We start from the raw sequence: 72,089 nt of genomic DNA, 5'->3' as shown, positions 1-72,089 counted from the left end.
AAGCTAAGAAGAAGGGGATTGATGATGACAGTGATGAAGAAGAAGAAGAGACTATTGCTGAGGCCCTAAAAAGAAAGAAGAGGGATAGAGAATTGGATGAAACCCTAAGGGTTGCGAGGGAGGCTGAGGAAAGGGAAAGGAGGAACAAGGAAGAACAAGATGCCTTAAACTGCAAAAAGGCCTTGTTTCCTCTCTGGACAAGAGAAACACTCATCAAGGAGGCAATAGAGTTTCCAAGCGTCTACTGGCTGGAACCTGTCGCTTCTTTTGATTGTGATAATTCAAAGGATTCACAGTTCGATATGCCGATAACATGAAAGGCATTCACGTTTCATTGTTTTGATTCGACTGTTGAAGTTCCTTTCCCTCATCCAAAAGTTGATCGTGAGCTTGTCGACTTTTATCTAAAGTTTGGTCAACCACTGTACTTGACGTGGAGTGCACAGAAGATTGTTACGGTCAAGGTACTAAAACCTTCGCCTGCTGGGAAGTTCATAAATGTTAGTTTCAAAATCACCTGAGGATCAGCAAACTCGGTTTCGATTATTTCCCTGGCAGATCTTCCAAATTTAAACCCTCATGACTGGATCCTGTTGTTTAACATTCTGCTCACCAATCTCAAAGAATATGAGCCGATACTGGATCATTTGAAGAGGATGTTGGCCTCTTACATCCATGAGGTTGCTGCTATGGATCAAGAGATAGCAAAAGTGATGAATAAGAAACCGACTGTCAAGCCAACAGCGAAACCAGGAGATATGAATAAAATGAGGATGGGCCAAATTGACTCTACACATCTAACTGTAATGTTCACAAGAGGCGAAGCCAATCGTTTTCTATTCGCTCGTGTTGACAAACATTTGTTCTCAACAGACTGCTTAGAGCACATTATCAGTATCATTCATCGGTGCAAGCAGAATTCTGATGCAGACAAGAAGAACTTCACAGACATGCTTCGGTGGTACATCACGTTTCGTCATACTCTTTTGGCCATCATACCGAAGGTGTTCAAAACAGTCAAGAAGTCTTCTGCAGCTCAACCGAAGTGAGATTTCGGCTCCATTGATGCAAAGGGGGAGATTGTTGGTATTATTGTGTTGCGTCATGGGCTTGTTTTGTATATCCGGATTGGGCTTGTCCATCCGTGATTATCTAGTAGGGTTAAACAATAAATAGTGCATGCATGTATGCATTAGATACGTTCTTGATTATCATTGATTATTGTTTTCTAACCCTAAACACCTCTACAGTCGAAGTTCTTAATCGAGCTCTTCTGAGGTGTTAAAGTTTTAATCATACGGCATCTTTAAAGCCATTCTTGTGTTTATAATTACGTCCTTAATTGTTTGCCTGCATAGAATCTATCGATCCTAATAGAACTTTGTTCTAACACAAATAGATAAGATCATTAAGGGTCATGACATAGTCTTTTACATAGTAGTCCCAAAGGACACTCACTATGTGACTTAGAAAGTGATTGAACAACCAACTTTCTCAAGACTTTGACACCCAACTCTCCCGGCTTGTCAATATGTGACTTCATCTCCAAGAGGTGATCACACATAGACCTTGCTTGCCAATAGGGCTTGAGTGACCTTGAACTTGTGGGATAGGGAGAATAAATGGAGGATGTGGAGGTAGATAAGTATGATTTCCATGAGATTTGGGAAGATCACAGTTGTCTAAACCAGACATCCTTTGGGAGATATTCAAGATAGTTGATTTCAAGTCCTTAATATAACACCCAATATGAAATATTAAGGCTAGGACCCAACACAATATTTTATAACTTGGAATAGGGATGTCGTAATCCAAGCTATAAAATATTTGAAGGTAGGTGAATGACGATTCACCAATTTTCACCATGAAAAACAAAATAAAATTAGGTTTTAATTGGATTTGAAACTCCTAGATCTTTTGAGATTCATTGAACTTTTCAATGACATGTTTCAATCTCGATTGTGCCTTTCAGGTTTTGTGACTGGGATGCCGAGGATCACAAAACAAGGTGTGAATAACCATGCAAATTCACTTGGTACCCTTAATATTATCACCTAATCAATGTGTCGGTTAACCACAGGCGCTCCAGCGATCTATGATAAACATTAAGTCACCCTTTGCCATCCTTACTAGTTCAAGTTAGTGTGCTGGTTAACCACACACGCTCCACCAACGACTTGGTAAGGTGCAAAGTGTAAATTTCATGGGTTAGCACCAAATTCACATTTTCCTAAAGTAACTAAGATTGAGATTTTATAAAAGGTTTAGTTACTTTATTTCATCATTATACTTTTAATGAGAATTATAGTCATTGTCCTACCCGTTCGACTAACGACCCTCCACCAGTCAAGGAAGCGGTGGGTGAGAGTGGACACCCATTAAGCTGCCATTTTATAGGCAACAACCTTATACCCCCATTATAGACCGGCTTCGTGAATGACGCCTACTAACGGTAAGACTGACTTGCTATTATACATATATATATTATTAACTTATAATACTATAAAGTATAAGGGTTGAATTTTAACTTTTAAAACTCTAAGGGTTGGAACTAAAGTGTGTGTGGGACTTTACAAATTCCAAAACTTGAGGGCAAGTTTTGAACAATTCAAAAACTTTTGGATTTTCATAACTTATGAGTTTAATGGAGGTTTAAAAAAAACTTTTAATGAAGAGATTCTTGGACATCCATAACTTGAGGACATGTTATGGAGTCCATAAAACTATTTATGAGGAAAAGACTCTTCAACTTGTGTAACCTATGGTTTTAATGGACTTTAAAAGAAAAGACTTTTGGTAATCCATAACTTGAGGACAAATTATGGATTCCATTAAAACACATCAAGATCAAGAATTAACTAACAAACAATTTGCAAAAAATTCCTATGATCTAACAAAACTCATAAGTTCATGAACATCCATATCAACATTTTTAAGAATCATATGAACACATACAAAACTTAAAATTTTGATAATATCCTTTGAAATTGGATTAGCATAATCATTACAATATCAAAAAAACATGTTTTATAACTCCAAAACAGTTTAGTGAATGATTCTATTCCAATTCCAGCTTAAAAACTCGAAAAACTGCACTCTGGGCCTCCTACTCGTCGAGTGCAAGAACCTACTCGCGAGTAGGATGAAGATATGCTTGGACTCGTCGAGTCCCCCCATGGACTCGGCGAGTCCACTGTCCAGACAGCAAGATTTTTCGATTTTTCAAGTGATTGCATCAAGTATTCAAGAAAACAAGCATAGTCTATGATACCACTGTTGGGTTATGAGCATTCTAACACTCCTATGGTGTACATGCAACCCTATAAACCTTGGATCTATGTTTTCTCTAAAATACATGCAAATAAGAATTTCCAAGGTTTTACATCCTAACTAGCATGGCATGGGGAACTTGTATCATAAAATTACTAGTAGAATGACATACCTTTTAGTAGTGGTTGATTGCTTGGAGTTTGAGAGCCTAGCACCAATAGTGTGGATGCCTCAAATGAAAATCACAAATCACCACAAACTTTGGAAAACTATTTAGAGAATAATGCACACTCTTGAATTGGCCACCACTCTTGTACACACACAACTAGTCACCATTTCAAGCATCATAGGCTCCGTTATATAGTGTGGAGGATTAGGGTTACATGCATGTAAACCCTAATATCCATGACTCTTCCTTTCCAAGGATCCATGGGTTAAAAGCTCCATGGACTATCCATGGACTCCCATGCATGCCAAGCCCATTCCAAATGAGCATTAGTCCACACTTATATAAATACAAGAGCCCATATTTAATTAGTCACCTTTTTGATCAACAAATTAATTCTAAATTAATTTATGATCAATACTAATTAAATAATATGATTTCATATTAATATATTATAACTTATAATATATTAACAAATCATAAACATATTATTCTCAAAAGGTTATCCAAATCATTCGGGTGAAGTGCAACCCAAATGGACCATGCCGGGTCGGGTCAAGTGCATCTCAAATATTGTTATGGACTTAGACACCTTATCCAACACATACTACCTTCCACATCTATCCGTACTTTCCTCAAGGATTGCCTTGAATCCTCCAAGTCACTTTATATCCATACAATTAACCCTCATCAAGATAAGGCTCCCAACACTAAATCTCTTCCTAGGTTTTCCTAGGGAAAACTCCACACCACTCTTTGCCATCAGTTGCAGAAAGAAGTCCCGCTAACTTCATCTATCTAGCTCACAAATACAATTACATATCACCAAAACCAGATAATTCTTCGAGTTAGAGGCCTCACACTAAAACGGTTGGACTTAAACAATAGCTACGTAATAGACTTAAAACCTAACCTTCTAAAATTATCTAGTCTTAGTAATATGTAACCTAACATATTCGCTTACTAGTTAGCTGAAACTAGTGAGACTCCTAAAAGCACAAAGCAAGCAGCATTCGAGCATCAAGTAATCAAAACCAATCATAACCTAATCAGGCCATCCTATCACTGACTGATCAGTACTAGCATGCAAGTCTACAAGCTCATACAATATGTATACAAAGGCATCTCTCCTAGCATTCTATCATGCAAATACTGAGCATATCCTTAACCCTAACTAGCATGCGATTCATAGATTCACAAATCAAATCATATCAGATAACATGTATCGGTATTTTGGGAAAACTTAGGTGCTGTTTGTTTTTTTTTAAAAACCTTTTCAAACAACTTTCTGCTGCGCGGCACAGCACACGCGCAGCACTTTCCCTCTCGCAACAGTTTGTTTTTTGGAAGACTTCAGACTCTAAAACCTATGTGCGTGTGCTGCGTGACGCAGCACTTGACTAGCCTCTTCAAACCTCTTCAACTTTCATTTTTTTGAAGTGTTTTTTTTAGAATTTTGGTATAACTTATTTTTTTTAAAAAAACTTAGATTTTTTTAAACTTTTATTTATGGATTTGATACAATTTCTTATTATAGTTTCCACAAAATTTTTTTCACTTGATTTAAAAAAAAAAACTTTAATTTTTAAATTTTTTTTTACCGTTTCTATTAATAATATTTTCAGTTTCAAAATCATCTTTTTTAACGGGTGTAATTTTTTACGAACTTTGTAGACATCGTTTGCAATTATTTCTTAATTTTTTTTATTATTTTCTTTTTTTTTGTTTTTTAAAATTAGTTTTTTTCTAGAATAAAGTTGTTAGCTTCTTTTATATTTTTGTAAGTTTTTTTTTAAAAGTTTTATATTTTTTTTACATGTTCTTTTTAGTATTCTTTCAATGTTTTAAGACTAGAATTATTTAAATTTTGGTGTTGAAAACTATTTTCAGTTTATAAAATTAGTTTATTTAAACTTCAGTTTACCGCAACAGTCTGCAGATGTTAAAAAACAAACATGCTTTTTATTATGGCTGCAGCCGTTTGTTCCACCTCTTCTGCTACAGAGGATTGCAGAGGTGGTCCGTAGACTTCACAAATTTTCGCTTCGAAAAAACAAATAGCACCTTACTTGCGCTCGGTCGATTTCATGCACCACACCCCTTTTGTCACAACTAGGAATTCTAAGGTTTTTGTAAACATTAACAATGATAACATTTGTGACTAAAACTTGAAAGTATGCATGATGTTTATTCAATGACAACAAAAATTCCATCAAACTCTCTATACAAACACTTCAAATGGTCAATAAAAGATTGGATACCCTAAATATCCCGGTTTAAGTCAATTATGGACTAGGATTTCCTTATTGGGCCTAATGGACCAATAAGCTTCCAATTTGACTATTTTGGGCTTAGGACCCTTAAATGGGCCCTAATTTGACCCACTTTCATGAAACTTAACATTTTGGGCCACAATGGGTCTAAAATGGATTAGTTTACCTTAATGGGCCTTGTTGGGCCATAACAAATCTAATAAATCCTAATGGGCCACAAATCCATTCTTTTATGCAAGATTGGGCCGTAAACCCTCCTAAGGGCCCAATAGGCCGAAAAACATCAAATTGGGTTTCATATTATCGGACTCAAGCACTAAAGGCCCAAATCCTTTCTCTCCTTTCTCCCTCTCGGCCCAACTACATATAAAAAAAGAGAATAAGAAGAGTTGACTTTTATGATTGCCACCTCCATATTATACAACAAATAACCATGCATGATCCAACATATATCCACAATAGTCACTTCAATTCTTTCTCTCCTCTCTCGAAGGAAGGAACACACACACACAAACCATTTCAAAACTCTCTCTAAGTATAACACATTCAAGAACACTCTCCCCTCTCATCAAGAATTTTCGAGAACTATAAGCTTTTCAAGGAGGTTTCAACCAAAAATCACATCAAGATGCACTCTAGTGGTAAGATCTCACAAATCTAAGTAGCATACTTTCTTTTGAACTCATTCATCCTTCTTACCACCCTAATTTCGTGGTTATGCACTCTAGTGAACCCATCCAAGTTCGAAGTCCACACAAGGTGTTGCTAGGACCAAAAATCTTCTTCACATCTTCTTCAAAACCGAAACAACTAAGCAAGGTGAGTTCATACCCACTTGTTTTCGGTTTTTACTTGTTTTTGGGGGAGAATACAAGTATTATGTGATGATCTATGTGTGTTTGCATGTTATGTGTGATTTCTTTAGTTTTTTGGTTGTGATAATATGTAATACTTGTGATATTTCGAGATCTATAGCAAAAAGGGTGAAAGAATCATAAAAAAAACATAATAAACAACATACATCATAGATCTAAGGGTCTTTAAGTTTAAAGAGTGAAAAACAAAGCCAAAGAACTATACAAGTGTCATTTTTGCAAAAATAACAAAGATTGGGTGTAAATTGATAATTATTGGTTTTATGAGGGTTACAAGGTATTTATTTGTATAAAAGCTGATTTTTATGAAAATAATACTTTTGAAAGGGTAAAAAACATAAATTTTAGCTTCTTGGGCTTTAAATTGGGCCTCACGAGTTTTGGGCCCAAGGTTGCGAAAAAATGAAGTTTTGAGGGGCTGAAATGGAAAACTTAACAAACTATGAGTCTAAAACGTAAATAAACTTTTTTAGGGGTTGAAAATGATTTTATTACCAAATTGGACTAAAAATGCAAAGTTTTTGATTTTGGGGTCAAAATTGTAAAACTTATGGAAATTGGGCCAAAAATGTAAACTTTTTACAAATAAAGGCTGGAAATGACAAATGCTATAGTTTTGGACTGAAATTACTATTCAAATAAAGTTTGGGTAGAAAATGTCAAGAAAAATGGAATAAGGACAAAAAATGTCAATTTTCATAAAAAGGGACTAAAAGTGCCATTTTTAAAGAAAAAGGGGCCAAAATGGTCAATCTAAATGTTTTTGGGCCAAATAAACAATTATGGATGTTTGGGTTAAAAATATCAAGTTTATAACGCATGATTTTATATATATATATATATATATATATATATATATATATATATATATATATATATATATATATATATATATATATATATATATATATATATAACTAAAGCTTCGTTATAAATCAAACGTTAAGATATTTCTTTTACATTGTGAATAAACATTTAGCATACAACAAATACCAACAATACGAACTTAAACTTGATAAAACATAAGCAATTCAATGGTTGGGCTCAAATACCTTCTATTCGTGCAATTGGGCTTTTGTGGCCCAATATCATGATTATTAGGCCCAATATAATTACACATGTTTATTGGGCCTCAGGTGACCCAATTACATGCCAAATGGACCCTCAAAGGCTTTTGTGGCCCATTTGCATTGCTAGTAAGGTCCAAATCAATCATATATGTGATGGGCTAACGTGTCCGTCGCATACTCGACAGCCTATAATAACATACGTGATTAGTGGGCCCCGTAGTCCTCTTCTCTTCGTTTGTTAGGCTTACCTTTTATTCAAGTAAACATAAATGAGGTCGATAAACAAGGTTATTCAATTTCATTTGGATTTAGTGAGTAATAACGGGCGACACTAATAAGTGTCGGTCGTAGTCTGTAGTTATAATCCAAGTCTCCTGGAGGGAGAGCGAGAGTTTGTGTATAGATCTATACGGGGGTGACTCCCCCACACCTAAGCTGTTTGCTACAGTTAGACTCGGCCAGTCTAGGGTGACAAAATCTTAATTCCATACCGGCGTTCGCAAGAATGCCAAGACAGACGAATTAGTCATTATTATGCATGGTTATAACGACTCACATAGAGATCAAATGCCATCTAAGTAATCATGGGAAATCATATTCATTCGTTGTGACGATACAATAAAACAAAACGATCATACTATTTATATCGGAAAACATCGGGTTTTCCGGGGGAACAACATTATTCACGTTTACTTTTGATAACTATAATACAAGAATTCATTATGAGATACATACTACTTTTACACATTTTGAAATTATTCACGTATATACTTATGGATCATCACACCTATTTCGTAAACAATTTCCGTTTCAGAAAATATCGGATTTTCTGGGTTTTACAAACTATACAAAATATTTTCATATCAAACCTACTTATGAACTCACCAACATTATATATGTTGACCGTTTTCAAAATAACTTGTATTCTCAGGTAACAGATAAGCTGAAGAAAATTACCAAGTGTGTTAGGATGTTATGTTTTGTGACTCTCAAACAATTTATGCTATGGATATGTAATATTTAGAGAATGTACTTGATGTGAACAATGTCAGTTGTAATGTATTAATGCATGGTGATGTTTATGTTATGTTTCATGTATATTCATTGTGATGATGTTTCAATTTAAGTCACGCGAGCCCTCGGACGTTTCCGCCGTCTGGTTCGGGGGTGTGACAGGTTGGTATCAGAGATCTGTTTATAGTGAACTGGCATATCTAACCACATATTGATATGCAACTATAAACCCAAAGAGGGACTAAATAATTATGAACAAAACAAATAAAATATACTAATAAACACTCTTACTTGTGCGACTTAGAAAAATGAACATAATAACAAATCAAAGAAGATGATTGGGAAAACCTGACGTCTCGGTTAAGCCTGGGCTGTTTACAGTTGTATTAGGGATGAATGTAGCCTGATCAACTACATTTCTTCACAATACAACTATCACATGCCCTGGGGCGATCGCGATGGTCAGTAAACTTAAGGCATACCCTCTTGTTAAACAAGAGGAGAACATCAACCCAATTTTTAATAACAACTAAAAATATCTTAGGAATAATAATAGTTTAATTATATACCCTCCTTACGTGTTCCTCATCACAGTTACCATGGAAGAGGAGCATCAAGGCATTCAGTTTCACCAGGTCTTGGTGGACCACGAAATTGAAGGAAATGCTAATGGCTGAGTACTGCCCGCGTGGCGAAGTTCGGAAAATGGAGCAAGAGTTATGGGACCTCATAGTCCGAAACTCTGACATCGATGCCTACATATCAAGGTTTAGTGAACTGTCTCTGTTGTGCCCTGGCATGATTTCCTTGGAAGGAAAGAAGATCGAACGATTTATCTGGATATTAAACCCCCCCCCCCATTCAAGGAAACGTGATATCCGCAAACCCTGAAACCTTTGACAGTGCCAAGTGGTTGGCCAAGAAGCCGTACGACCATAACAACAAGAAGGGTGAGAACGCAGGGGAAACTGAAAGCAAGAAGGAGAATGATAACAATAAGGGAAAGAATAACAAGCGGAAAGGACGACAAGGCACCGAGTCGTCAAATAAACAACAGACAGTGACAGTTCATGCTGCAACCACCCAAGTTCCCTCCACACCACATGCTCCAGCCTCATCCACCCCAAGTGCTCCTAAGTAGTATTCCGGAAATCTCCCAAAGTGCAATAAGTGCAATCTCCATCACAATGGTGAATGCAGGGAGATGCATTGTAACAGTTGCAACCGAAAGGGTCACACAGCAAAATACTGCAGGACCTATCCTCCCCAAAACCAGCAGCAGGGAAACAACAACAACAACAACCGCAACAACAACAACAACAACAACAACAACAACAACACTAACAACAACGGCAACAACGCTGGGGCTAGCCACACCTGTTATGGATGTGGAAGGCCTGGGCATTTCTGTCGAACCTGCCCCAATGTCACCAACCAAGGGAATGGATGAGCAGGGAGAGTGCTGACCATAGGTCAAGGAGAAGCGGTTCAGGATCCCGCTGTTGTCACTGGTACGTTTCTCCTTAACCACACATATGCATGCATCCTGTTTGATACCGGGGCAGAGCGGAGTTTTGTGAGTAATAAATTCAAACATTTGCTGAAACAACAACCCCAGAAGCTTAATGAAACCTTTACAGTGGAAATGACTAATGGGAAAACAGAATCAACTGGGGAAATCTACGTAGGATGTACCCTAACCTTAAATCACCACGCATTTCAAATAAACTTGATGCCTGTAACTATTAGGAGTTTTGATGTGATTATCGGCATGGATTGGTTGAGCCCCCATCATGCCGAAATTATGTGTCACGAGAAGGCCGTTCGCCTTCATCTCCCTAACCACGAAACCCTAATTATATACGGAGACAAACCCAGTACGAACCTTCGTCTTATCTCGTGTATTAAGGCACAGAAATGTCTACAAAAGAAGGACTTGGCGTTTCTGGCTCACATCATGGATAAATCCAAGGAAGAGATCAATATTCGAGACATCCCAGTGGCTTGCGATTTCCCTGACATCTTTCCTGAAGATCTTCCGGGGATACCCCCAGAGAGACAAGTCGAGTTCCGAATTGACCTTGTGCCAGGAGCTACACCCATCGCTAAATCGCCCTATAGGTTGGCTCCTGTGGAGATGCAAGAACTGTCAAGCCAACTCAGCGAACTCTTGAGCAAAGGATTCATCCGACCCAGCTTCTCACCTTGGGGAGCTCCGGTCCTTTTTGTTAAGAAGAAGGACGGATCCTTTAGGATGTGTATCAATTATAGAGAACTGAATAAGATCACTATCAAAATTCCCTACCCACTTCCACGAATCGATGATCTATTCGACCAGCTTCAAGGAGAAAACTACTTCTCTAAGATAGATCTGCGATCCGGCTACCACCAACTCTGTAACGACGTAAATTTTCAAAACAATTTTTCATTTTAAAATCATATTTTCAATCATCAAAACAATATCCAACAAACTGTATCCAATGTCATCATAACACACAAATCCCAGAATCTCAAAACATAATCTCTATGAGTGTGTACGAATCATGCTGGCGCCTTCCCGCGATCCTCACTAGTACCTGAAACACATAATACAGCAACTGTAAGCATAAATGCTTAGTGAGTTCCCCAATATACCACATACAACACATACGCCTTTACAGGCCATAACTCTGTAGGATCTTCCGATCCAAGTGTCTCAGGGGACTTCCGTCCTGAATCCCGGTAGGCCTTCCGGTCCTACCCGTATCGACCTTCCGGTTTGTAACCTCTCGACCTTCCGGTCCATATCATCTTGACCTTCCGGTCCTTATCATACATAACATTCATAGCACATACATATCACATAACAACATACATCACATACATCTCATAGCATATAAGACCTTCCGGTCACACATAGGTACCCTTCCAGGTACAGTATAGTGAGAAGACTCACCTCAAAGAAGTCGGATAAACTCTCGTGCTCAACGACCCGACCTAGCCTCCTCCTATCATTCAAATAACATCCCCGATCAATACTCTCTCATAGTCTCATCTCTAAAGATTGGGTAGAAGGCCATTCTACCCCTCCCTGAACTCTCTTGAATCAGTCTTGACCAGAACCCTAAGGTCAACGAAAGTCAACGGTCAAACTTTGAACCGACTCGTCGAGTGCACATGGGCGACTCGGCGAGTCCATGCGGGTCCTCTGAAACCTTCTAGCCTCTCATGGCACGTCGAGTCATCCCTCCACTCAACGGGTTCCTCCTGACACGAAACGCGGGGCAATCCCGACTCGACTCGTCGAGTCCACTTATGAACTTGACGAGTTGCTTCCATGTTCATACTCAAATGACCTTCTAAGGTCAGATCTGCTTCTCTAATCTATAGATCTGACCTTCCCAAGCATGATAATCACGTAAAGGTCGAATCTTGGTACACATGCAACACACCCAAAGCTTCTTTTGGTGAAATAACCTCTAAAATGGCCTCCTAGGCTCATAACTCAAAAGGTATGGCAGAGTGGTAAGGACTCTCTGGACCTCTTAAGGTCCAGATCTATGAACCATTTCGCCTTGGGACCTCACATACTCCAGATTCAACTAAAAGAGGCATAAAGAAAACCCTAGATTTCACTAGAATCATTATAAACACGAGAGGCACAGATTGTTACCTCCAACAGCTTCCTCTGATCAAATAGAAGTGGATCCAAGCTCCTCAACCCGCTTAGCTTGTTCTACCTCCTTCCTTCTTGCTAAAACACACAAGAAATGGTGAATTAGCCTTCCTCTTGCACCACAAACGATCTCTCTGCTCTCTAGGGTTTCTCAGGGGTGAAGTGGCCGCAAATGGAGGCCATAAAGGCCTTTAAATAGGGCACAGACCCCGAGAATTAGGGTTTCAATCCACAGCGCGGACTCGTCGAGTCCACCCTTTCCGACTCGTCGAGTCTGTTCATTAATCCAGTCAGCACACGCGATCCTACTCGACGAGTCTACGCCTAAACTCGTCGAGTCCCTCCCTTTTACTCAAAAGAATAAATGATCAAACATAATACCTGGAAATCCGGATGTTACAATTCTCCCCCACTTAAATTAGATTTCTCCCTCGAAATCGCTCCTCCACATACAGATCGAATCCCATAACGAAATGGCACCATCAATAGGATCTCATGCCACACAACTTCCATCCTCTCTGGATACCTGGATCCCAACAGGGATTCCCAATCCTAGAGGAAACCAACCCTTTCGATTCACGACCCAAGAAACGGAAGGGTTCACGTCCCAGCAGGGCTCATCCACTGAACCGCTATCAGAACCCAACCGAACAAAGAATTATCAACTCTCTGCCCTCAAACCCAAAAGAATAATCGTGCTCGCTCTGAAGTGTCCTCAGACATCTAAAAAAATCATAAGCCTCAACTCCATTCCTCGTATCCCTTTTTAACACTGAGTACCAGGTCTGATCTCGACCGAACAGTTGAACCTCCAGGGTCATCCGTTGCATTATCCCAACCGTATACATGGTTTCCTTCTTACTATAACCACATCGGCCCAATGTGACACTCGAGTAATGAAGTCCGCTTAACCCTAAGCGAATGCTACCTTCTCAACTGAAGATCGACTCAACCCCGACCTCTGTCATCTGTTACTCATAGTTCCATGCAACTTGCGGTACCTCCCGTACCCGAGTACTGACCCACACAGGTCAAAGACATCAGATGACAAACAACACTCCTCAACATGGAACCCACCTCAGAATCCAGAACCTCATCTCGCCTATCCAAAGCACCACCAGAGCCAAACTCAAACTCGGGAGTTTGGTCCGACCTAGAGTTGGAACCACTCGTCCCAACGAAGCACTCAACTCACAACTCATTTCCCGCACCCCATGCGTACCTCACTTATCCCATTCTTTCGGATTGCAATGACCACACCTTACTCAGAACATAATGATCCCCTAACATTGAGGAGACCCCGATCTCGCCCCTGGTCCGACCACCAGGTTCCCAAAAACTCACCAATCAGGGCTACCCCATGCCTAAAACTCTCTACGTCATGCTCTGATCAAAGACTACTTTATCATAACAACTTCTCGCTAACTAGTGTGTACTACGTCTTCCCGTAGCACCACATCAACCTCTCACTGACTGGTGAATACTACGGCTTCCCGCAGTATCACCACAACCTCTAACTGACTGGTGAATACTACGGCTTCCCGTAGTATCACCACAACCTCTCACTAGTGAGTACTACGGATTCCCATAGCATCACAACAACCTCTGACTAGTGAGTACTACGGCTTCCCGTAGCATCACAACAACCTCTGACTAGTAAGTACTACGGCTTCCCGTAGCATCACAACAACCTTTGACTAGTGAGTACTACGTCTTCCCATAGCATCACAACGACCTCTGACTAGTGAGTACTACGGCTTCCCGTAGCATCATAACGACCTCTGACTAGTGAGTACTACGGTTTCCCGTAGCATCACAACGACCTCTGACTAGTGAGTACTACGGCTTCCCGTAGCATCACAACAACCTATGACTAGTGAGTACTACGGCTTCCCGTAGCATCACAACAACCTCTGACTAGTGAGTACTACGACTTCCCGTAGCATCACAACAACCTCTGACTAGTGAGTACTACGGCTTCCCGTAGCATCACAACAACCTCTGACTGACTCACACACTCCGCGGACCAATCATATATAGGTGCATGCACTTACCCAAATTATGCATCACTATATCTGGCAGCAATCGCCATAATAAAACACCCTTCTCTGTTGCAATCCATATTCTTGGACAATCTCACTTTCTAACATTAACCGAAAGGACTCCCACTGGAATCATAGATGCTTGACCTACCACCTGCCATCTCCACTCAAGACTCAAAATCATCCGAAATCCAATGCATTAAATTCGGATACCTCGATACACCACCATAGAACCTCACGACATCTCGTCTCATCCACTAATCTTACTGTTCCACAACCTGGAATTGGTTGTCTAATCAACTTCTGCCCTTCCCAAGCTGACTAACAGCCCCATCATTGAACCCGAATTTCTCAACCGTCGAACTCACCCTACGAGCCAACAATCTTGAATTCACCATTTTGACCTCGAAGAATTTCCGTTCACCCCAAGGTCTCCAACCAACGGCCAATTGCCGTGGAGACACTCATCCTTTTCAAACATAACACATTCATTATCTCGCTCTGCACCTCGTCTCAATCACCAATAACCCTGGGCTCATGAGTTCGCACTGTCGATCTCTCCGTATCCAGATCTCTAACCATTCTCGATCGAATCTCTAATCCCCTCAATAAAATACCTGGTTCTCCCCCACTTAGGGTTCGAACCAACCCCAATCGGCGCACCAGCAATCGATCCCACAGGCTGTTTCCACCAGTAACATCGCACCGACTCTTGGAAGGTGCTACACAACGCTCGATGATCTCCTGACAGAGATCGAGCAACTCCAATGCCCCGAAACTCAGATGAAATCCTCAGAACTTCCTACCATGACTGCCTTTAGTCATTCAGAATCTCACACCATTCCATCACCGGACCTCCCAACTGATCAGTATTAACCCTGACTCTTAGTCTGGAAGTAATGATCTACCGTACTCCTTATCATCGACTCCTCAACCAACGTTCCATCACGTCACTTAGCATAAGAGCAGAAACCATATTTCCACTCTTAATACCCATCAAAGACAATAAGGGCCACCACCCTGATATACTCCTCTTGATCGTCCGACGTTGCAGCTAACACATGCCCTACTATACTCAATTAGGGTGTCTCCTGGTCCTTGACCATCTCACTCCCCACTGACGACCTGTTCAAGCTATATCTTTACCTCGCGGCAGACCTACTGCCACATACTCTGGTTGAAGATCACCATCCGTGCAATCCCACAGGGGTCACCCCCAACCTCAAAACCGAAATCTCAACACCTCTTATGTCTCCCACAGGAAACGGATATAGCACCACTCGGGTCACAGAAAGTGACCTCTCCACTATCGGCCGGTCGCCCAGCCCAGACCGTATTCTCCCATAACGCACCATCCCTACTCATCCCTGAGTCTTGCGACTCCAACTGGCATATCACCCACAATCCCTCGGAGCTCACTCGATTTCCCCTTTCAAGGGATGCTCCACTAAAACTTGTTCATCATGGCCTTCTAGCCCCACACTCATTCACTTCGATCTCAGTCTAGACAATCCCTACGGAATAACTGGTAAAAACCATAAAACTAACCGCCACATGTCATGATACTCAAACCACGTTCCCTCTTCTCAATCCACCTCAAATCATGGCACTCGAACCATGACATCAACTCTCGACCTGCTACAACTCATGGGACTCGACCCATGACATCACTTCTCAATCTGCTACTTATCATGGTACTCGAACCATGACATCACTTCTCAATGCTCAAATACCGTCTCATGCGTGCCTGCTCAGACGACACGTGCTCAGGGCAAAACAACGCCCTCTCGTGAAACATCCGTGTAATCACTGTCACGGACTCCGTCCCCTGCTTGAGGGACAAGAACTCCTGTGCCAACCGTTTGCGCTCCACTGGGGGAACATACTCGTCTCTGAACATGGTGGTGAACCTCTCCCATGTCACCTCCGAAATCTCTGCAAGAGTGAAGTTCACCGCCACGAACTTCCACCAGTCCTTCGCCCCCACGCGAAACTATTTCAGTGCAAACCGAACCCTCAGATGCTCCAGACACGAACAGGTGTAGAAGCATCCCTCGATATCAGAAATCCATCTCATCGCAGCAATCGGATCCTGCGTCCCATCAAACTCCGGTGGCTTCGTGTTGCTGAACTCCCGGAACAGCATCGAGTCACCCCCCCCCCCCCCGAGGTCTAGCAGCAGCCACAGCCGCAGCAGCCGCAACCTCAATAACCGCTGCGTATCTCTCGTCAAACGTCTCAATCAAAGTGGTCTTGATAGACCCAAACATCCCCGGTATCTCTGTGCGGATAGCCGCAGCCCCCCTCGCCGTGGATCATCTGACGAAGCTCCTCGTCACTCACGCCACTGGTCTCTGGTCTGTGGCATGTCTCAACCATGATGTCTCCGAAATACAACATAAAAAAATATCAGAGACTCACTCGAGTGTACTCGCACTCGATAACTCAGCCCTACTTGTTCCTTAGTACCCTAAGGATTCTTACTTGGACTGCGCACTGATCCGGTGTTTTCAGTAGTACGGGCCCAATACTACCTTCCACACCGCATCAGTATTCATTCCAAGTCCTCCTCCTAGGATCCCAGATCACAAGTACTCTACATTTCGCTAAGCATAGCCTACCCTTTGGTAGACTTCTCATAAGCTCCTCACTGCTACCTACTCACTCTCGAAGCATCTCACAGCAGCAGTAATCTCCTAGGCTAAGGCATCACAAATCAGGCCACTCTAGTCCTAAAATGAATACCTAGCCTACTCTATCATGCATAACATATCATATCATATCTGATAACACATAATGTAAGGGTATTTTGGGAAATCACCGTTTGGGCGCTGGCTGATCGTACACACTGCTCCGTTTTGCCTTTCTCAAAATCTTTTACTCTTTTAGAAAAATTGTTTCTTTTCTGAAAATTTTCCTCGAATCCTCAGTTTGAGTTCAGATATGCCCGAAGGTGCATCCGAATCCCTCAAACCAAGGCTCTGATACCAACTTGTAACGACGTAAATTTTCAAAACAATTTTTCATTTTAAAATCATATTTTCAATCATCAAAACAATATCCAACAAACTGTATCCAATGTCATCATAACACACAAATCCCAGAATCTCAAAACATAATCTCTATGAGTGTGTACGGATCATGCCGGTGCCTTCCCGCGATCCTCGCTAGTACCTGAAACACATAATACAGCAACTGTAAGCATAAATGCTTAGTGAGTTCCCCAATATACCACATACAACACATACGCCTTTACAGGCCATAACTCTGTAGGATCTTCCGATCCAAGTGTCTCAGGGGACTTCCGTCCCGAATCCCGGTAGACCTTCCGGTCCTACCCGTATCGACCTTCCGGTCCGTAACCTCCCGACCTTCCGGTCCATATCATCTTGACCTTCGGGTCCTTATCATACATAACATTCATAGCACATACATATCACATAACAACATACAGCACATACATCTCATAGCATATAAGACCTTCCGGTCACACATAGGTACCCTTCCAGGTACAGTATAGTGAGAAGACTCACCTCAAAGAAGTCGGATAAACTCTCCTGCTCAACGACCCGACCTAGCCTCCTCCTATCATTCAAATAACATCCCCGATCAATACTCTCTCATAGTCTCATCTCTAAAGATTGGGTAGAAGGCCATTCTACCCCTCCCTGAACTCTCTTGAATCAGTCTTGACCAGAACCCTAAGGTCAACGAAAGTCAACGGTCAAACTTTGAACCGACTCGTCGAGTTCACATGGGCGACTCGGCGAGTCCATGCGGGTCCTCTGAAACCTTCTAGCCTCTCATGGCACGTCGAGTCATCCCTCCACTCGACGGGTTCCTCCTGACATGAAACGCGGGGCAATCCCGACTCGACTCGTCGAGTCCACTTATGAACTCGACAAGTTGCTTCCATGTTCATACTCAAATGACCTTCTAAGGTCAGATCTGCTTCTCTAATCTATAGATCTGACCTTCCCAAGCATGATAATCACGTAAAGGTCGAATCTTGGTACACATGCAACACACCCAAAGCTTCTTTTGGTGAAATAACCTCTAAAATGGCCTCCTAGGCTCATAACTCAAAAGGTATGGCATAAAGCAGAGTGGTAAGGACTCTCTGGACCTCTTAAGGTCCAGATCTATGAACCATTTCGCCTTGGGACCTCACATACTCCAGATTCAACTAAAAGAGGCATAAAGAAAACCCTAGATTTCACTAGAATCATTATAAACACGAGAATGGCACAGATTGTTACCTCCAACAGCTTCCTCTGATCAAATAGAAGTGGATCCAAGCTCCTCAACCCGCTTAGCTTGTTCTACCTCCTTCCTTCTTGCTAAAACACACAAGAAATGGTGAATTAGCCTTCCTCTTGCACCACAAACGATCTCTCTGCTCTCTAGGGTTTCTCAGGGGTGAAGTGGCCGCAAATGGAGGCCATAAAGGCCTTTAAATAGGGCACAGACCCCGAGAATTAGGGTTTCAATCCACAGCGCGGACTCGTCGAGTCCACCCTTTCCGACTCGTCGAGTCTGTTCATTAATCCAGTCAGCACACGCGATCCTACTCGACGAGTCTACGCCTAAACTCGTCGAGTCCCTCCCTTTTACTCAAAAGAATAAATGATCAAACATAATACCTGGAAATCCGGATGTTACAATTCTCCCCCACTTAAATTAGATTTCTCCCTCGAAATCGCTCCTCCACATACAGATCGAATCCCATAACGAAATGGCACCATCAATAGGATCTCATGCCACACAACTTCCATCCTCTCTGGATACCTGGATCCCAACAGGGATTCCCAATCCTAGAGGAAACCAACCCTTTCGATTCACGACCCAAGAAACGGAAGGGTTCACGTCCCAGCAGGGCTCATCCACTGAACCGCTATCAGAACCCAACCGAACAAAGAATTATCAACTCTCTGCCCTCAAACCCAAAAGAATAATCGTGCTCGCTCTGAAGTGTCCTCAGACATCTAAAAAAATCATAAGCCTCAACTCCATTCCTCGTATCCCTTTTTAACACTGAGTACCAGGTCTGATCTCGACCGAACAGTTGAACCTCCAGGGTCATCCGTTGCATTATCCCAACCGTATACATGGTTTCCTTCTTACTATAACCACATCGGCCCAATGTGACACTCGAGTAATGAAGTCCGCTTAACCCTAAGCGAATGCTACCTTCTCAACTGAAGATCGACTCAACCCCGACCTCTGTCATCTGTTACTCATAGTTCCATGCAACTTGCGGTACCTCCCGTACCCGAGTACTGACCCACACAGGTCAAAGACATCAGATGACAAACAACACTCCTCAACATGGAACCCACCTCAGAATCCAGAACCTCATCTCGCCTATCCAAAGCACCACCAGAGCCAAACTCAAACTCGGGAGTTTGGTCCGACCTAGAGTTGGAACCACTCGTCCCAACGAAGCACTCAACTCACAACTCATTTCCCGCACCCCATGCGTACCTCACTTATCCCATTCTTTCGGATTGCAATGACCACACCTTACTCAGAACATAATGATCCCCTAACATTGAGGAGACCCCGATCTCGCCCCTGGTCCGACCACCAGGTTCCCAAAAACTCACCAATCAGGGCTACCCCATGCCTAAAACTCTCTACGTCATGCTCTGATCAAAGAGTACTTTATCATAACAACTTCTCGCTAACTAGTGTGTACTACGTCTTCCCGTAGCACCACATCAACCTCTCACTGACTGGTGAATACTACGGCTTCCCGCAGTATCACCACAACCTCTAACTGACGGGTGAATACTACGGCTTCTCGTAGTATCACCACAACCTCTCACTAGTGAGTACTACGGATTCCCATAGCATCACAACAACCTTTGACTAGTGAGTACTACGGCTTCCCGTAGCATCACAACAACCTCTGACTAGTAAGTACTACGGCTTCCCGTAGCATCACAACAACCTCTGACTAGTGAGTACTACGGCTTCCCATAGCATCACAACGACCTCTGACTAGTGAGTACTATGGGTTCCCGTAGCATCATAACGACCTCTGACTAGTGAGTACTACGGTTTCCCGTAGCATCACAACGACCTCTGACTAGTGAGTACTACGGCTTCCCGTAGCATCACAACAACCTATGACTAGTGAGTACTACGGCTTCCCGTAGCATCACAACAACCTCTGACTAGTGAGTACTACGGCTTCCCGTAGCATCACAACAACCTCTGACTAGTGAGTACTACGGCTTCCCGTAGCATCACAACAACCTCTGACTGACTCACACACTCCGCGGACCAATCATATATAGGTGCATGCACTTACCCAAATTATGCATCACTATATCTGGCAGCAATCGCCATAATAAAACACCCTTCTCTGTTGCAATCCATATTCTTGGACAATCTCACTTTCTAACATTAACCGAAAGGACTCCCACTGGAATCATAGATGCTTGACCTACCACCTGCCATCTCCACTCAAGACTCAAAATCATCCGAAATCCAATGCATTAAATTCGGATACCTCGATACACCACCATAGAACCTCACGACATCTCGTCTCATCCACTAATCTTACTGTTCCACAACCTGGAATTGGTTGTCTAATCAACTTCTGCCCTTCCCAAGCTGACTAACAGCCCCATCATTGAACCCGAATTTCTCAACCGTCGAACTCACCCTACGAGCCAACAATATTGAATTCACCATTTTGACCTCGCAGAATTTCCGTTCACCCCAAGGTCTCCAACCAACGGCCAATTGCCGTGGAGACACTCATCCTTTTCAAACATAACACATTCGTTATCTCGCTCTGCACCTCGTCTCAATCACCAATAACCCTGGGCTCATGAGTTCGCACTGCCGATCTCTCCGTATCCAGATCTCTAACCATTCTCGATCGAATCTCTAATCCCCTCAATAAAATACCTGGTTCTCCCCCACTTAGGGTTCGAACCAACCCCAATCGACGCACCAGCAATCGATCCCACAGGCTGTTTCCACCAGTAACATCGCACCGACTCTTGGAAGGTGCTACACAACGCTCGATGATCTCCTGACAGAGATCGAGCAACTCCAATGCCCCGAAACTCAGATGAAATCCTCAGAACTTCCTACCATGACTGCCTTTAGTCACTCAGAATCTCACACCATTCCATCACCGAACCTCCCAACTGATCAGTATTAACCCTGACTCTTAGTCTGGAAGTAATGATCTACCGTACTCCTTATCATCGACTCCTCAACCAACGTTCCATCACGTCACTTAGCATAAGAGCAGAAACCATATTTCCACTCTTAATACCCATCAAAGACAATAAGGGCCACCACCCTGATATACTCCTCTTGATCGTCCGACGTTGCAGCTAACACATGCCCTACTATACTCAATTAGGGTGTCTCCTGGTCCTTGACCATCTCACTCCCCACTGACGACCTGTTCAACCTATATCTTTACCTCGCGGCAGACCTACTGCCACATACTCTGGTTGAAGATCACCATCCGTGCAATCCCACAGGGGTCACCCCCAACCGCAAAACCGAAATCTCAACACCTCTTATGTCTCCCACAGGAAACGGATATAGCACCACTCGGGTCACAGAAAGTGACCTCTCCACTATCGGCCGGTCGCCCAGCCCAGACCGTATTCTCCCATAACGCACCATCCCTACTCATCCCTGAGTCTTGCGACTCCAACTGGCATATCACCCACAATCCCTCGGAGCTCACTCGATTTCCCCTTTCAAGGGATGCTCCACTAAAACTTGTTCATCATGGCCTTCTAGACCCACACTCATTCACTTCGATCTCAGTCTAGACAATCCCCACGGAATAACTGGTAAAAACCAGAACACTAACCGCCACATGTCATGATACTCAAACCACGTTCCCTCTTCTCAATCCACCTCAAATCATGGCACTCGAACCATGACATCAACTCTCGACCTACTACAACTCATGGGATTCGACCCATGACATCACTTCTCAATCTGCTACTTATCATGGTACTCGAACCATGACATCACTTCTCAATGCTCAAATACCGTCTCATGCGTGCCTGCTCAGACGACACGTGCTCAGGGCAAAACAACGCCCTCTCGTGAAACATCCGTGTAATCACAGTCACGGACTCCGTCCCTTGCTTGAGGGACAAGAACTCATGTGCCAACCGTTTGCGCTCCACTGGGGGAACATACTCGTCTCTGAACATGGTGGTGAACCTCTCCCAGGTCACCTCCGAAATCTCTGCAAGAGTGAAGTTCGCCGCCTCGAACTTCCACCAGTCCTTCGCCCCCAAGTGAAACTGTTTCAGTGCAAACCGAACCCTCAGATGCTCCAGACACGAACAGGTGTAGAAGCATCCCTCGATATCAGAAATCCATCTCATCGCAGCAATCGGATCCTGCGTCCCATCAAACTCCGGTGGCTTCGTGTTGTTGAACTCCCGGAACAGCATCGAGTCACCCCCCCCCCCCGAGGTCTAGCAGCAGCCACAGCTGCAGTAGCTGCAGCAGCCGCAACCTCAGCAACCGTTGCGTATCTCTCGTCAAACGTCTCAATCAAAGAGGTCTTCATAAACCCAAACATCCCTGGTATCTCTGCGCGGATAGCCGCAGCCCCCCTCGCTGTGGATCATCTGACGAAGCTCCTCGTCACTCACGCCACTGGTCTCTGGTCTGTGGCATGTCTCAACCATGATGTCTCCGAAATACAACATAAAAAAATATGAGAGACTCACTCGAGTGTACTCGCACTCGATAACTCAGCCCTACTTGTTCCTTAGTACCCTCAGGATTCTTACTTGGACTGCGCACTGATCCGGTATTTTCAGTAGTACGGGCGCAATACTACCTTCCACACCACATCAGCATTCATTCCAAGTCCTCCTCCTAGGATCCCAGATCACAAGTACTCTACATCTCGCTAAGCATAGCCTACCCTTTGGTAGACTTCTCATAAGCTCCTCACTGCTACCTACTCACTCTCGAAGCATCTCATAGCAGCAGTAATCTCCTAGGCTAAGGCATCACAAATCAGGCCACTCTAGTCCTAATATGAATACCTAGCCTACTCTAGCATGCATAACATATCATATCATATCTGAGAACACATAATGTAAGGGTATTTTGGGAAATCACCGTTCGGGCGCTGGCTGATCGTACACTGCTCCGTTCTGCCTTTCTCAAAATCTTTTACTCTTTTAGAAAAATTGTTTCTTTTCTGAAAATTTTCCTCGAATCCTCAGTTTGAGTTCAGATACGCCCGAAGGTGCATCCGAATCTCTCAAACCAAGGCTCTGATACCAACTTGTAACGACGTAAATTTTCAAAACAATTTTTCATTTTAAAATCATATTTTCAATCATCAAAACAATATCCAACAAACTGTATCCAATGTCATCATAACACACAAATCCCAGAATCTCAAAACATAATCTCTATGAGTGTGTACGGATCATGCCGGCGCCTTCCCGCGATCCTCGCTAGTACCTGAAACACATAACACAGCAACTGTAAGCATAAATGCTTAGTGAGTTCCCCAATATACCACATACAACACATACGCCTTTATAGGCCATAACTCTGTAGGATCTTCCGATCCAAGTGTCTCAGGGGACTTCCGTCCCGAATCCCGGTAGACCTTCCGGTCCTACCCGTATCGACCTTCCGGTCCGTAACCTCCCGACCTTCCGGTCCATATCATCTTGACCTTCGGGTCCTTATCATACATAACATTCATAGCACATACATATCACATAACAGCATACATCACATACATCTCATAGCATATAAGACCTTCCGGTCACACATAGGTACCCTTCCACGTACAGTATAGTGAGAAGACTCACCTCAAAGAAGTCGGATAAAATCTCGTGCTCAACGTCCCGACCTAGCCTCCTCCTATCATTCAAATAACATCCCCGATCAATACTCTCTCATAGTCTCATCTCTAAAGATTGGGTAGAAGGCCATTCTACCCCTCCCTGAACTCTCTTGAATCAGTCTTGACCAGAACCCTAAGGTCAATCAAAGTCAACGGTCAAACTTTGAACCGACTCGTCGAGTGCACATGGGCGACTCGGCGAGTCCATGCGGGTCCTCTGAAACCTTCTAGCCTCTCATGGCACGTCGAGTCATCCCTCCACTCAACGGGTTCCTCCTGACACGAAACGCGGGGCAATCCCGACTCGACTCGTCGAGTCCACTTATGAACTCGGCGAGTTGCTTCCATGTTCATACTCAAATGACCTTCTAAGGTCAGATTTGCTTCTCTAATCTATAGATCTGACCTTCCCAAGCATGATAATCACGTAAAGGTCGAATCTTGGTACACATGCAACACACCCAAAGCTTCTTTTGGTGAAATAACCTCTAAAATGGCCTCCTAGGCACATAACTCGAAAGTTATGGCATAAAGCAGAGTGGTAAGGACTCTCTGGACCTCTTAAGGTCTAGATCTATGAACCATTTCGCCTTGGGCCTCACATACTCCAGATTTAACTAAAAGAGGCATAAAGAAAACCCTAGATTTCACTAGAATCATTATAAACACGAGAATGGAACAGATTGTTACCTCCAACAGCTTCCTCTGATCAAATAGAAGTGGATCCAAGCTCCTCAACCCGCTTAGCTTGTTCTACCTCCTTCCTTCTTGCTAAAACACACAAGAAATGGTGAATTAGCCTTCCTCTTGCACCACAAACTATCTCTCTGCTCTCTAGGGTTTATCAGGGATGAAGTGGCCATAAATGGAGGCCATAAAGGCCTTTAAATAGGGCACAGACCCCGAGAATTAGGGTTTCAATCCACAGCGCGGACTCGTCAAGTCCACCCTTTCCGACTCATCGAGTCCGTTCATTAATCCAGTCAGCACACGTGATCCTACTCGACGAGTCTACGCCTAAACTCGTCGAGTCCCTCGCTTTTACTCAAAAGAATAAATGATCAAACATAATACCTGGAAATCCGGATGTTACAAGCTCAAGGTCCGGGAAGAGGATATCCCCAAGACCGCTTTCCGAACTCGCTATGGACATTATGAATTTGTTGTAATGCCCTTCGGTCTAACGAATGCCCCTGCCGCATTTATGGACCTGATGAATCGAGTTTGCCGACCATTCCTCGACAACTTTGTCATCATTTTCATCGATGATATTCTGGTCTATTCTCGAAGCGAAGAGGAACATAGTCGACATCTCCGGCAAATCTTGGAAACCCTACGAACCGAAAAGTTATACGCAAAACTCACTAAGTGTGAGTTCTGGCTCCGTAGCATAAACTTTTTAGGTCATGTTGTCAGTCGGGAAGGGATACATGTGGACCCTTCTAAGATCAAAGCCATTGAAGGATGGGTAGTCCTAACGACACCCACAGAAATTCGTCAATTTCTGGGTCTCCCAGGCTATTACAGAAGATTCATTCAGAACTTCTCCAGAACAGCCAAGCCACTTACCATGCTTACACAGAAGGGTGTACCATTTGAATGGACAGAAAAGCAGGAGGTTGCCTTCCGAACTCTGAAACGAGCTCTCTGTAGTGCACCAGTACTATCATTACCAGAGGGAACTGAGGACTTCGTAGTTTACTGCGATGCTTTGAATCAGGGTTTAGGCTGTGTACTCATTCAGCGTGGGAAGGTGATAGCTTATGCATCTCGACAACTAAAGACACATGAGGTGAATTATACCACCCATGATCTCGAATTGGGAGCTGTGGTCTTTGCCTTGAAGATTTGGAGGCACTACCTCTATGGTACAAAGTGCACCATTTTCACCGACCACAAGAGCCTCCAACACATTTTAAATCAAAAGGAGTTAAACATGAGGCAGCGAAGATGGGTTGAGCTGCTAAACGATTATGAGTGCGAAATCAAGTACCACCCCGGCAAGGCTAATTTGGTAGCTGATGCCTTGAGTCGGAAAGAATACTCGAATCGTCGTGTGAAGACTCTTTCAATAACCATTCAATCCCATCTGTCCTCGCAGATCAAAGCAGCCCAGTTCGATGCCATGAAGACAGAAAACAGAACAAGCGAAGCGTTACGTGGAATGGAAAGAACTTCGAAGTCAAGGAGGATGGAACATATTATTTCATGAACCGAACTTGGGTTCCTAAACTTGGGGGATTCAGAGAGGTAGTCATGAATGAGGCCCATAAGACACGATACTCCATCCATCCGGGTTCAGATAAAATGTACCTGGATATCAAACAACATTATTGGTGGCCTAACATGAAGGCAGAAATTGCCACTTACGTTAGCAAGTGCCTCACTTGCGCTAAAGTGAAGGTAGAATATCAGAAGCCCTCGGGACTATTACAACAACCGGTAATACCCGAGTAGAAATGGGAAAGAATTACCATGGACTTTGTGACCAAATTACCCAAGACAACTGATGGGATGGATACCATATGGGTAACAGTTGATAGGTTGACAAAATCCGCCCATTTCCTGCCAATAAAGGAATCATACAAGATGGAACGATTGACGAGAATCTACATCAAGGAAATTATGAGACTCCATGGAGTACCAATATCTATCATCTCAGATCGAGATAGTAGATTCACTTCATGCTTTTGGCAATCACTTCAAAAGGCGATGGGGACACAACTCGACATGAGCACTGCTTACCACCCACAAACGGATGGTCAAAGTGAGCAAACCATTCAAACGCTTGGAGATATGCTTCGAGCATGTGTGATAGACTTCGGAAGGTCGTGGGATACCCACGTACCTTTAATTGAGTTTTCGTACAACAACAGTTATCACACAAGCATCAAAGTTGCTCCTTTTGAAGCATTATATGGGCGTAAATGTAGATCATCGTTGTGTTGGGCTGAGGTAGGTGACACTCAGCTAGCAAGAGGACAGACACCAAACAATGCATTAACAGGGCCAGAAATCATACGTGAAACGACAGAGAAGATAGTTCAAATCAGAGCTCGACTTCAAGCATCACGAGACCGACAGAAGAGCTATGCAGATAAACGACGAAAACCATTGGAATTCCGAGTCGGGGATCGGGTGTTGTTAAAAGTCTCTCCCTGGAAAGGGGTGATTCGTTTCGGGAAACGGGGAAAATTAAACCCACGGTACATTGGACCATTCGAGATTCTTGCCCGAATCGGTCCAATGGCTTATAGACTGCAGCTACCTACCGAGCTCAACAATGTACACCCCGTGTTCCATGTTTTCAATTTGAAGAAGTGCTTATCCGATGAAACTCTCGTCGTCCCATTGGAAGAAATTGAAATCAACGAGAATCTCCTGTTCGTGGAAGAACCAGTTGAAATCATGGACAAGGAAGTGAAGCGTACTAAGCAAAGTCGCATTCCAATTGTGAAAGTTCGATGGAACGCAAAACGTGGACCAGAATTCACATGGTAACGTGAAGACCAAATGAAACAAAAGTACCCTCACTTATTCTCGCCTTCTCAAATCTAGCTTCAAAAAGAATTTCGGGACGAAATTCCCTCTAACGGGGGATGATGTCACAACTAGGAATTCTAAGGTTTTTGTAAACATTAACAATGATAACATTTGTAACTAAAACTTGAAAGTATGCATGATGTTTATTCAATGACAACAAAAATTCCATCAAACACTCTATACAAACACTTCAAATGGTCAACAAAAGATTAGAAACCCTAAAAATCCCGGTTTAAGTCCATTATTGACTAGGATTTCCTTATTGGGCCTAATGGACCAATAAGCTTCCAATTTGACTATTTTGGGCTTAGGACCCTTAAATGGGCCCTAATTGGACCCACTTTCATGAAACTTAACATTTTGGGCCATAATGGGCCTAAAATGGATTAGTTTACCTTAATGGGCCTTGTTGGGCCATAACAAATCTAATAAATCCTAATGGGCCACAAATCCATTCTTTTATGAAAGATTGGGCCGTAAACCCTCCTAAGGGCCCAATGGGCCGAAAACCATCACATTGGGTTTCATATTATCGGACTCAAGCACTAAAGGCCCAAATCCTTTCTCTCCTTTCTCCCTCTCGGCCCAACTACATATAAAAAAAGAGAATAAGAAGAGTTGACTTTTATGATTGCCACCTCCATATTATACAACAAATAACCATGCATGATCCAACATATATCCACAATAGTCACTTCAATTCTTTCTCTCCTCTCTCTTCTCTTATTCACGGCCGAAGGAAGGAACACACACACACAAACCATTTCAAAACTCTCTCTAAGTATAACACATTCAAGAACACTCTCCCCTCTCATCAAGAATTTTTGAGAACTATAAGCTTTTCAAGGAGGTTTCAACCAAAAATCACATCAAGTTGCACTCTAGTGGTAAGATCTCACAAATCTAAGTAGCATACTTTCTTTTGCACTCATTCATCCTTCTTACCACCCTAATTTCGTGGTTATGCACTCTAGTGAACCCATCCAAGTTCCAAGTCCACACAAGGTGTTGCTAGGACCAAAAATCTTCTTCACATCTTCTTCAAAACCGAAACAACTAAGCAAGGTGAGTTCATACCCACTTGTTTTCGGTTTTTACTTTTTTTGGGGGAGAATACAAGTATTATGTGATGATCTATGTGTGTTTGCATGTTATGTGTGATTTCTTTAGTTTTTTGGTTGTGATAATATGTAATACTTGTGATATTTCGAGATCTATAGTAAAAAGGGTGAAAGAATAATAAAAAAACATAATAAACAACATACATCATAGATCTAAGGGTCTTTAAGTTTAAAGAGTGAAAAACAAAGCCAAAGAACTATACAAGTGTCATTTTTGCAAAAATAACAAAGATTGGGTGTAAATTGATAATTATCGGTTTTATGAGGGTTACAAGGTATTTATTTGTATAAAATCTGATTTTTATGAAAATAATACTTTTCAAAGGGTCAAAAACATAAATTTTAGCTTCTTGGGCTTTAAATTGGGCCTCACGAGTTTTGGGCCCAAGGTTGCGAAAAAATGAAGTTTTGAGGGGCTGAAATGGAAAACTTAACAAACTATGAGTCTAAAACGTAAATAAACTTTTTCAAGGGTTGAAAATGATTTTATTACCAAATTGGACTAAAAATGCAAAGTTTTTGATTTTGGGGTCAAAATTGTAAAACTTATGGAAATTGGGCCAAAAATGTAAACTTTTTACAAATAAAGGCTGGAAATGACAAATACTATAGTTTTGGACTAAAATTACTATTCAAATAAAGTTTGGGTAGAAAATGTCAAGAAAAATGGTTTAAGGACCAAAAATGTCAATTTTCATAAAAAGGGACTAAAAGTGCCATTTTTAAAGAAAAAGGGGCAAAAATGGTCAATCTAAATGTTTTTGGGCCAAATAAACAATTATGGATGTTTGGGTTAAAAATATCAAGTTTATAACGCATGATTTAATATATATATATATATATATATATATATATATATATATATATATATATATATATATATATATATATATATAAAGCTTCGTTATAAATCAAACGTTAAGATATTTCTTTTACATTGTGAATAAACATTAGCATACAACAAATACCAACAATACGAACTTAAACTTGATAAAACATAAGCAATTCAATGGTTGGGCTCAAATACCTTCTATTCGTGCTATTGGGCTTTTGTGGCCCAATATCATGATTATTGGGCCCAATATAATTACACATGTTTATCGGGCCTCAGGTGACCCAATTACATGCCAAATGGACCCTCAATGGCTTTTACATGCTATTGGGCCGTAGTGGCCCATTTGCATTGCTAGTAAGGTCCAAATCAATCATATATGTGATGGGCTAATGTGTCCGTCGCATACTCGACAGCCTATAATAACATACGTGATTAGTTGTCCCCGTAGTCCTCTTCTCTTCGTCTGTTAGGTTACCTTTTATTCAAGTAAACATAAATGAGGTCGATAAACAAGGTTATTCAATTTCATTTGGATTTAGTGAGTAATAACGGGCGACACTAATAAGTGTCGGTCGTAGTCTGTAGTTATAACCAAAGTCTCCTGGAGGGAGAGCGAGAGTTTGTGTATATATCTATACGGGGGTGACTCCCCCACACCTAAGTTGTTCGCTACAGTTAGACTCGGCCAGTCTAGGGTGACAAAATCTTAATTCCATACCGGCGTTCGCAAGAATGCCAAGACAGACAAATTAGTCATTATTATGCATGGTTATAACGACTCACATAGAGATCAAATGCCATCTAAGTAATCATGGGAAATCATATTCATTCGTTGTGACGATACAATAAAACAAAACGATCATACTATTTATATCGGAAAACATCGGGTTTTCCGGGGGAACAACATTATTCACGTTTACTTTCGATAACTATAATACAAGAATTCATTATGAGATACATACTACTTTTACACGTATTGAAATCATTCACGCATATACTTATGGATCATCACACCTATTTCGTAAACAATTGTCGTTTCAGAAAATATCGGATTTTCTGGGTTTTACAAACTATACAAAATATTTTCATATCAAACCTGCTTATGAACTCACCAACATTATATATGTTGACCGTTTTCAAAATAACTTGTATTCTCAGGTAACAGATAAACTGAAGAAAATTACCAAGTGTGTTAGGATGTTATGTTTTGTGACTCTCAAACAATTTATGCTATGGATATGTAATATTTAGACAATGTACTTGATGTGAACAAGGTCAGTTGTAATGTATTAATGCATGGTGATGTTTATGTTATGTTTCATGTATATTCATTGTGATGATATTTCAATTTAAGTCACGCGAGCCCTCGGACGTTTCCGCCGTCTGGTTCGGGGGTGTGACACCTTTCTTGTATTAGAAAACTCTTTTCTTTTAAAACATTTCTTTTTGAAAAATTCTTTACCAAATCCTCAGTTTGAGTTCAGACACACCCAAGAGTATGTCCAAATCCCTCAAACTAAGGCTCTGATACCAACTTGTAATGTCCCAAAAATAAGACCTAAAATTTTCATTTTTCAATTAATAAAACATTATCCTAAAACATATACATATAGTAATAATTAAACTTTTAATTTTACATATAATATAATGTGTATTTTAAAACTTTTCAAAATACTAGGTTTATAATTAAATTTAGAAAATTAAATAATTAATTTAAATTTAAAAATAAACCAAATGATTTAATAATTATCTATTAACTAACATTTAATTAAATATATTAAATCAAATAAAGATTATCCATTTAAATTAATCAATTAATTTAATCCTAATCCTTACCCTCTAATTTTCGAAAATTAGGGTATATGATTTATCCAAAAAAAATTTCAATTATCCTTTTTAAACAAGATTAATTGATACCACTGATGAGTTTAAGCAGAACAAAACATACTTAAAAACTCTTAAGTGTGCATGCAACCTAAAACAATATCTATGTTTTACTATTGAACCTATAACTATGAATATCAAAATAAGAACCCTAGAAACCCTAGGTAATTTTCAAAAATTACTAAACAGAAATCTTCTTGTTGATCTTTTGGAAGCAAGCACCACAAATGTCGTGCCTCTAGTGGTTCACACCCAAGCTAGCAAGAAGGAAGATTATGGAGAGAGGAGAGGGGAGAGGGGATGACAAAATTTTGGCTATTTCTCTTAGAGAATGAGTGACCAAAATATGAAGGGCTATGGTCCTTTATATAGTGGTACAAGGAAGCCCTGAATAACCCTAATCTGAATATAATAATAATATTTCAAATTGGTAATTATCCAACTTCATATTTATCCACATCGGATAATCTAGAAACTCTAGATTATCCCCTTTGAAATCGTCCACCCTCCTGGTGGAAGGTTCTTGAGTCTTTTGTTCAACTATTGAACAATTACACTTTAGACCCTGTACTTTTAATTTAAGTCCATTAATCCCGAAGTTAATTCCAATTAATTTCTGATTAATTATTAATTAAATATTACTATTTCTAATTAATATATTATTCTCTTAATATATTAATAAATTATTTATTTTAATTTATTAATCAAATAATAAATCAACCACTCTCTCCAAAAATCATACTGTCCAATTGCTAGGTTTGACGGCAACCCAAAAGGACTGTGTTACTATCAATTCAAGTTTATACCAGTTATAGTTATAGGCTCAGACACCTAATCCAACAACTACAACATATTTGACTATTATGTGATTGTAAATGGGCGAATTGCATACAATAGTAACATACTATATTGTGGTTATCAATTTATGCAATGTACTATACTTTCACACAAAAACGACATCTTCCAACCCCCGCAACGTGGGGGATAGTTTTCTAGTTGATTTTTTTTGAAAGGAATTTCCACTTATTTGATGGTGTTATATATGGTAAATTAAGTAAACTAACCTATATAAATGAGATTTTCAAAAAAATAGCCATTTTTTTTAGTTTTTGAAAAATAATCATTTTCTTCGGAATGTCTCATTCCACAAAATTGTTCATATTCTAGAGTTCTTACTCCCGAATCCTCCATTCCGGATTTGATCTTCAAATTTCAGAGATTTTCAACTTTTTTTTCTAGTTTTTCCACAAAAAGAATTTCCACTTATTTGATAGTGTTATAGATGGTAAATTAAGTAAACTAACCCATATAAATGAGATTTTCAAAAAAAAAAAATAATAATAACCATTTTTTGTTCAGTTTTTGAAAAATAATTATTTTCTTCGGAATGCCTCATTCCACAAAATTGCTCATATTCTAGAGTTCTTACTCCGAATTCTCCATTCCGGATTTCATCTTCAAATTTCAGAGATTTTTAACTTTTTTTTTTAGTTTTTCCATTTTGTTTGAAAGAAATATATCTACTTATGTTAAAATGTTCATTTCGAAGTGTTTTAATGTCATCGTTTTTCAATAAAATGTTTGATTTTCTGCACTAATATCGTATATAATTCTTATTTACTTTGTTTGTTTATTTTTTGTTAGATTTAAGTAGAAAACAATTTTTTTCTCAAAGTTCCGAAATTGTTCATCAGATTTCGAACTTGTTCTTGAAATTTCGTAGTTTTTTTTCTAATATCCGAAATTTCAGTCTGGAATCCAGAATGTACTTTTTTGTCAGAAAAAATGTTTTTTTTGGTCCGGAGTGCCCATTCCGGACTAAATAGTTATTTTTTCTAAAAACAAATATTTTTGGTTATTTTTTTTCAAATACATATTAAATTGTGGTTATATTACTTAATTTCCCACTATTTATCTAGCTTTTTTAATTGGCCAAGTTTTAATAAACTATAAATTTTGCTAAATAAAAAAAACATACTATAAAGTGGAATCAAGGGTATGTTTTATAACAACCCAACAAAATTACTATTTAACTTGTATTTCCTATGAATAATCCAAAAAATATGATTGCGAAATGATCTTGTAAAAAAAGGTGTTTTTCTTCAGATTGTGTAATCCAAATGATACATTTGTTTGAATATTCCAAATCGCCCAACTCGTAGTAATTAAGCACCATCACGTCAAAACATACAAATCTTATCGTATAAGCCCATTTGAAGCAGTGTCGCACATTAAATCATTGATCTCCTACCATCTGGCAACTTGGAATGATCAAATTGAGGAAGCTAACATAACATGAATTAAAGAGGTAATTATCACTTGTCTCACCACAGTATCACAAACTGTGTACAAGTAGAGTCAGCGTTAACTCCTCTTTTATCAAAGATAGCTCTAGCAGGATTTTAGATTCCGTAGTGGATATAACTATAAATGTTTTTTAGGACTTCTATGATATAGCTCCACCATCAATTTATATCATTGTATCCTTCCATGACCTCGTAATATCTTGTATACTTTAATCCATAAGTGTGAGTATACCTTAAGGATAGTAACACTCTTGTAATACTCTTCCAATATTCATCACATGGATTACTCGTATATTTATGTAGCCTGTTTATTGCAAAAGCTAAGTGGTGCAACTCCCGAGTTGCAACAGAGTACTACCAAATTGGGATAAAATCATTTTTTGAAATTTGGTTAAACCAATTTTTCCAATAGTTTTAGCCTTTTAGGATGCATGTTTATGGTTCTAACATGTTAATGTTAAGAGTCAAGAGTTAGTAGCCCAAAAGATTGATTTGGAGGTTTTGGTGAAGTATCTTTAAGGAATAAGCAAGAACAAGAACTAGAGTTTCCATACCTAGCATATGCAGAACATTGTAGAGGGTAGTGGATCATTATGGGAGACTTTCTAACATTGTAAAGGCCTATAGGGTAGTGGATCATTATGGGAGATTTTCTAACACGTATTATGTGACAGCTTCCAGAAGCTGAATAGTTGGTTGTCAATTTTTTTGGAAAGGGAACTTCTCTAACGAGGGTTTCAAACTAGCTTTTGTGCACCGATTAATCCCCCGTTGGAAACATGATGTTTTGACTCATGCCCTGGAGTCACTGCAGACGAACCTCCATTGCCACAAGGGTTGAGTAGTGCCAAAATTTGAACATGTATCAATAAATTATCCATCATATATTCCATATGTTTTACCAAGTCACAACCACCCAAATGGTTTACTTGGTTGTCAATTTGTGATATAGATGATGAATTTAGTTTGGAAATCTCCATATTCTAATAAATGAATAGGTTTATTATCCTATTGACAAGTGTCATACTATTAGAACTCCTCATTAATAACTATATGTAACTTATCATGTCACATGTCAACCTATTAATTATTAATTTGAAATTTCAAATTTTAAATTTGAAATTTCACATTTTCCACTCTAATTACATTAAATTAATAATTGATTTTCCATTTTAATTTTTTTTCATTCTAATTATACTAAATTAATAACATTAGGTTAAAAAATAAAATAAAATTAATACTGATTATAAGGTGATTTAACTTCATATATTTATTTAAATCAACAATTATAATTTTATATAACTAAAAAAATATCTCTTAAGTAATTATTTATTTAAAATAATCGATTAATAATGTTTATTTTTTAAAATGAAAGTATAATTAATTTTAAAACCGTGGTTCTCACGGGTTATAAACTAGTAATGTTATATAATGAAGTTACGATATTAGGTGGAATTAGGGTGTTACACGTGTAATTTGAAGAAATTTTTTGACTTTTTTGTCAAAAATAATTAATGCCCTTTGAACGAGATAAAGAGAAAGTATAGAAAGTATTGCATCATTTTGTGCAATGTTTTAAAAACCGGGTTGAACCGGCCGGTCGAACCGGTTGGACCGGGAATCGGGGAAATGAGCGGTTCAACTATCACCGGTTTTATGTCTATTTCTGAACCGGATTGAACCGGCCGGTTTTTACAATAATCTGGTTGAACCGGTTCAATTAAACCAGTTGAACCGGTTAAATTGAATAAAAACATATAGAATCGAAACCTTTTGCATAATAAACTTTGGTAGTTTTTTCATATTTAATAAAAAATTTCTGAATAAAAGCATATGATAAATATTATAAAGTTTTTTGATGCATTTATATTTATCTAGTACTTTATTTGCTTTTTAATGCACATAGATTGATGTAAAACTTATAGTTATGAGTTATTTTAATGTACTTAAAATGATCTACAACTTGTTTTCGTGTGTACTTTAATGTTTGAACTTGTGGACATCATATTCTTGATTTGTGTATATAGATATGTGTACGAAAATACGAAAAAAAAATGAAAATTATAAAAACCGGTTTACTTAGCGGTTGAACCGGAAACCGGTCATCAATCCGGTTCAACTAAAAAACCGGTTTTTAAAACATTGATTTTGTGGGTTGTGACTTATGGTAATGGTCGATGAGGGATCAAAAATAAAATATGTTAGAGAAAAGCACCGCAATATATAGAAAAGAAACAATGAAGGGAAATCGTTTACATTTGAGAGATTTAATTTGCATTCCATTTCATCCCATCGATTTTCTCATTTGCAAATAAGTGGTCTTTAGCCCGGAGAATTTTTCTTCCATTTCATCCCCACTTTCCTAACAAATACAATTAATCTTTTCATAATCATATATATTCCATAATATATAAAAATTGATATAAATCAATCATAATAAATTCAAATAAAGAAGCCATGCATGCATGCATGCATGAATGATTTACCTCTTTCTTCATATTTTGTTGTTCCGTCTCTCTCAATGGCCGGATTCTCTGAAAACGTAAATGACAATTAATAATAAGTAATCAATCAATCAATGAATCAAAAAATTTCATTAAATGTACAGTTTTAATTAATAACGATATATCTGAGTTATTTAATAATTACCTTGCATAATAATCTGAATCGAAACAGCATGTCGGCTTCCGTTTGGAGTGCCTTCTGAGTCTCGACTTTCTTATCAATCTCCTTCGTCATCTTCTCCAACATTAACCCTCTCTCTTCAAGCATCTTCTCTGTCTTCTCTAGGTCTGACCTCAACCTCTCCTCCTTCCCCCACAACAACATTATTGGACAATTGTAATATATAATAAGAAATTAAGAATAATTCCGATTCAAGATAATCTTTAAAAATATCTTTTTTTGATAAATGTCACTGCCAAATCGGTAGGGTGGAAGTAGCCTGCGGATGATTTCGTCGGGGGAGATGGTCGTCGGTTGTCGGAGATGGATATCTATTAAAGTTATATCCGGAATGTTTGAGTGGGTGGATTTTGGTCAATTTAACATGCGCATTTAAGTTGCGTGAAATTGGGAATTCTTTATTCTTGGTCTATATAAAGTCATATTTTCTAATTAATCATATATATATATTTGGGTAAAATAATGCTAAAGAGTTAGATTTCTTACAAATCTCGACGTTTTATCACATCAGCAAAACAAATAGTTCTTTTATAAAATAATACATCGGACCATTTCTTGATGTGTGTCTTCCGTGCGCATTATGCTCAGCCTAAGAAGACGGACCTGTAGGATAAAGTTCTCACTCAATCATTTTTGTGGGTGAGTAATAGAACTAGAAGAAGAAAACTTAATTGGATTTGGTGTCTTTTCAATCCTATGTTAGCTATTTGATGTGTTTCTTTTAACTGTTTTTTTGGTGTTGGGTTTTGTTCATTTTTCTAATAAAACTTGGTGTTGGAAAAAAAATTACATCGGATCACCTGTTTTTTTGGTGTTGGGTTTTGTTCGTTTAACGGAATATTTTGATTGTCGGTCTAAACACCACAAAATCGGCAAAAAAAAGTTGCATTTTCTGGCTTACGGAAATATTTATTGGGCCCCTTATATTTTTGGTCTCTTATATTAGGTATGAGCCCGTTGAGGTAGTGTTATAACATCTAATAACATGAAGTGTGGGTGGTGTTCATGGTGTTATACCACCGTTAAGAGAAGAGAGATAACTTGTACAGTCAATCAATGCTCTCGTTTCATTCGGTCATCAAGACACCAAGAAGCAACACAACAAGAAGGGGGGGGGGGGGGGGTGTTCATCTCGTTATGATGCCCTTGAGGCCCCTCCATGTCAGCAATAACGCCGTTTCTATCGTATGCTCTTAATGGGCGACTCTGTCGCACCCACTTTTGATCCGGTCATGTATGACATATATAGTATAACATCCGTGTTCCTCTATCTTTGTTAATTTAATGAATACTAGTTTATAATCCTTCGACACCACGGATGATAAAGTTCAAAATAATTTTAATTAAATTTATAACTTAACTTTTTGAGCAATGATTATAAAAAAAAAGTTAATAATTAAAAAGTACATATGTTTTGTCAGTAATTTCGTAATGATATAATAATTGGTTGAAATTACGAAAGCATAGTGGTTTGAATATCCGATCGGTAATTTGTATTTGTAGATATGTTAGAAAATTATCATTTTGTAGAATGCAATATAAATTTAAATAAAACAAAAACTGAAATTGATATTGATATAAATAATAAAATTGTACAAAGTTTTATAAATTTTTAAAATTGAGTGTTTATCCTTTTTTAGATAAAATGACAATTTTGTCCTTTTTTGTAAATTATGTCATTCTTATCATTTTATTATATTTTTTAATTTGACATACTTAAACCGAAAAAAAAAGTGATATGAAACATTTAAAATATACATCTTGATTTTTTTAGTCAAGATGACTATTTATGTCTTTTTGTCCGGTGTGGTCAATTTATTATCGGTTCTTTATTTTTTTTCATTGTTCAGAATTTATACCACTTAAACAAAAATAGAAGGTATAATTTTATCCGTTCAAATTTTTGTTTTGAACATTTTAGTTAATTTCATCAATTTTACTAATTTATTGTAGGCCATTTTTTGTCATTTTGAACATTTTTGTCAATTTGACATTTTATCGTCAAATGGTCAGAGTAAATAGGAGCATACGTAAGGGCAACTTGTTGATAAGCTGAGCAGGCTTTGAATCATTGAAAACATTTGATGATGGCGGACGTAATGGTCACGACTGCAATGGTGGTAACAAAGACAGTGAGTTATGTTGATTGAGAGAAGAATGCAACTTCTGGAGTGAGACATGTGTGTATCTCATTCTTCTTCCTGAATCAATGAAACCCAAGGAAAAGTCGTGGTTCTATACACCTAAATCAATAGTCGTTTATCTTTTTCTTCCTAAATCATTGTCCATATTGGTTATAAAAAAGCAAATTTATTTCTATTATAAGTACATTGCCTTTATAAGTAAAAAAATAAATATATTTATATTATCAGACTATGGGTTAAAATTTATAAAGATTGCTTGGTAATTAAAGTAAAATATGTTGCTATTATGAGTAAAGAAATGTAAGTACGTTGCTATTATAGGTAAAACAATAAAGTACATTGCTATTATTAGTAAAAAATATATGTACGTTGCAATTATATGTAAAAAAATAAGGTATATCAACTTTGTGGACAAATATGATCGCTTTGTCCATATCGGTAGTTAAAGCAAAGTGCATTGCTATTCTTTGCAGTTTACCCTAGATTTAAAATAATCAGTAATCAAATACTAATAATTTGTTCAAGAAAAAAAGATTTCAATACCTTATCAGTTCTAATAATAATCTAAATAAGTATTCTATAAGCCTTCCTGCCTTATTTTTTCATCACAGTCGATTCAACCTACTGTGCTTGAGCCTGATCAATGATTTTTGTCAAGTTCATACAACAACAAAATAACAATTAAATTATGGGGTTTAATGGTTTATAATTTCGGTTTCGTTACCATACAATTTTGTTCCTTAGATAAAGTTTATATAAATTCACTAATCGGTTCTTTAGCAATAATAAGAAAAGACTTTTAGATTATTCATGATATTGCAAAATTCCTTATACTTTCATATTAAGACATGTTTTAGAAATGATCTGTAACATCCCGATTTCCCGATATCAGTGTAAAGCTTCAAGAGTCAAGTTTTAAAGGCGACTCGACGAGTGGATAGGCCAACTTGTCGAGTAGAGACCAAATCATCTGCGTGGGTTTTAGACCCTACTCGACGAGGCGGAGGACCCAAATCGACGAGTAGGTGTTGGAAAGTGAAAACCCTAATTTTTAGGGTTTGCACCCTATTTAAAGGTCCTTAACTTTCCTCCTCAGCCTCCCTTGTCACCTTCACGTCCAGAGAAAACCCTAATAGCTAGCTAGCCTCTATTCTTAAGTGTGTGAGACCAAAAGAGAGTGTATTGGAGCATTTCTTGAGGAGTTAAGAGCTTGGAACAATGAAGAGCTTGTAGATCCAGCCTTCCCAGTGTTGTGACAGCAAGATTGAGGTATAAAGCTACCACCTTTACATTTCATTGCATATATCTCCCTTTTTGGTAAAAGAAATGGTCATTTCTAGGTATTGATGGGGTCACATTCGGGTTTGAGCTTGTCATAAGGGCATAGTTTCAGATCTTGACTTCCCAAGGCCCTAAGGACATAAAGCCTCAAGCTTTATGAAGCTTTAGCCCTCCTTCATGTCTCAAAACCTTCTCCTAATGCTATTTATGAGTGTTTTAGCTTCATAGAACCTTGCATGCACGTAAAGTTAGCAACTTTACTTGATAGCAGCACCCTAGGAGCATAGATCTACTGTTTGGAGCTTTGGAGCAGCGTAAAATCGTCTGAATGAGTGATGGACTGAATGGGACTCGACGAGTTGCATGGTCGGCTTGACGAGTCGGATGAAGATTTCCTGAGAATGGTTCATGCATGGACTCAGGGAGTCTGTAAGACGACTCGACGAGTCAGAAGGGGTTTCCCCGACTTTTGGACACGCTTGAACTCAACGAGTTGCCTGTAAACTCGGCGAGTAGACTAGGGTTTTATGACTCTGTGAGTTCTGGAGGAACTCGACGAGCCAATATATTGTACTCGACGGGTCAGGTCAACATGAACTGTTGACCTTGACCGTTGACTTTGACTTTGACCAAGGGTTGACCAGTTTGACTTCTGAGGGCATTTTGGTAATTTGGGTAGTTATGGAAATGGATCATTGGTGGTTACAGGTGTTGGAGTTTGGGGCAGTATTTCGGGAGCTCGATTTCGTGGTTCAGTTCGGCATTGCAATGTGAGTTATCCTCACTATACTCAAGGGTCTAAGGCACCAAGGTCGGCCCTTTGATTTGTTATTTGGAATTGTTAGCATTGTGATATGTTAGCTCGGCATCCTGGTAGATAGGATGGTATTATATGCTAGTATGATCTGTTAGATCGGTATCCTGGTAGATAGGATATGGTTATGCTTAGAGACTTGTAGTTGGTTTGACTGTTTGTATATTGTTAGATGATTACCTTTTATATATGCACATGCTTGTTATCGTAGTTGAGGGTATTCCATCCCGAGGATGAGTGGACCCTAGTTTGTTGTCTTTATAGACCATTATACGATTGTCCGATATAGGTGCACATGTTTGATTGGTTGTGGGCATTCCAACCCGATGGTTGAGGGGCGAGAGTATTCCATCTCGATGGATGATTGGACTCATAGTAGGTGGGCATTCCAACCCGATGGTTGTGGGCCTAGAGTATTCCATCCCGATGGATGATTGGACTCGTAGTATGTGGGCATTCCAACCTGATGGTTGTGGGCCGAGAGTATTCCATCCCGATGGATGATTGGATTCGTAGTATGTGGGCATTCCAACCTGATAGTTGTGGACCTGGGGTATTCCATCCCGAGGATGATTGGACCCATAGTATATTGGCATTCCAACCCGATGGTTGAGGGCCTAGGGTATTCCAACCCGATGGTTGATTGGACCCATAGTATGCTGTTGGATATTATATGTGTATTGTTGTATAATGGGGGTAACTCACTAAGCCTTCGAGCTTACATTTATCGATTATTGTTTTAGGTACAACGGATGATCGCGGGAAGGCGAAGGCGTGACAGTACGCTTCCTCACATTTTATGATTTGGATTTCTGGGAACTCTGATGTTTAAACTATTTTGAAAACAAATTGTAATATCTGAATGGTTTTCAGTGTTTTAAAAAGTTCAAATTTGGCATGATTTTTATGGGTGTTTCAAGTTGGTATCAGAGCCTTGGTTTGAGTGAATTGGAGGAACACTCGTGTGAATCCAGTCTCGAACTAAGGAAAATATTTTCAAAATAATTTTAATGGTTTTCAAAATAAGAAGAAGGATGATACAAGTGTACGATCAGCCGGAGCCAGTAACTAGACCCCAAAATACCATATAGTTATTTGATTATGTGATATGTTAGAACAACATGCTAGTACTAGGCTAGGGATCTTCAGGAATTGCATGATAGAATTGCCTGATTGTATGATGTCTGTTAGCCTAGGGTTTTCCTTATGTGAAATTGACATCATTACTGTAGTTGCTTAGTGTATGCATCACGGCCATACATAATTAAGATCTTATAGCCTGAGAATGTTTGGTTTGGCCTTATTTCCTGTTCTTGTCTGATGAAGGGCTTAGGGTAGGATCAGGTACTCGAAAGTTTATAGGGTCCAACGTTATGTGTGACTAGCATACACTAGTGTTGCAGGGTTGGTGGAAGTTTCATGGATGAGTGGGTTGTTTGGATGAGTTTGCCGGTTATGAGATATGTAGCTTTCCTCTAGGAGTGAGGTATGAGCGCTCGCTATGTTTATGTATGTTATTAGGGCGTTGTGATGATACTTGAGACAAATATGGGTAGGTGTGGAAGGTAGTATGGGCCCGTACTACTGAAAGCACAGGACCTATACGCGTAGCAAGGAAGTCACAACCCCTAGGGTTTTGGTTGGGAGATGGTTCCCAGATTGTTATGAGGAGTATCTGATATCTTTTCTGTATGTTTTCAGCATGGTGGTTACACGACAATTCGTGACTGGATCCGGGTCAGGATCAGGAGAAGGCGGACAGGAGGCGCCGACAGCGCCCGAGACTATCGGCCAGATGAGGCCAGACGAGATGGATGACAGGATCCGGGAGATCCTTCATGATGAGGTTGTTGTTGTGTTTCGGGCTCAGTTGTCGGAGATGTTTGGGTCTATCAAGACCGCTAAGGTGGAATACTTTGATGATCGGTATGCAGCCCTCACTGAGGCGGTTGCCGCAGCAGCCACTGCAAATGTATCTGCGGCAGGATTGGGAGCAGGACGGGTTTTTCAGTACCGGGACTTAGACAACACGAAGCCCCCTACTTTTGATGGGACTCAGGACCCCATCAAAGCCATGAGGTGGTTGTCTGACATGGAGGGGTGTTTCTTCACATGTTCATGCCCTGCTGACCAGAAGGTCAGGTGTGCTTTGAACCTGCTGAGGGCCGGAGCAAAGGACTGGTGGAGATTGATGACTGGATCATATTTGGATGAGCAGCGAGCTGCGGTTACTTAGGATCGATTACGGGATATGTTCCGTACGCGCTATGGCCCACGGGTTGAGCGGGAGAGACTGGCGCAAGAGTTTTTGGATTTGCGACAGGATTCGGAGTCGGTGACGGAGATCACCCGCATGTTTACTGAGAGGGCGATGTTTTGCCCGGAGTTTGCATCCGAGGAGGCTCAGATGACTCGTTATCTGAGTATGCTCAAGACGGACATCAGAAAGTTTGTGTCCACGCAGAGATGTGATACCTTACTGGATTTACAGGAGGCCGCCAGGCGGCCTGAGCTGGAGATTGAGCTTCAGCTGAGAGAGCAGAGACGGGCCCCGGTGCAGTCACAGCCTGCGCCGAAACGGTTTAGGGCCGCTGATTACAGACAGGAGAGTCAGAGGGGCCGTACTTGTGGGAAGTGCAGCAAGGTGCATGATGGGGTTTGCCGATCTTCTTCAGGATGCCACAAGTGTGGAAAGGATGGTCACATCGCAAGGGATTGTAGGCAGCAGACTCCAGGGGCTGGTGTCAGGCTTTGTTACCATTCTGAGCAGGTGGGCCATATAAAGGCCCAGTGTCCCCTACTAGCTGCCAGGCCGGCACAGGCTTCAGCACCAGTTACACTGAGGATTACTAGCGGGGGTCAGGCGCGCCTGCTAGCTTACAGTCGGGGAGGCCAGGACAGTACCTGATGTGGTGACCAGTATGTCTTTCCTCCTATCTATTTATTTATGATTGTATTATGAGTTTTCGTTTCTTTCTTAATACGTTATTAGGACATAGGAGATGTTAGGTGGAATTTATTGTCAAGGGAGTGTAGATGTTCAGGATCCAGAGGTACATTCGAGGATAAGGAGTTAGGATAGAGAATCGCCAGTCTAGGACGAGTAGTTGTAACTCAGAAATTCAAAGGTCATCAGCGGGAATCCAGATTCTCTTAAAGTTCGATTACTTCGTATTGGGAGGATTGTCTTGCGTGGGTTAACCCCTCTAAAGTTAATAATGGTAACACTCGGTTGAGACGGTTAAGTCGCGTATTAGCTTCGCCGCCAATGGGTAGTGGTTAATACTCTAAGTGGGGGAGAACTGGCTATATGGGAAAGGGCACCAGGATGGGTCCAGATTTATGCACAACAGACTTAGAGCAATGGCCCGCGGGGCGTACCAGTCAGGCCGAAGGCTCGGAGAACGGTCCAGACATGCTGAAGGCCCGGAGAGGCGGTCCAGTCATGCTGAAGACTATGTATGTATTTTGTTAGATCTATGTTTTTTGTATTGAGCACGCTGCTTTGTGATAATAACCTATGGAACCGCATGTTATTTGTGATTACTAGCTAGCACCTATATAAAGCTCTTAGGAACTGTCGGTGGTTATGAAGGAGAGCTTGGAAACTCGGGAGTAACAACTTGTTTTATAAGTGGATAGTGTAGGGAGAGGTTTTAGTACTGTGAAACCTGTCGGTGTTGTGAAGGACATTGATTGGGCCTTCTTAAGCAATGGAGGAGGTGAGTATCCCTAAGATGGAGTGTTGGGCAAGTGATGTGACGACAACAGTGTTTATAGGTTATCGGGAGCATTCCAGTCATGAGCTGAGGGCCGGGGAGGGCATACCAGACTCATGCTGTGGGCTCAGAAGCAATCCAGACCTATGCTGAGGACCATGTAAGGGTATTCCAGTCATAGGCTGTGGGCATAGAGATTGTGATGGTTATGTCTCTTGTAGGAGTGCGTTCGGAATGGATGTATTGTTGAGATTCAAGGTAGTTGTACTCGGTAGTGACGAATCAGAGGATTGAGGATGAGACACAAGGATAGATCGTTGGATCTCAAGTTATGAGTAGACCAGAGTTGTGTTCATAGGGGTATTCCAATCTAGGGTATTCCATCCTGAGGATGACCGGACCCTATGATTGACTGGACCTGACATATTTGGTATTCCAACCCGAGGGTTGATTGGGCCAAAAATGTGTGCGATACGAGGGTATTACATCCTAGGGATGACCGGACCCGTCGTAGGCATGCCTGGTATTCCAGCCCGAGGCTGATTGGGCCAAGTATGAGTGTTCGTACTTGTTAGCTGGTTGTTCATGTGAGTTGTTTCGGGAGCTGAAGGATGCAATATCCTGTCAGCATAAGAGGATTCCTTTCAGGAAGGAAGGGGGATAATGAGTCCCCGATTCTTCGAGTCGTCAGGATTATTGCCAAGATTGGAAAAGTGGCAGATAGATTAGGCCTTTCTGGAGGAGCCTAGCCGTATTATGGCGATTTCCATCGTTCGCAAGTTGCGAAGGTGTGTGCAGAACGGGAATGTTGTGGAATCACTGGGCGATACTCAGGTTGATGCATGCCGAAATTAAGTTGAGAGGCAGGTGGTCGTCTTGGAAAGGAAAAGTAAGAGTCATGTACAAAGAAGAGTTACCTTGGCAAAGATACAGTAGCAGCGCCTGGAGGGATTTGAGTTGACTGGGAAGCCGGAGGCTGCAATGTGAGGGCATTATCCGAATTTGTGCACTGCAGCAGGCTTCGAGGACGAAGCCTAGTTTAAGTGGAGGAGAGTTGTAACATCCCGATTTCCCAATATCAGTTTAAAGCTTCAAAAGTCAAGTTTTAAAGGCGACTCGACGAGTTGATAGGCCAACTCGTCGAGTAGCGACCAAATCATCCGCGTGGGTTTTAGACCCTACTCGACGAGTAGGTGCTGGAAAGTGAAAACCCTAATTTTTAGGGTTTGCACCCTATTTAAAGGTCCTCAACTTTCCTCCTCAGCCTCCCTTGTTACTTTCACGTCCAAAGAAAACCCTAGTAGCTAACTAGCCTCTATTCTTGAGTGTGTGAGACCAAAAGAGAGTGTATTGGAGCATTTCTTGAGGAGTTAAGAGCTTGGAACAAGGAATAGCTTGTAGATCCAGCCTTCCCAGTGTTGTGACAGCAAGATTGAGGTATAAAGCTACCACGTTTACATTTCATTTCATAGATCTACCTTTTTGGTAAAAGAAATGGTCATTTCTAGGGCATGATGGGGTCACATCCGGGCTTGAGCTTTTCATAAGGGCATAGTTTCAGATCTTGACTTCCCAAGGCCCTAAGGACATAAAGCCTCAAGCTTTATGAAGCTTTAGCCCTCCTTCATGTCCCAAAACCTTCTCCTAATTCTATTTATGAGTGTTTTAGCTTCATAGAACCTTGCATGCACGTAAAGTTAGCAACTTTACGTGATAGCAGCACCCTAGGAGCATAGATCTACTGTTTGGAGCTTTGGAGCAGTTTAAAATCGTTTGAATGAGTGATGGACTGAATGGGACTCGACGAATTGCATGGTCGACTCAACGAGTCGGATGAAGATTGCCTAAGAATGGTTTATGCATGGACTCGGTGAGTCTGTAAGACGACTCGACGAGTCAGAAGGGGTTTCCCCGACTTTTGGACACGCTTGAACTCGACGAGTTGCCTGGAAACTTGGCGAGTATACTAGGGTTTTATGACTTTGTGAGTTCTGGAGGAACTCGACGAGCCAGTATATTGTACTCGACGAGTCAGGTCAACATGGACAGTTGACCTTGACCGTTGACTTTGACTTTGACCAAGGATTGACCAGTTTGACTTCTGAGGGCATTTTGGTAATTTGGGTAGTTATGGAAATGGATCACTGGTGGTTATAGGTGTTGGAGTTTGGGGCAGTATTTCGGGAGCTCGATTTCGTGGTTCAGTTCGGCATTGCAAGGTGAGTTATCCTCACTATACTCAAGGGTCTAAGGCACCAAGGTCGGCCCTTTGATTTGTTATTTCGAATTGTTACCGTTGTGATATGTTAGCTCGGCATCCTGGTTGATAGGATGGTATTGTATGCTTGTATGATATGTTAGATCGGTTTCCTGGTAGATAGGATGTGGTTATGCTTAGATACCTGTAGTTGGTTTGACTGCCTGTATATTGTTAGGTGATTACCTGTTATATGTGCACATGCTTGTTATGGTAGTTGAGGGTATTCCATCCCGAGGATGAGTGGACCCTAGTATGTTGTCTTTATAGACCATTATACGATTTTCTGATATAGGTGCACATGTTTGATTGGTTGTGGGCATTCCAACCCGATGGTTGAGGGCCGAGAGTATTCCATCCCGATGGATGATTGGACTCGTAGTAGGTGGGAATTCCAACCCGATGGTTGTGGGACGAGAGTATTCCATCCCGATGGATGATTAGAATCGTAGTATTTGGGCATTCCAACCCGATGGTTGTGGGCCGAGAGTGTTCCATCCCGATAGATGATTGGACTCTTAGTATGTGGGCATTCCAACCCGATGGTTGTGGGCCTAGGTTATTCCATCCCGAAGATGATTGGACCCATAGTATATTGGCATTCCAACCCGATGGTTGAGGGCCTGGGGTATTCCAACCCGATGGTTGATTGGACCCATAGTATGTTGTTTGATATTATATGTGTATTGTTGTGTGTATAGGTATATTGGGGGTAACTCACTAAGCATTCGAGCTTACATTTATCGATTATTGTTTCAGGTACAACGGATGACCGCAGAAGGGGAAGGCGTGACCGTACACTTCCTCACATTTTATGATTTGGATTTTTGGGAACTCTGATGTTTAAACTATTTTGAAAACAAATTGTAATATCTGAATGATTTTAAGTGTTTTAAAAAGTTCAAATTTGGCATGATTTTTATGGGTGTTTCATGATCGATAAGTTAAACTGTCATACTTATCTATATGTAAATTTTAATTATACAAGTGTTTAAACAAAAAAATTATAACTGAAAAAAATGAGAACCTGAGTTTTAATGACAATAATTGAGTAGGCTGTCTCCGGTCACTTGAAATGTTCTCCATCTCGTGTTAATATATCCATTCGGTTACTTACTCTATGCTTGTAGAAGATGTGATTGTTTAACCCACGGTAACCCCACAAGCTTCACATATTAAAGTATTTGCAATAATTGCACCGTCTTTTCGCTGCCAAAATGATAATCTTACCCTTGTCATTAAACATAAGTTTTTTTACAAATACTTGATAATATAAAATGATAAAATACGTGTTTGGTACCTTAATTGGCTTGAACCACATCCACGTAGGCATAGTTATGCTTCCTGAACATTGGTTCGATACACGGTAAGCATCAGCTAGGAGGGTGGAGGCGCATTAAGTGATGCAAGAGAGAATCATGAGAACCGACGTACCTGCTATCTAACCTAATTAAGTAATAGCATATGCAAGTGATAACACACCAGACCCTATCACCATCATTATATATATATATATATATATATATATATATATATATATATATATGTGTGTGTGTGTGTGTGTGTGTGTGCACTTACAGTCACACAAGTCCTTGCAACAGAGTAAAATAAATCAATCTTTTTAGAAAACACAAACATGAACTCTTAGAAAAAAGAATGAATCGTTGAAAGATAGACCATCAACAACAAAAATATAGAAAATATGTTAGTCATTGAGTCATTTTGTCAAACAGGGCACAGGGTGTTCATGGAAACAAAAAACCCGAAAAAAGAAATCCAAATTTTATGTTCAATAACCTAATTCTACACTGCAGGAGTGGAGATATATTATGGGGTTAATCAACCGATAAAACTTGGGTTGCCATGGACGTGGTATTTGCACAATTTCATGTTCAAGCCCACATATTCCATCCTTCATACAGGTTAGATCCTGCATATAAGAATACAAAATTGAAAAAAATTATATAACAATAAACAATAATTAGTTCATATCTTAATCTAAAACAATTTAATCGTGTATGCCTACAGGAGTGATAAAGTGAAATTGTTTAAAGCAAGAACACCCACATTGGGCAAGTGTTGAAACATGATTTGAAAATGAGCAAGACACTCATAATTTTTGGGCAACAATAGCTATGGAAGTTATCATGAAGAAGCTCGACATCTATGAAATTCTTGGTTCAATGTAATGCTCGAAATAAACCAGAAGCAAATGTTCTTGGAAAAAAATGAGAAAAGCATTAAAAACCTAAATTGGACCTCTCTTCATAAATGAAGAAAAACAAACAGAACCCAGAATTTTCACTTAGTTCTTTAAATCGAGAGAGGAAGAGAGATCATGTGAGGCTCTCCAATAGTGGTGATAGTGGTGAATGGTGCCTTCGGTACCTTCCATGGCGTCGCCGATGCTTCTGATCTGGGTTTCGAACGATTATTCTTACCTGGGTATTGAAATCGATCAGTTGAGAGACAGAGAGAGCTGGAGTTGGAATTGCAACTTTAATTTTGAATGGATTGCCATGAAATTGGTTCTCATTAAAAATTTGGATTTTGCAGATTAATAGGAACCGTTTGCTGATTTAACGGGATTTAAATGTTAATGATGGATGATTTGCAAAACAATAAAGAAAAAGGTAGATTGGTAATTTGAATTGGTGAAAAATGAGCGGGAAAAAGAAATCTGGAAGCATGGAGAAAATGACACGTGACAATTTTTAATACTCTTTTATTACAAGTAAAGATTTTGATTTTGTATTATGAAACTAATTATCTAAATATTATGATTTAAAATCTGGACAATCATTAAAATATCCAATATTCTAAAAATTAGGTTCGAACCAACCAATTTGGTTGGATGGGGAACCAGAGAAATGAGCGATTCAACTAGCAACACTGGTTTTATACCTCTTTCTGGACTACAACGAATCAGCTGAGTTTTACAAGCACTTGGTTGAAATGTTTAAATTTAACTGTTCAAACCCGGTTAAACCGGTTAAATTGAATAAAAACACATAGAAATGATGCATTTTGCATAACATGACTTTGATGTCTTTTAGCATCTATTTAGACTTCTATTATCATCATGTACTTCTTTTGTTTAATAACCAGTTACATATCTATTTTTTGTAAATCCAGAAAATAAATACGAGACTATTTGAATAATATAACATTTCACTTGATTTCTAATGTCCATATTGATCAACTTTTTAAACCCTTAAATTTACAAAGAACTTCTTTATAATTGATCTTTAGTAAGTTTATATATATATATATATATATATATATATATATATATATATATATATATATATATATATATATATATATATATATATATATATATAACATGAAAGTTCTAGACACTAGATTGATCTGAGGTCAAACGAGTTGAACCATAAACCATATCAACTAAAAATATGGTTTTTAAAACATTGAAAATAGCTAAAATGCATGGGGTTTTATCTAAAAACACGTGTTAATTTAAAATCATAAAATGACAACTATTTAACTCTTTTTTGTGAGATTGGTTTTTTCTCGAAATGATGTTATCATTTTGCAAAAAGATAATTTAACTTTATATATTGAAAAGAATTTTGCAAAAGAAAAATCCACGAAGATAATATTTAGAAATGATGGGTTGTTCTTGATAAATGTTCAGTAATATGTTTGTTAATATGTTTGTTGAAGGGTTAAAATGTTAGTTTGCATATAGCTCTTTGTAGCATGTAGCATAGATAAAAAAAAATATCCCCAAATCCAAACTTTGGAAAAAGACCCTTTTTCCCAAACCATTAACATGGTCGAAGATACCCATGCACTTGATACTTGTTGATACTTTGATACATGTATCTTACAATTACATCACGAAAAATACTATATTACAAATGTATTAATACCTAATCAACGCTTTTAGTACTTGATTTTTGAACGAGGAAGTGCATACAAATGGAGTCCTTTGTCCATATGAAGGTAAACATGGTTCTATATGTAGCGTCCCTACTCTCATCCATCAATCGAAACTTGAAAAAGAACACAAGAAAAGCTGCCATTATTTTCTTCTGTCTATATGCAAATTCCTTCCCTAAGCATATCTTTGGCCCACGCTAAACAAATTAATGAATCATATAATTGTATATCAAGTCAATTTCTTTTAGCAGGTCTATTTGGCAAAAATAAACTAACTTATAAGTTAGTTTATAAGCTAGTTTTTTTGTAAAACCATAAAAATAGCTTATTGTAGTTTATAAACTAACTTATTGATAAACTATTTTACAAGCTAAAAGCTAACTTTTCAGCAAGTTTGTCAACGAGGGACTTACTTGAAATGCAGTGAACTTGAAGAGTCTCGGTTAAAGCTGCCTGAAGATAGTGCATTTTGTCAAGGGCGGATTCGGTTAATTTTAGGGAGAATTCATGGATGGAGTTTGTATAGTCGGATGATCCAGTGGCTTCTTTCGCTTCAAGGGCAACATTTCCTGAATTCGAGAATGTTTACAGAGCATGTAAAAGAACCAGGTAAGTGTGCTTGTAGATGTGTCCTTCCCTGCGATGATGAAACCTAGCGATATGTCTCTCAAGTACTCATCACTCAGTTTTCTAGGATTCTGCTCGCTTTCGATTAAAAATCTAGATAATATATCATCGTCTTTATCTCCCTGTTTTCAAAAAAAGGAAACGAGGAAACAAATCAAAGATTTGTGTAACATAAAACATGGGTACGCACATCGAGTTTCCCGTTTTTCATCTGCTTCCGTCTGTGTTCAATAAACTCAATCACGAAGTTATCGATCACACTGATGTTTTTCTTGACAACGGCTTCACACCCGATATTAAAATACTATTTTATCTTCCATAGCATATCGACATATAGCAGAAGATGATGCAATTTGAATCGCCATACGCGGCCATGAACTGACTACTCACCTCATCTAATCCTGATAAAGTATCGAGATCAAATCTGAATCCAACCTTGAATATCGAATCTAAAGTTGATTTCATCAACATATCATGTAAAGCAATAAGTTGGTTATTCACAACTGCTTCTAAAACCTTCTTCACTAATTTAGCAATGTTAGACATTAAAACTCCAGTACTGAAATCTCAGAGAACTTTAGTTGAGAATTCATGACTTGCTAGCTTTCGCTGGTGACACGATATATCTCCATCTACTACAAATATCCCATTCCCGAAAAGATTTCCCATTATCCCTTAGTAGTAATAGCCCTATTGTGTACAATCACTGTTAGATTTCGGGTCAGAGAATATCAATTAACTTGGATAATTTATGGGATCGTAATTGCAATCACTTTCCAAAATCTGTGATTTTGACCCTTATGAATGGGGTATCATAAAATCTGATTTGGGATAATCTAAGAGATGCAATTTGGAAATTAGGCCACTTCCAAATTCAAAATACAGAAAAATATAAATTGTTGTTTTTGATGGGTTTAAGCCAAAAGAACATCCTATGTGCTCATGCAAACCCTAAAGCTTGGATCTAGGTTTCTCTATTGTACATGCAATTCATCCAAGACTTACAAAACCCTAGATCTAGTGATATATTTCGAAATAGACATAAGAATACAGATCTAGATGATTACCTCTTCTTCAATGGCTTGAATCTTCTTGTCTTTGGAGCTTAGAGTCACAAGTGTCACTCCTCTAATGGCTTACAAACACCACAAGTAAGAGAATGATTTATGAGAAGGAGGAGGAGCACTAAAAACCATCCTAGGGTTCTTCTAAAAAGAGTTCCACACGTTTTTGGGGCTATAGGCGTCTTTATATAGTGAGGCCATTAGGGTTATCAGCTAGGAAACCCTAATTTGACTGCTTAGGCCCTAAGCAGCCCATGGACTCCCTTTAGAACACCCCTTGGACGAATTCCTTATGGGCTTCCCATAGAATTCGTCCAACCTATGTTCCAAGATGATCCATAGCCCTATTGCAACTATCTTATAATTACAATTCCAATCCCCTAAATTTAATTAATGTCTTTTAGTCACAAAACTAATTCTCAATTAATTCTTGACTAATATTAATTAAACAATATGATTTCTCCTTTAATATATTATTCATATAATATATTAATAAATCATAATTAATCCTCTTTCTCCATAAATCATCCTATCATGTTGCTCTGGTGAAGGCAACCCAAAAGGACCATGCACAACCGGGTCAAGTACATACCAAATATAGTTACAGGCTTACACACTAATCCAACAGTCTCCCACTTGGATAAGTCTAGTAATTATAATGTAAGTACAATCCGATTAGCAATCGTAGCTCTCAAAGATATTGTCGAACTCTGATCTTATCAGCAACCTGTCCTTTAGATAAGGGATCATATATTCCTCCATTCTAGATATCGTATAGACGTGAGACATGGATTGAAATCATTCTCTCAGTCTATGTGTTGTCTCCCAATTTCCGATTTATGACGACTGACAACAGACTACAATTGAACACATCAACTTAGTCCCGGCTTGGCCAAGCGCTTAGGATGTCATCACTAAATCATCGAGGGGCCCACAGATATCGTTTTTATCCCACTTTGGGTAAAAGGAACGGATAAACTTTGACTTAATGCTCGCTTGTACTCACTCACCGAATCACAAACAACAATATGTTTTATAACACCAAGTTACTGGTGTGTTTACATATTATCAATGTGTAACTGAATCACAAGATACAACTTACATATCTCGGTTTCAAGAATATAAGATATTACCGTCTCACCAATCACTCGTGATAAAATCCATGAAGCGATCCAAGTGAGTGTAGGTTTAATCCAATACTCTAATCTTATAGCAGCACTCATTAACCCTGCAGCAAACTTTTGTTATGTCTAAAACACTTTAGACAATCTACAGTCAGATTCACGACAGTCTTCTTTCATACCTACTTCCAAAGAATGAGCGACTGTGGAGGGTTTGAATAATCTTATTATTCGGGAAGTCAAAACATGCAAAGTGAAACATAAAAATAATACTAATACTATATGGCCTCAAACCTTTGAGTATAAATAAAACATTATATTTAATCACCATATTTGTTGTTTCGGGTAATCAACTTCTTACTTGAATTATAACAAACAATTGTCTCATGCTCTTAGCATGAACACTATGTTTACCTATGGTCCTTACTTTGTGAAATAGTATAATTGAATGACATTTTCAATCACACTCATTTCACAATTCCTAATCCATTAGTGTAAGAATACAAAATTCTCGCCACTACTAGAATAAGTTAAATTCTAACATTTTATGCAACAGTCCTTTCGTAATATCATAGCGCCGAAGTCACCAAGAGTTTGCCAATGAAATCACAAAGTGCTCTATTGGAGATTGTTTACAAGACAATTCCATAGTTTTGAAGTCTCACATTCAAAGTACATTCCTTTGAACATTCTTCTTGCATAAAATTTTCAAATCTAGACATTGATTCTCGATATCCAACGCCCAATTTGGAAACATTTCCATATTTTCCATATGACAACTCATTCTAAATAGAATCTTATCTATTCATAATAATGCTAATATGGTCCATCCATGACTATACTTCCAACTGTCCACAAGCGACATGGTCCTTGGTGAACCTTAGATTGTCATTGACAGTTGTTTAATTATTTTAGTCAAATCCGGTTCTATTCCTTTTTTCCCTCTAAATGCCCTAGGCATCTGGAAAATTTTTAGAACGGTCGAATATTACAGCATATGCAATCGATCCTATACCCGAAGCGTATGGGATACGATTCATAATGAAAGACGTGATACTTTACCAGTTTCTCGCTATAATATTGCCATAATATTTCTAGTTGCCGTGTTCTCAAAATTCGAACTATGAAAAAGGATGTCGTAATCATAATCGAACTTTGAGAATGCAAATAATAAATATACCCTTGAGTAAATTCAATTAAAATTTCTTGATCTAAGCTTTTAGATTGGAAACAAAGTATAACATTCTCTCCCTTAATTATAGCAAAAACATATTTTCAACCCCTGCAACTTTGCAAAGTGAAACTTTTGTTTTTCTATAATTAATATTGCCAACTTGCAATACTTAAAATAATAATCATGCTCCCACTAACATGATGATTTTATCCATTCCAGCATAACATTTATGCTCCTACTAGCTTTGACACGTATTCAGAAAACAGTTGGACTTCTAGAAGACAATACTTATTGACTTCCACAGTTCATATTTCCAATACGATGTGCTTCGATAAGCCTTTATATAAGCTTCTCAAACTCATACACATTTCCTCAGACAGCTCACATGTGTGTCTAAACTAATTCAGAACTTATATTACTAAGTCCCAAATGTTCAGACCAATTGTCAAATCTCACAATTCGAACTACGAAGAGGGATGTCGTAATCATAATCGAATTTGAGAATGCAATTTACATAATCGCTATCTTCTTAAAATCTCTCTTAGTGAAAGAGTTTCCTCACAATCATTTTCATGAAGGAGAGAAACCTTATGACACTTAGATTTTTATAGTGTATGTGTTCCTATCCATGTGAATTGCCATAACCATAATCGTAAGATAATGTTTGTGACAAATTCAAACTCTTATGGACAGAACTTGTTCATTCTTAATTTCTTGCCATCAAGGGTCCCATCATTGCTTCCAAGTTATTTAGCAGCTCACCTATTCCAGTTAATGTACTTTCATTGAACAAGGTGTTTGCCCTTATGCAACTTATTGAGAACTCGTAGAACTCATATGCATAATCAACTCAACTGGATTGGCACAGAAACAAGAATATGTCAACACGATAGGTTACAAACCTCAAGTCGCGTGCTAGTGCTTAATGATAGGCTTACTCTTGATTAGTTCTTGAAACTTTTCAAGATCATTTAGACTCCAACTGACCTCTTGACATATAAGATTCTCTTGTCAAGAAAACATTTCTTGACAAACAAATATTCAAGAGTTAGTGCGGATTCTTATCAAGACAAACACTACACACAATTGGTATTAGTTGGTCTTTGTCTTATCCAAGACATCACAATTTACCAATTTCAAACGTGCAAGAGTAAGAAAAACAATTTTCTACTTCACATTTGATGAGTGTGTTAGAACTTCTTAAGAGGTATCACTCAATTCACAATCTTGGAGTACGACTCTAAGACTTGTTTTTTTGGAACGAAGTATGACTCATCCATTTGATTTAACCATTTCAACAATTTTCGATTCCTCTTCTTAGCCATACTAGTGCACTAAAATGTCCTTAAAGGATCAATTGTGATATGGTTCTTAATCACTAAGACGATCATAAAACTGATACAAAAGTACTCTCCCTTCTTCTTAGATTTGAGAAACCTTTTATCTTTCTGCCTTCATTGATTCTTCTTATTCGTTCTGCCATTCATTGAAACTTTTCAATGATTTCAGAATTACACTTAATCTTGTAAGTATAACCACATTTACTAGACTTTTGGTAAATTATGACGAATAGTCTTATTGTTATTTGTGGTAGACTTGACTAGTGCACAACATTGTGTTCTAGTCCTTTAGTCCTTCACTTGACTCACATACTTGTGTGATCAAGGAATTAGTCTTAATTTCCTAAGTTCTAAGATTTCCATACATCACATGATTCATATCATATGATTCCAAGCTTCTATCCAGCTGAAACTTGGGCGATGGGAATCTTTCCTTAGAGAAATTTGACACTTCCATAAATAACATAACTAAGAATCACATCCATTTATACACAAACATCAATTTTTCACAACGATTTCATTGCAAGGATATATATATATATATATATATATATATATATATATATATATATATATATATATATATATATATATATAAATAAGACAAATCAAAAAATTTATTTTATTCATAAAAGCAGCGGAAAACATGTCCTTACAATGCAAAATCAACTGAAAAACTATGTAATCAAATATTCCTAACAAATCTATCATAACTTTCTAAATCTGATCTTCGAATACATGCGATCGTGATCCATTTCTTCGTGATCAGACTCATCTTTCTCTTCCATCAAGCTTCCTCTCTTTTCTCTGATCCTGAAGTAGAGCCAAACGTCTTGGCTCTCCCATCTCTTAGATCTCTCAGGTAGACTGGGCAGCTTCGTCTCCAATGCCCCTTCTCTTGGCAATAACAGCAAACTGACTCTTTTGGAACAGCACACGGAACTACTTTAGACTTTGCCTTTCTCTTATGATCAAAATTTTCGACCATGGCATGCCTTTCGTTGCCATTGCCTATGTCCATAGAGGTTTGGAAGGTAGATCCACCGATCAACTTTGCTTCTCCAGTGCTCCAAATCATTGCTGATTCAGCAGCAATAAGCAAATAGGTGAGATCGATGAGGGTCACGTCGTGGTCTATCATATAGTACTCTCTTACGAACTCACTATATGAGTCAGGAAGCGACTGAAGAACCCAGTCAACAGCCAGCTCCTCACAGACAACGATTCCCAACATTCTTAACCTATCAATGTGTGACTTCATCTCTAAGACGTGTGCACACACTGACTTTCCTTCTTCATGTTTACTTGCCAAAAGGGCTTGAGTGAGCTTGAACTTTTCAAGCCTTTGAACTTGTGGGTTAGGGAGAACAGTAGGAGGAGGTGGAGGAAGAAAAGCATGATCTCTTGTTCCTCGATCGAATCGTGGAATATCATCTTCATATGGAAGGCTTGTTCCATGGGATTTGGGAAGACCATAGTTGTCATACTTTGACATCTACAAAACGGGAGAAAATTCAAGTTAGTTGATTGATTGAGTCCTTAATAAAACACCCAAATGAGATATTAAGGCTAGGACTCAACAAAATACTCTACAATTTGGGAGAGGGATGTCGTAACCCAAATTGGAGAACATTTGAAGGTAAGTGAATGACGATTCACTAATTTTCCACCATGAAAAACGAAAAAGAGATTAAGTTTTAAATGTATTGAAAACTCCTAGATCCTTTGAGATTCATTGAACTTTTCAATGGCATGTTTAAATCTCGATATGCCCCTCGATTTGTCACTGGGATGCCGAGGATCACAAAACAGGGTGTGAATAACCATGCAAACTTACATGGTGCCCCCAATGTTACAGTCACCTATTCGATGTGCCGGTTAACCACACACGCTCCACCGAACTATGACAAACATTGAGTCACCCTTCGCTACCTTTGCTTAGAACCCATTTAGTGTGCCGGTTAACCACACACGCTCCACTAACATCTTAGCAAAGGTACAAAGTGTAATTTCATGGAATTGCATCAAATTCACTTTTGCCTAAAGTAACTAAGATTGGGAATTTTGTAAAAACATTTAGTTACTTTATAATTCATTATACTTTTAATGGAAAGGGTTTGCCCTATCCTACCCGTTCGGCTAACGAGCCTCCAACAATCAAGGAAGCGGTGGGTGAGAGTGGACACCCATTAAACGACCATTTTATAGGCCATAACCTTATACCCCCCCCCCCCTTATAGATAGGCTTCGTGAATGAGGCCTACTAACGGTAAGACTAGCAGTTTAAGTTATACATATATAATATTAGACTTTTAATGTTATATATAGTATAAGGGTGTATTTTACACTTTTAAAATACTAGGTGGTCTAATTTAATAAATTACACTTTTAATTTAATTAAATGTAAACCATATCACTATGAATTTATTAACTCTCTTTTAATTATACACTTAATTAATTTAATAAAACCATAAGGGTGCAATTTGAACTTTTTCAAAAATTAGGGTTTTAGAATTTAACATTTTAAAATTAAACTTTTAATTAAAATTTAAATTCCAAAACTTGAGGGCAAGTTTTGAAACATTTCAAATCATTAGGGTTTAGAATTTAAATATTTCAAAATTAAACTTTTTAATAAAAAAGTTAAATTCCAAAACTTAAGGGCAAGTTTTGACACTTTTCAAAACTATTAGATCAAAATGCAAATAAGGCAATTAAACAATTAATTGGTGATTATCTAATTATGATCTAATTCAATTTCATGCAAGATAATGATCAAATAATCCAAAAAATTAACATTTATAATATAAGGAAGTAAACATTTGATTAATTTGAAATTATCTTTTATTTTGGTAAGGATAATCATCAAATATCAATAAAATTCATAATTTATCAATAAAAAACGATTGGACAATTATCCCACAGCAAAATAGGCATGAAATCCCGAGAATCCCTCTTTCTGACAGCATGACTCGCTAAGTTCCCATAGGGACTCGCCGAGTTCATCCTACTCGACGAGTTCACTTTGGGACTTGATGAGTTTGTCAGTCAGAGGAGCAAAAAATTGATTTTTCTAAGCATGAATGAAACACAAAGCATCGATACAATAGAAACCAATCATGGCTCTGATACCACTGATGGGTTTAAGCCAGAAGAACATCCTATGTGCTCATGCAAACCCAAAAGCTTGGATCTAGGTTTCTCTATTGTACATGCAATTCATCCAAGACTTACAAAACCCTAGATCTAGTGATATATTTCGAAATAGACATAAGAATACAGATCTAGATGATTACCTCTTCTTCAATGGCTTGAATCTTCTTGTCTTTGGAGCTTAGAGTCACAAGTGTCATTCCTCTAATGGCTTACAAACACCACAAGGAAGAGAATGACTTATGAGAAGGAGGAGGAGCACCAAAAACCGTCCTAGGGTTCTTCTAAAAAGAGTTACACACGTTTTTGGGGCTATAGGGGTCTTTATATAGTGAGACCATTAAGGTTATCAGCTAGGAAACCCTAATTTGACTGCTTAGCCCCTAAGCAGCCCATGGACTCCCTTTAGAACACCCTTGGACGAATTCCTTATGGGCTTCCCATAGAATTCGTCCAACCTATGTTCCAAGATGATCCATAGCCCAATTGCAACTATCTTATAAATACAATTCCAGTCCCCTAAATTTAATTAATGTCTTTTAGTCACAAAACTAATTCTTAATTAATTCTTGACTAATATTAATTAAACAATATGATTTCTCCTTTAATATATTATTCATATAATATATTAATAAATCATAATCAATCCTATTTCTCCATAAATCATCCTATCAAGTTGCTCTGGTGAAGGCAATCCAAAAGGACCATGCACAACCGGGTCAAGTACATACCAAATATAGTTACAGACTTAGAGACTAATCCAACAGTTTTGTGTTCTTTGGAGATAGAGAGAACCAGAAGTATGGTTTTTGAGAGTAAGTTTGTAACCCGTTTTCTAGAACATGCAGTATGTTCTTATACAAGAGGGAAAATTAGATCGTGGTAGTTACATGCAATTTTGGCGCCAAAACAAGTTGGAAAAGTACCTGTTTTCTGGAACCACCGCCAGGGGCTCTGCCCCTTGAACCCCGCTAGGGGCACTGCCCCCAGACCCTCGCATTCCCGAGTTCACGTTTGTCACACCGTGTAACACTCAAAAATCACAATAAACTTAAAATTTTCAAAATCAACCATTAGTCAACATTGTTTACAAAATAGTCATTGTTTCAAAAGCATTATTTCAAATCAGAGTTTTCCTAAGACCCGGTGACATAAAACAGGAAGTTGTGTACGATCACGTATTTTCCTTTCCACGATCCTCTAAAGTGCCTGAAACGATAAACTAAGCACTGTAAGCCAAGGCTAAGTGAGTTCGCCCAAAAGTACTAGCACACACATATAAAACCATATATCGGGTCCACAGCTAGAAAGATTGGATTACCCCCGAGCCCACAGTATGAGTCTGGCATGCCAATAGGGCCCTCAACTCATATATGGATTGCTCCCGAGCCCTCAGTATGAGTCTACCATGCCAATCGAGCCCTCAGATCATATTTGGAATGCTCTCAGATTTGTTGGTTACCACACAAAGTAGTACAACCTCAACCCAACACAATATCTTGACATATGCAACAGATAAATATAGCACAATACCAACAAATACAGATAATCATACAGATCTACTAATCAGCCACAAACCAGTATAATACGATCCTAACTAGGATAAATAATCTAGTGGTGTAATGCCCGCGTTTCTGGCTAAACATTAGTGTAATGATGTAATAGTTAGGATCAACAATTGTAAAATATTTTGAAGTATTGAAGAAGAGTTATTTGAGTATTATGTGATTTATTTGATTTTATGTGCATTATACTTGCCTATAACGATGTAATAAAATAATAATAAGAATATGCGTCAAATATAAAATAATAGATAGGCCCAATATTCATGAAGAAAGTTGAAGTGGTCGTTACAAGGATTCCGGAGATATAAAGAACGCTAAAATCGGACTTATAACGAAGAAGTTATGACCCGTCGAAGTTTTGCGACAAAACCGGCACGACGTTGTGTATCGTAAAAAGTGAGTTTTCGATAACATACTTTTTAGCCTTAGCGATCACAACCCTACCTTTCTCCCTACGCCTTGCCACCAGATCTCGACACGTGGCCCGCGTACACCCAACGTAGGGCGTGGTACGCCCCGCGTACCGTGTACGCCCAACGTACTACGAAGTTACGCCCCGCGTAACCCATTTGCTCAGCCTATAAATAGAGGCGTAAATCACCTCATTTCATCACACCAAATCAATTCTTTCTCTCTCAAATACCCTCCTTAGTCCCTCCCCTTCCCTAGCACTTCCCAAGTGTAAGAGGCGAAGCCCGGAGTGCCAGAAGGCTTCGAGAAGCAAGAATTATCAGTGATTCAAAGTCATTATACTGATTGAACTACTTACGGGGAAGGTGTCTAGAATGGTCACGTTGGGTTTGGTTGTTGGATTTCAGAAAAGCTATATGCCGAAATGGTCATGCCTCCCAACAATCCTACCTGGCTAATCCTTACTTGATAGATCATGACGTAGACTCTGATTTGATGATGAATCTAGACTAATAATTAGTCGCAATAAATATTAGACTAAAATCTAGTAATAATGATACTAGGTTTCAACGAAGGAAAATAAAATTGTTAGAAGCGAAGCGCTGCCCGAATTACGAGTCGTCAGTTTAACGAGTGAGTGCATAGTTACTTTCATCTTACACATAGATATGAAGTATTTAATATAAATTACGTGTTATGTGTGCATATTATCTGTGTTCTTGATATTTATACTGGATGAACAAAATATACATATTTTATTCGATTTAGAGTGTATATGTATTTTATACCTATAATTATGATGGGTAAAGATGGGTAGATGATATACATGATGAAATAAATGATGAGAGGCCTCGATGTTTAAGCTGATTTAGTCATCTAGCGGAGTATAGATGACGACCACGGACTATTCTAGACAGTATCGTGAAACGCTGGCATGCTCACAACCTGTAGGTGTTTGTGAACGATGTGTTCACCAGTATACTCCATCCCCCTCAAGGTTACCTTACTAACAAATATTGCTGAGGAATCCCCCAAGCAGTATTGTTTATCCTGATGATGATCCTTAGGATAGGTCCCTTAAATTAGATACTTTAGGGACAGGAAGTGGGGATAACGGGAACGGGTAATCGGGTTGAATGATTTGATAAAATTAAAGAACTTAATTATTGTGGGTTGAAAACCCTATGTGCTCACTAGGCTCCCAAGCATGACCCACTCAGTTTCTTGTATTACAGGTAGTGACAAAAGAGCATAGGGTTGTTGATCTGATGAGAGATCTATGGATTATAGGCCATTAGAATAATAGATATTTGTAATTCATGTACTATTTCTGTTTATGCTTATGTAATGTATTGACAATGACATCCCAACCTTTTAAATATAATTAAAATACATTTCTTCGGAAATGTTTTGATAATTTCTTTCTCATATTTTTTGGAACAAATTCCGCAACATATTTCTTAAAAAGGATACTCTGATTTTCAAATAAAGCATAAACAAATCGGTCTTTTCTAGCCGTGAAATTGGGAATGACACAGTTGGTATCAGAGCATTAGTTTAAGCGAACTACGAATTTGTAGGATTTCTAGACTTAAACTTAAAATGATAAGCAATGATTGTGAGATGAGTGTCTGCTATATTTTAGCTTATTTTAGGAAAGATGCCTAAATTACTTTTATGTGCTAAATGATTTATGTTATAGCTATAAAGATGCCTTATATGTTATTATTTGATCGGATCTATGATCTGTTGCTAACCGGATCTGGAAACTTTATTTGTTCAGATTTCTAAACGTTCGAATACGGTGTTAAAACTGGCATGTAACTTTTCGGAGAGACAAGGAGGATTTAAACTTCTATTGTAAATAAAGATCTAAATTCATCTGCTTTGATGTGTAGATCGATATGGTGAGAAATCGAAGCGGATTAGGAAATGCTAATGGTAATCAGCAACCAGTGATTGAGTGTGCACCAAAAGTAGCAGCTGCACCCGAGCCAATCACGATGACAGGAGTACAAGCGATGATACAAATTATATTGGATCGTTAAATGGAAGAGACAAAGTGTCTACTTCAACAGAATAGGGATGAACCTACTGTACCTTTTGTGTAGCCTGAACTGAACATCGAATAGTTAGAAGAAGGAAATTACAGTAGAACCGTTAGTCAAGCTAAATCGCCAGTGGTTAGGAGAAATAACAAAGATGAAAGAATTGAAAGGAACGGATGCAAGTATAAAGACTTCACGACTTGCAAACCATCAACTTTTACTAGGAAAGAAGATCCAATAGGAGTTATGAACTGGATCTCTGAAATGGAGCTAGCTTTCATAACGTGTGGTTGTAAGGGCAAGCTACAAACCACTTATGCAATGCGTCGGTTTAGAGGTGGTGTTGTTAGCTGGTGGAACACTTTGGGGAAGACCATAAGCCCTAATGAGCCACTACAACCGACATGGGCAGAGTTCTTGTTACACTTTAAACGCAAGTTCTGCTTAGCCTAAAACCTGATAGAGCGAGAAAACCAATTTCTCACGTTGAAGAAGGGAAACATGTCCATTGATAAGTATACCAATGCCTCTACAGACAAGATGGAGTTTGCTTTACGCATCGTCCCTGACGAGCTAACGAAAATCGATAAGTATACGAAGGTACTACCATGGGAGTATGTTGTGCCAGTACATCAGGCACCTACTCTTGAGGCGGCCATCTCGGCTGCTAAGTCTGTTAAAGAAATGATCAAGAGTAGAGTTGCCAATAAGGTTGAAGTTAGCGAGAAGAAAAAGTTTGAAGGATCTTCAAGGTCCAAAAAAATCATGTTCTCAAAGTATGGTTCTAAGAAGTTTCGAGGAGGAGGATGAGGTGAAGCAAGAAGGTGCGATAAGTGTAAAAAGAAACACTTTGGAAAATGTGGCGAGGAAGTGACTTATTTTGAAGTGTGGAAAGTCTGGGCATTACGCCAATGAGTGCACATTCAACAAGAAGGTGTGTTTCGGATGTAATAAGGAAGGGCATATTTCTAGGGAGTTCCCGGAGAAGAAGGAGGCGGAAAGGCTTAATGTTCTGCTGAGGCCAAAGGTAAGAACATTCCAGATGACCTTGGAAGCAGTAAGGGATGAAGTAGATGTCGCTTCAGGTACCTTTCTGATAAATGGATTGACCGCCATTATATTGTTCGATTATGGAGCAAATTACTCCTTTATATCGCACAAATTTGGTGGAAGCCTAGCATTGCCTGTAGATAAACTTGATAATGCTCTACTTGAAGAAGTTGTCAGTGGCAAATTCATACCCGTTAGCGATTGCATTAAAAACATCGTCATCGAGTTGAACGGAAATAAATTGCATGAGGAGCTGTTACCCATTGAGTTGAATGGTTTCTACACCGTACTGGGAATGGATTGGCTTAGTGCGAACGATGTCGAGATACTATGCAGGAAGAAGAAGGTAAGAGTAAACCCACCTGGAAAAGATTCGTTTATGGTGTACGGAGACAAACGTAGAGAAAATTTCTGGAATCATTTCCCTGACAAAAACAAGAAAACGTTTGTCCAAAGGATGCACATCATACTTGGCATTTGTGATAGATACAAAGAAGGAGAAGAAAGAGATACAAAGAATACCACCGGTGTGTGACTATCCGAAAGTCTTTCCCAAAGATCTTCGTGGATTGCCCCCTGATAGACATATAGAGTTTCGAATAGACTTGTTGCCAAGATCGACACCAATAGCAAAAGCAACATACCGATTCGCACCGAGGGAGATGAAGGAGCTTATGATGCAACTTCAGGAGTTGTTGGACAACGGTTTTATTAGACCTAGTTCATCACCCTGGGGAGCTCCGGTGTTATTCGTGAAGAAGAAGGATAGAAGCATGAGTATGTGCATAAACTGTAGAGAACTGAACAAGGCAATGGTAAAGAACAATTATACATTGCCAAGGATTGACGAAATGTTTGATCAGCTGCAAGGTTCGAGCTATTTCTCAAAGATCGATCTTAGGTCAGGATATCACCAGCTGAAGGTGAGAGAGCAAGATATTGAGAAGATCGCATTCAGAACGAGATACAGACAATATGAGTTCTTGGTTATGTCATTTGGACTAACCAATGCTCCAGCAGCATTTATGAATTTGATGAATAGGGTTTTTAAACCATTCCTCGATAAATCTGTAATAGTGTTCATAGATGACATTCTGATTTACTCAAAGAGCCAGTAAGAGCATGGCAAGCATCTACAAGAATTATTAGAAGTTTTGAAGAAGGAGAAGTTGTATGCAAAGTTCTCCAAATGTTATTTTTGGATTTGAGAAGTTCAATTCTTGGGTCATGTGGTTAACCAAGAAGAGATAATGGTTGATCCAGCAAAGATTGAATTTGTGATGAAATGGGAACGACCAAAAAGTCCCACTGAGATTCGAAGCTTTCTGGGATTAGTTGGATATTACTGAAGGTTTATCCAAGGCTTTTCTTTGATAGTTGCTCCATTGACAACTTTGACCCATAAGGAAGCTACATATACATGGAGTGAGAAACATGAAGAAGCATTCGAAAAATTAAAGAAGAAGTTGTGTGAAGTACCGATTCTTTCTTTACCTGACGGAGTTGAAGACTTCGCAGTTTATAGTGATGCATCAAGAGTTGGGTTAGATTATTTTCTGACCCAGAGGGATAAAGGGATAGCATATGCATCTCGAAAATTGAAAGAGCAAGAGAAGAACTACCCCACTCATGATCTAGAGTTGACAGCAGTAGTATCCGCATTAAAGATATGGAGGCATTATCTTTAGGGCTAAAAGTGCAAACTCTTCACTGATCATAAAAGTCTATAGTATCTATTTGATCAAAAAGAGTTGAGTATGACACAACGACACTAGCTATAATTTCTCAAGGATTACGACTGTGAGATACTTTACCACCCTGGTAAAGCAAATGTCATAGTTGATGCTCTAAGTCAAAAAGTAAACCTGGAAAGAAAAAGGCCAAGAGTGTTAAGAATAGAAGTTGTCTCAACGATTGTGGAAAGCATTAAGAAAACAGGGAGAAGGTTTGGAGAAAAATTACTGAAAGGAAGAGCATTTAAGAAAAACATTGGACTTCGGTACAAACAGTCAAGGATTAAAGGTATTCCAAGATAGGATTTGGGTGCCTAATATGGTAGGAATAAGAGATATTCTTATGGAAGAAGCTCACAATACCATGTACTCGATTCATCCCAGAAGCACTAAGATGTATAGGGATCTGAAACCTTACTACTTGTGGACGACGATGAAGCTCGATGATGCAAAGTATGTGGCAGAGTGTGTAACATGTGCGAGAGTTAAAGCACAACATCAGAAACTGTATGGGAGTTTAGAACCTTTGCATGTACCCATGGGTAAATGGGAAGACATCACCATGGATTTTGTGACTAAACTGCCCAGGACGAAGAACAATCACGACATGATTTGTGTAGTTGTGGATCGGTTCACAAAGAGTGCACACTTTATAGCAGCCAATGAGAGATAGTTTATGGATAAGCTTGCAAATGCTTACGTGAAGGATATAGTAAGACTTCACGGTGTTCCATTAACGATTGTATACAGTCATTTCACATCAAGATTTTGGAAGAGTCTACAAGAGGAAATGGGTACAAAATTGAGTTTAAGTACATCCTACCATCCGCAGACTGATGGTCAGAGCGAAAGAACAATTCAAACGTTGGAAGATATGTTAAGAGCATGTACCCTATAATTTCAAGGTAATTGGGATGAGCATTTACCCTTGGTAGAATTTTCCTACAACAATAGTTACCATTCGGGAATTAAGATGACACCTTATCAAGCCCTGTACGGACAGAGGTGTCGTACGCCGTCTTGTTGGCTTGAGGCCAGAGAAAAGCAGTGTAGGTGTCCCAAGATAGTCCAACAGACTACTGAAAAGTTAAAAGTGATAAGAGAAAGGATGTTAGCGGTTCAAGATCGCCAAAAGAGCTATGCTGACAAGAAGCGATGACCAATGACATTTGAAGTTGGAGATTCAGTATTTATCAAAGTCACACCGTGGAAGGGACTTATAAGATTTGGAAAGAGAGGAAAGTTGAGTCCAAGGTTTATTGGACCATTCAAGGTTCTTCAGAGGATTGGGAACCAAGCTTACAAGGTGGAATTGACAGAAGAACTAGATGGTATTCATAACACTTTCCATGTGTGATATTTGACAAAGTTTACAGGAGAAGTTCCCGATGTAATACCACTTTCGGAATTAAGGATTGATGAAAATAAGAGGTTAATCAAAGAGCCTGAAGTGATTGTTGACCGTAAGACAAAGAAGTTGCGACGTAAGATGATCAAATTAGTGCTTGTGCGATGGAAACATACGAAAAGGTCGAACCTCACCTAGGAAATATAGAGTGTCATGATGAGTCGCTATCCACATATATTTCCTGATGCATGATTTCGGGACGGAATCATCCTAAGGAGGAGAGAATTGTAACACCCGCGTTTCTGGCTAAGTATTAGTGTAATGATGTAATAGTTAGGTTCAACAATTATAACCTATTTTAAATTAATGAAGAAGAGTTATTTGAGTATTACGTGATTTATTTGATTTTATGTACATTATACTTGCCTATAACGATGTAATAAAATAATAATAAGAATATGCGTCAAAAATAAAATAATAGATAAGCCCAATATCTATGAATAAAGTTGAACTGAACATGACAAGGATTCAGGAGATATAAAGAACAATAAAATCCGACTTATAACGAAAAAGTTATGACGCGTCGAAGTTTTGAGACAAAACCGGCACGATGCCGTGTATCGTAAAAAGTGAGTTTTCTATAACATAATTTTTAGCCTTAGCAATCTAAATGAGAGTCATAGTATACGTTAAATCGAGAGCGTGCATATAGAGAACGTCCAAATCTGACTTTGTTATAGGAAGTTATGATTTTTGTAAGATTTGGCATAGCAGTATGCAGCCCGAAAATCGAATTTTAGATCGATCGGTTTTTAGCCGACACAACCTAAACGAGAATCAAAGATTTCATTAATAGGAGCTCAATGATATCAAGATATACGAAAACGGACGTCGGATGACAAAGTTATGAATTTTTAACGAACTTTATCTGTCTAAGCCTGTTAAAATATAAGTTTAAAATAAATTCAAAGTTAGCCGACGGAGTCTAAACGAAAGTTGTATATCATATTGCTAACTACGTGTGGATATAAAGAACATAAAAAAACGGAGCTCATATGCGAAAGTTACGGAATTTAGAAGATAATTAAATTATGGCTTATGTTGCGAGGCTGGCACGTGGTGCGATTACAGCCCTACCTTTCTCCCCACGCCTTACCACCGGATCTCGACACGTGTCCCGCGTACGCCCAGTGTAGGGCTTGGTACGCCCCGCATACCGTATACGCCCAACATACTTTGAAGTTACGCTCCGCGCAACCCATTTTCTCAGCCTATAAATAGAGGCGTAAATCACCTCATTTCCTCACACCAAATCCATTCTTTCTCTCTCAAATACCCTCCTTAGCCCCTCCCCTTACCTAGCACTTCCCAAATGTTAGAGGCGAATCCTGGAGCGCTAGAAGGCTTCGAGAAGAAGAGCTTTCAGCTCAGAAGTTCTGCCCCTGCAGAGCCCGACTCCTAGCTAAATCTCCTTGTAAGTGAGTTATTCTTACCCTTCTTTAAGTATAACTTATGTTTAAGTTGATTATCGTTATTATGAACCTATAAACAATATTTATCAATGATTCAAAGTCGTTATACTGATTGAACTACTTACGGGAGAGGTGTCTAGAATGGTCAAATTGGGTTTGGTTCTTGGATTTCAGAAACGTTGTATGCCGAAATGGTCTTGCCTCCCAACTGTCCTACCTAGTTGATCCTTACTTGATAAATCATGGCGTAGACTCTGAGTTAATGATGAATCTAGAGTAATAATTAGTCGCAATAAATATTAGAGTAAAATCTAGTAATAATGATATTAGGTTTCGATGAAGGAAAATAAAATTGTTAGAAGCGAAGCGCTGCCCAAATTACGACTCGTCACTTTAACAAGTGAGTACATAATTATTTTCATCTTACACATAGATATAAAATATTCAATATAAATTACGTGCTATGTGTGCTTATTATCTGTGTTCGTCATATTTATACTGGATGAACAAAATATACATGTTTTATTCGATTTAAACTATATATGTATTTTATACCTATAATTATGATGGGTAAAGATGGGTAGATGATATACATGATGAAATAAATGATGAGAGGCCTCGATGTTTAAGCTGATTTAGTCATCTAGCGGAGTATAGATGACGACCACGGACTATTCTAGACAGTATCGTGAAACGCTGGCATGCTCACAACCTGTAGGTGTTTATGAACGATGTGTTCACCGGTGTACTTCATCCCCCTCATGGTTGCCTTACAAACATATATTGCTGAGGAATCCCCCAAGCTGTATTGTCAATCCTGATGATGATCCTTAGGATAGGTCCCTTAAATTAGATACTTTAGGGACGAGAAGTGAGGATAACGGGAACGGGTAATCGGGTTGAACGATTTGATGAAATTAAAGAACTTAGTTATTTTGGGTTGAAAACCGTATGTGCTCACCAGGATCCCAAGTCTGGCCCACTCAGTTTCTAGTATTACAGGTAGTGGCAATAGAACACAGGGGTGTTGATCTGATGATAGATCTATGGATTATAGGGCATTAGAATAATAGATATTTGTAAGGCCTGTACTACATCTGTTTATGCTTATGTACAGTATTGACAATGACATCTCAACGTTTTTAATATAATTAAAATACATTTCTCCATAAATGTTTTGATAATTTCTTTATCATATTTTTGGGAACAAATTTCGCAACATATTTCTTAAAAAGTATACTCTGATTTTCAAATAAAGCAGAAACAAATCGGTCTTTTTCTGGATGTGAAATTGGGGATGTCACAAGTGGGCCGACATTGGTGCCTTCGATCCACGGTACACTGAGAAGAAACTCACTTCGCAGTCTGACAAACAGTTGAACAATACACTGCTCCGAATACCGTCCCTACAAGTCACCTATTCAACAGATAGAGACCAAGGCCTAACTATAGCTCAAAGTACCCAAAATACCCTTAAGTTAAACTTAGTCAACCCTTGACAAAGTCAAAGTCAACGGTTAGGGTGCAAAAGTCAACACTCCTTCCCACGGAGTACGCCCTGCGTACCAAGAGAGTACACTCTGTGTACTTTGATGTCGACCAAAAGCGGGGTGTTAACCGCGTACGCGCAGCGTAGCTCCAGGTACAACCAGTGTACGCTTCCCAGTTCGAAAACTTCATTAAGATCTTATTCCCTTAAGCCCTTCCGTCCAAAACTCGGATCCAAGCCCAAAATGATATCCTAAGTCATAAATTTTCTAATTTTATGACTTTGCATGGCTATAAAGTGCTTAATGTCCAAAACCATATGTTCCAAGGTGGCCCGTCTTTTCTTCTCCTTCCTTTTTAAACACCAAAAGTACCCACAAAAATTAGGGTTTGAGGATCCTTCACATACGCCCAGCATACGCGGAATAGACCCAACGTACCAAGGCCCACACATGTACGCCCAACGTACGCAGCCTTGGTTTGTTCTTATGAAATTGCCACTATAGGCCATTTTTAAAGATTTCTCATACACAAGGGCTAAAAGAGCTAATTTTGGAAATACCTCATTGTAGGGATGTTACAATTCTCTCCCACTTGAACTAGACTTCGTCCTCGAAGTCATATGACACGAATAACTCCGTATAATGCTCCCGCAGGTCTGTCTCCGACTCCCAGGTCCACTCGGAGCCTCTCCGATGTTGCCATTGAACCTTTACCAAAGGTATCTCCTTGTTGCGTAAGACCTTCATCTTTGTCTCCATCACCGCTATCGGCCTCTCAATATAATTCAGGCGCTCATGGACCTGAATATCATCTAAAGGGACCACTGCCTCGTCGTGCAACACACGCTTCCGCAACTGCGAAACATGAAAAGTGTCGTGGATTTGGCTAAGCTCACTCGACAAATCCAATCGGTAGGCCACCCTTCCAACCCTGGATATCACATGGAACGGTCCCATATACCGAGGACCCAACTTCCCCCTCTTCCTGAAACGTATCACACCCTTCCAGGGTGAGACCTTTAGTAGCACCATATCGCCAACCTGGAACTCCAACTCTGATCGACGCCTGATCTGCCGACTTTGAGCTGTCTACAATCTCTGCCTGATCTGTTGGATAAGCTTTGTAGTCTGAAGGACTACCTCATTCCTCTTCATGACTCTGTGACCAACCTCCCCCAACAAACTGGGGTACGACATCTCCGACCATACAGAAGCTCGAAGGGCGGTGCACCAATGCTGGAGTGATAGCTATTGTTGTAGGAAAACTCCGCAAGAGGTAGGTAGGAATCCCAACTCCCAACAAAATCTATGACACAAGCCCATAATATATCATCAAGTGTATGGATGGTCCGTTCACTCTGTCGATCGGTCTGTGGATGATAAGCAGTGCTGAAATATAGCCTCGTACCCAGTTCCTCGTGGAACTTCTGCCAGAATTGAGAAGTGAACTGAATGGAGACCGGAACCCCATGACGAGCAACAATATCACGAACGTACACATCAACCAACTTCTCGGCCGAGGAGCCCTCTCGGATGGCCAAAAAGTGGGAACTCTTAGTCAATCGATCCACGATGACACAGATAGCATCAAAACCTATGGCAGTCTTCGGTAGCTTAGTGAAAAAATCCATGGTGATCTGTTCCCACTTCCACATGGGAACTTCCAAAGGTTGCAGCTTGCCATGCAGCCTCTGATGCTCAACCTTGACCATCCTACAGGTCAACCACCTCTCAACGTACCAAGCTATATACCTCT

General features: G+C 39.3%; 1 protein-coding gene across 1 annotated transcript; it reads right to left on the bottom strand.

Annotated features, from left to right (window-relative positions):
• Positions 1-36,162: 36,162 nt before the first annotated feature.
• LOC145128644 (uncharacterized) lies at positions 36,163-36,941 on the bottom strand. Its single transcript, XM_079063460.1, has 3 exons — positions 36,581-36,941; positions 36,418-36,465; positions 36,163-36,293 (listed from the first exon to the last, which is right to left on the bottom strand). The coding sequence occupies exons 1-3, from the start codon at positions 36,758-36,760 to the stop codon at positions 36,216-36,218; spliced, it is 306 nt and encodes a 101-aa protein (XP_078919586.1). The 5' UTR covers positions 36,761-36,941; the 3' UTR covers positions 36,163-36,215.
• Positions 36,942-72,089: the final 35,148 nt, after the last annotated feature.

Source organism: Lactuca virosa, chromosome 8 (assembly GCF_052849685.1).
Source record: "Lactuca virosa cultivar CGN04683 chromosome 8, Lactuca_virosa_CGN04683_v6, whole genome shotgun sequence".
NCBI classification, from domain to species: Eukaryota; Viridiplantae; Streptophyta; class Magnoliopsida; order Asterales; family Asteraceae; genus Lactuca; species Lactuca virosa.
The sequence above is the reverse complement of the archived record's forward strand: the minus strand, read 5'-3'. Positions and strand labels throughout refer to the sequence as shown.

Bases quoted from the DNA above. Each gene is read 5' to 3' on its own strand.
- LOC145128644 (XM_079063460.1), bottom strand. From the start codon at position 36,760: ATGTTGTTGTGGGGGAAGGAGGAGAGGTTGAGGTCAGACCTAGAGAAG. The intron at 36,466-36,580 runs GTAATTATTAAA...TTACGTTTTCAG, and splicing joins GATTCAGATTATTATGCAAG to AGAATCCGGCCATTGAGAGA. The intron at 36,294-36,417 runs GTAAATCATTCA...TGTATTTGTTAG, and splicing joins AACAAAATATGAAGAAAGAG to GAAAGTGGGGATGAAATGGA.